Source organism: Saccoglossus kowalevskii, chromosome 20 (assembly GCF_978046115.1).
Source record: "Saccoglossus kowalevskii chromosome 20, keSacKowa6.1, whole genome shotgun sequence".
In the NCBI taxonomy this organism is placed as follows: Eukaryota; Metazoa; Hemichordata; class Enteropneusta; family Harrimaniidae; genus Saccoglossus; species Saccoglossus kowalevskii.
In genome coordinates this window covers 19949180-20021268 of record NC_140660.1, presented here as the reverse complement: position 1 = coordinate 20021268, position 72089 = coordinate 19949180, and the positions used below count along the sequence as shown (strand labels likewise).

Genomic DNA, 72089 nt, shown 5'->3' with positions numbered 1-72089 from the left:
TATCTGTGTGGCATATTTACCACCAGAAAACTCAAAAAATAATATCATTGAAGAATTGGAGAAAGAAATAACAAATCATTCAATTAATGGAGATGTAATTCCTATGGGAGATTTGAATGCACGAACAGGAAAACGGGAGGATTTTATTGTGAATGACACTGTGGAGCATATACCATGTCCAAATTATTATGAAATTGATAATATGAGGAACAGACTGAAAAAAGATACCAATATAAATTCCTATGGACATAAATTAATTGACCTTTGTTTATCAACAGATATGAAAATAATTAATGAGTGACAAATTGGTGACTTGTATGGTAATTTTACATGTCACTCCTATAATGGTTCAAGTTTAGTTGACTATCTAATTGTAACAACAAGGCTATTTAACAAAGTTCAGTTTCTAAATGTGCATTCAATATCCCAGTTATCGGACCATTGTCCACTATCATTTTCAATTTCTATACAACAAGAGTTTGAAAATGATAGCACTGATACAGAGTTAGATCAAATGCCTGAAAGATATCTGTGGAAGTCATCCTCAACAGAAATATATCAGGAAGCCATACAGAGTGCAACTGTAATGTCAAAAGTAACCCAATATTTACATATGAATTATAAGGCAGGGAATATAAATGATGCTGTGCAAAGATTAAGTGACATCATCTGCAATGCTGCAGATATGTCACTTAAGACTTGCTCTAATAAATTAAAAGTCAATAAAAAACCAACAAAGAAAAAACAAAGCGAGAAATAAGCCAAGCTATATTATGAAAAGAGAATTTAAAAGAATGGCTAATCTGTTATGTAAATACCAAACATACTAATATGTTAGAGCCAGATTTTTTCAACTGAAAAAAGATTATAAAAAATAATCAGACTTAAAAAACGTTTTAAATACGTTTTAAACGAGTTGGGTCAGGTAGAAAAAGCAGATCCCTCAAAATTTTGGAAAACAATAACAGAGTTAATAAATACTAACACATTAATAATTGCATTAGTGGTAATATTACTGTAATGGAATGGATTAGACATTTCTCAGATTTGAACAAGAAATGTGAAAATGACTCTTCATTAGATACAGATATTCATAATATGGAAAACGGAGAGGTCAATATTAAGCTGAACAAAGAAATTACAACGGTAGAAATAATTAAAGCAATTAAACAATTAAAAAAGAGAAAATCACCAGGCAAGGATAAAGTCACAAATGAAATGATTATTTATGGACAGTCTGTATTTATTAAGCCAATTAGAAAACTGTTTAATAGCATATTAGACAAAAGGCAGTTTTCACATCAATGGCGTATTAGTGTAATTAAACCAATTTACAAACCTGGTGATAAAAACAATTCCAGTAATTATAGAGGAATTGCGCTTTCAAGTTGTCTGGCAAAACTAGTTACATCTGTATTAAATAACAGACTGCATATTTATGTTGAGGTAAATGACATTCTAAACCAATGTCAGGCTGGATTCAGACCAGGTTATAGAACTACAGACAACATGTTTGTACTTAAAACAATTTTTGATAAATGCATTCATAACAAAGTTACAACAAATTAGAGGGATAAATTAAACAAAGTGTTTGTTGGATTTGTAGTTTTCAAAAAAGCCTTGATAGTATATGGCATAAAGGACTGTATTATAAATTGTTAAAGAATAATATTACTGGAAACGTATATCAGGTAATTAAAAGTATGTATGAGAATGTGAGATACAATCTAAAATTAAACAATGGGATGACTAAAGATTTCAAATCACTCAGAGGTGTAAGACAAGGTTGCAACATCAGCCCAATACTCAATTTATTCCTAAATGATTTACCAGGACAACTAGATAGATAAGTCATGTAAAGCAGTTAAGTTAAACAACAAATCAATTAGTAGTCTTGTCTTTGTGTCAGAAACTGAAGCAGGTTTACAAAATTGTTTCAATAAGTTTGCATCCTACTGCAGTATGTGGAACCTAAAAGTAAACACATCTAAAACAAACATTATGCTTTTTAATAAAAATGCCCAATTATTAAATCATAAGTATAGTGTTTGTTATGAAAATAAAGAACTAGATATAGTTAAACATTATAAATATTTAGTAATAGAATTTAAACCAAGTGGAAAGTTTGATCTAGCAAAAGAACATTTATATAAAAAAACATTAAAAGCATTTAACTATATCAAACAAATAATTAGCACATCAACAAATATCAACATAGCAACTTGGATCAACATTTTTGACCATATAATAAGACCAATACTAACTTATGGATGTGAAATATGGGGTTCAGAGGGGTATACAGATAAAACATACATAGAAAAATTAAATTTGAAATTGTGTAAAATGCTTCTACAAGTTAACCAGTCAGCATCAAATCTAGCAGTTCATGGGGAATTGGGCAGATACCTAATCTCAGTTTTCATTAAAAACAATGATGGTCAGATAATGGTATAAAATATGTTACAAAAATGGAAACAAACTAGTAAATGAGGCAATTTCCTGTAATATTATTGATCAATCACAATGGGCAAAATCAATACAAGAAATAATAGGCGAAAGTGAAATTAATAATTATTGGAAAAAGACCAAGAAAAGCATACATCACATAAGTGATCAAATAGAAGCCAGTTATGTAGATTTGTGGAGAAAAGCAATTAATTCAGAAAAATCTAAATCTGAGGAAAATAATAAATTAAGAACTTACAGTAAATTCAAGAACGAATTAGTAATTGACAAAGCAGTACTTGAGAAAAATTAAAAATCCAATTTATAGAAAATATATATGCAAACTCAGAATTAGTGATCATAATTTAATGATAGAGAAAGGTCGCCATACAAGACCAAAAACAAAAGCGGATGATAGAATGTGTGAAAGGTGTGGTACTAATAAAGTTGAGAATGAATTTCACTATCTGATTAATTGTCCACAACACAAAGAAGCGAGAATGAGGTTATTGCAATCAATAATTCCAATATGTTAGATAACGAAGCAAAGTTTATATATATTATGGGCAACATACATATAGAACTGGCAATTTATATTAACGAAAGTGCAATTTTCTAAACCAGTGTCAACAGTATATTTATTTGCATCTCTTCTTTTTTGTAGTTTTTGTTTTAGTTTCTTAGAATAGTATTTGACTATGTTCTATTCAAAATGAATAATGTCAATAAAGTTAAAGTTAAAGTATGATAATACTGTGTCCTACATCTACGAGGTCTCATTTGTTGGTTGGTACCACGTGCTGATCGATTATCAGAGGATTTTTTGGCAGTGCTGCGGTGAATGCACGAACGCAAGCATACCACTGAATGTATACTGCATTAATCGGCATTTCGCTGTAATATAATTGAAATTTTATTACAACTGAACACTATGATCTGATAATTCGGATCGGATGGGAATGCTTGCACACATATTAAACATATATATTCTGGTGATTTTAACTTTAAATAGATTTGTTTTAATTGTTGCTATTACCAGGGTGCAGTGTAACTGAATTCACATGTGATGGGACTAAATGTATACCATTATCAGATGTTTGCAATGGTGTTAGTAACTGTGACGACAATGCTGATGAGATCGATTGTGGTAGGTCGTTCCAATTATTTTTTCCACTTTTGGTCATTTGAATAACTAGTCTGGTCGTGTGTTTATTTCTGTTTGTTGTAGCTATGTAGATTTGTAGCCAGTTACAGTATTTGTCGTATCCAGATTTGAAATCACCGAGGTTGTTTTCATATGAAGATTAGCATTCGGCATGCATATTAATAACAAACAGTTTTTGTTCGTGTACATGTAATTTACACACTTTTCGTATTGGTAGTCAATAACTATAACATGGGGGATTATGTTTCGAGGCCTATACAGATAAACAACTTTGAAGAATACGCTCGTCAAAACCTTATACGCACGACATGTACTTGTTTTCATGCAAAGTTAGTCTTATGACAGCTATGGAATGCAGGAATGCAGTGTGTGCATTGATTTTGCGGTTTCGTAAAATTGGCGTGGTATAATTCGTTAATTGCACCTCGTGACAGTGCTGTTATAAATGTGACAGCCACACTTATGGTCAGCATATTACAATACTCGGAATACTTAAGTCCACCCGTACGATTAACTGTACGTAATAAACGAAACAACACAACGCAAGTTCATCGTTATTGATTTTTAGGTTTATTAAATGAAGAACACTGACATATACATCCACTAATCAAAATCGATTATTGTAAGGGATTTCAACAAAGTACAATGGACAAGGAACAATACACTACATGAAATGCTATACAATATGAGATACGAGTTATATTGTTCACAGTAGCGTAGAATATTGTTAATTCAATAATTTATCTAACGTTTTCTATTTTCAAGTTTTACATTTCATCAATTTAAGAATACATATTCATACCCCTAGATCATGTGTGTGGACCTAGTAAATATCACTGTGGCCATGGTCACTGTATTGATAATGAGTGGATCTGTGATAAGATCGGTGATTGTAGCGATCACAGTGATGAGATTGGTTGTGAGTAAGTAATGCTATTTAATGTATGTAAACTATGAATTGAAAATGGGTAAAAATATATATGTTCACATATAACGCACATATAGATATATTAACACATTCAGTGAACCTGTAAATAAAATTATTGATATGATGGCACATATATCAAATCGTTTTTCCGTTTCAATTGTTTTTATTTGTCTCCATCATTTGAGGAAGTGATGCATCTCGATTCAAGTCATTTGTATATTTCTATGAAATATATACATCACGTGTTTTCTAATAATTTTCCCGTAAATAATCGGCCATGTTGTACACTCGGCAAAGCAACATGTATCACATTTCAACAGTGTGATACATGCAACAACCATGTGTGTATATTTCACTACAATAATACATTTACTTTTTTTGTATACTGAACATACCACGTATGTTCGTGTGATTATTTGCTTTGTTATAACTACTTTCGCATGTTATGTATTTGTACATAGACCAATCAAACCAATAATTATTACATTATATTTGTATTCGTGAGTTGATAAAAGTAACAGCACTGGCCGTACATATTGTCTTCAATATTGCGTGTCATTTGTAACTTTAAGTGTCTGTGGAATGTGCAGTGGAATGTATCGGTGGAGTAACCCATTAATGAATATGATCATTCGTTCTATTTACATTGTGTTTATTTTTTTCAAGGTATCTACTACCATGAACCAAATCACAAGTTAAATACAATATCTTTTATTGAAGATAATTGTGATATATTTTTAATGCCTATGGATATACAACAATTCGAATAACATTACAGAAGCGAAGATCACTGATTGAGGCTACAGCGTTGTTTGACAAAGTACACTCAATGCACAGTGGTCTGCTGAATAATGTATTGCTATAAGATGTTTAATAGAATCGTCAAAATATTCCCACAAAGCTTTAGAAATACAATGAAAATACCATTATATTATCTGCTTTTATTTTTTATGTTATGTAGTTTTTTGTTATTATTTTGAATATTGATTCGCGTATAATTTATTTGTTAATTGTAGATGTATTTATTCGACCTAGCAATATATTTATATTATTAACATCGGCCAGAAGCTGATATTTGCTCGTGTTTTCTAAACATTGAAAAATGTATTTTAAATGGTACAATTATTGCTTAGCTATTCGTTGAAAAAATATGCCTACAGATTATTTGAAAAATAACTATGTAATATTAATTACTATAACACAACATATCCATTTTGAAAACCCATATACTTTTTAAAGTTGAACAGTTGATGTATATAGATCGACACGTAATTAAAATCATAACATTTTCAAATAATTAATAAATGTAATGTGTTTAATGATGATGAAATGGCTTATGATCTAAGTAATACATTAGTAAATACCTGTTTTACAGATAATGAATTACAATCAAAACAAAATTTATATCACAACATTCAATATTATAAAAAATATCGCTAATAAATAGATTATTTTGCCATATATTTATTATATGGCGGTTCATTTTTTTATCAATAAAATATTATTACACTGATGGCAGTGCATCGAGTCTCTGACGAAGCCCTAATAGGTGAGCCTGTGACTAGGCCAAGTCTTCTGTTATTGAAAGAATTGAACCCATGAGGACAATAATTTCTCTTAACCACATCGAATCAGGTTGAATACATACATGTTTTAGTAGATACGTCTAGTTGGCGAAATCCCTTGATGTTGACTTGTTAACTACTAAAGATAATACCTGTATTGGTTAAACATCACCAGATTGAACTATGCATTCACTGTGGTTTGAATAACTGTTTACTGTATTACATTATTACCCTTTGAAATACTTCAAGAAATTCTGTTATTATTGCAGTCTACTCATGCTGTGTTACTGCGTACAACTTCAATCAAATTTAGTTGATGGAATAACACCAAGTATAATTAAATAAAAATCGGAACTAAATAGAGCTTAATTTGGTGTTTGTATTTCTTAAGTTATGTATATTGATTATAAATTTGAAAAAAAAATATTATCTGCTGAGTTATGATGATTTAAATATGAGAAACCATAAAACTGTGAAATACTTTCGTCCGCGCCATCTTGCCATAAAGTAAACGCCAGCATGCGGTATAAACAAGAAAGGCAACAAAGCATGATGACGAAATACTATATCTGATTATGTATAAACAACTTGGGATCCATGGTAGGCTAGATTGGTAAATTACCTTCCAGCCTAGTGAGTTTCGACTTTTACGTTAATGTTATTAACAAGCGTATCAATATGCAAACATTATGGATGTGCGATACAGGCATTTTGTTTTGTTTTTTCTGGCCAACTGGTTTCTGATAAATGCTGTTTCCAGTACTGTTCGATGCGTGAAAACTATTCTGGATGCTGGGGTATTCAATCTTGAGTTCGTAGGATGGAGGTGGAAACATTTTCGCCCAGGTATTCACTGGGCTGCACTGGCAAATCGAAATCAATTGAAAGTAAGCCTCCAAGACCCGTTGGATTCGTTTTAAAAATGAGAAACCATAAAACTGCCATAAAACAGCCATCAATAAGAAAAATATACAATTAATTTAAATACAGTAATATTACATAACCTGTCACAGGAACACCAAGCACGGATTTATTCGTAATTTCAAATAAAACTATTACTAGAACAAAGGGCATAGTCGACGTCAGGTAGACTCACGTCACTCACACTGGACTGATCTGAATCTTCGCAGTCTTCCGTACTTCTCTGATCATATGCCCAGGAGCATGAACACATAAAATCGTGAAAAATTAAGAGACGCGCTTATACTCGAGGACCACCTTAGAAAAGATGATTTTGTTTTTGGCTTCAACATTGTAACCATTTAACCACCCACGAAAAATTATCCAAATAACATCTTTCGTTCACCACGCCACGCTTGGGAAAATAAAACTTGTCTTTGAAAAAAATGCCACAAACATGTTCATAAAATACACATATTTTATTACAATACGATTTACATACCGTCTGATGTAACTAACTAACTTCATTTTGGGATGTTTTCGATCGTACGCAAACTCTTGACGCAAAAACATTTTCACCATGATGTTTTTCAGCACGAACTTCATTTGACCTAACTGATCTTGTCTTTCAACTAATCAAAATGTTGTGTCGTAAAGACGAAATTTTCCGATTTTTGACAATGATTTTTGTTAACCAACCACAATTACTTGAGAATTATGGCAAATAATAGCTTGTTGGTGTAAAATCTTTGGCAATTGTTATTAATATTAATATAAAGCTAGGTCGAAATTGGTCATGAATATGTAGTAGTCAAGATGAAGGCAATATAGCTACCATTTATATAAAAAACCATGCTAAACATGTGTATAGATATTTACAATTCAATAAACCAATGATGTTGTTTATATTAGTATATGCGGTGTACCCACGATTCTCTCATCAGTCATTACCTTGAAATAAAATAAAATAACACAATGTAAATAGAACGAACGAATCATATTCTGCAATGGGTTACTCTATTTATACATCTAACTAAAGTACGGGCTTCCGACTGCGCATGTCACAGATACGTGTAGGTATGAATGTCATGCAATGATGAAGACAATGTGTATGGTGTATACTGTCTTCATTTTTATATACACACATACAAACACAATATTGCTGTGAGTGGAAGGGTACATTTTCACAAACATACTTGCATTGTCGTGCATATCATGTGTTGACGAGTGTATGCCATAGTGATGGCAACCAAAAAAGTGTGATAATTACTAATCTACATGTACACGAAGCAAAACCGTGGTTTTATTGATATGGATGTGAAATAACCTGAAACGATCACTAAATTGCATGTGAAAACAACTTTGGTGATTACTAATTTGGATACGACAAAAACCGTAGCTGGTTACAAATCTAAATAGCAAAAGTTACAGAAATAAACAATCAACCAGTTGGTTACATGATTAATAGTGGTAACAATAATTCAAACGACCTACCACAATCGATCTCATCAGCATTGTCATTACAGTTACTAACACCATTGCAAACCTCTGATAATTGGATACATTTAGTCCCATCACATGAGAATTCAGTTACACTACACCCTGGTAATGACAGGTATAGAACAAAATCAAAAACTCAATTTAAGCATATGTCCCAGGGCTGTAGGTAAAAGTGCTTGGGTTAATAGAATACCAGAAATAATACATAAATATTTTCCTCCTTGAAGAATGTTAGCAACATTCTAGCAATGAAAAAACAGTACTACGAGCATTACCGTGGTGACATGTTTTGACTCGAACTCGTACATGTATTGGTTTTGCGCCCTGCTCAGACTCTAAGTTTTAGAACACCTACGTCAAGCGCGTACAAGACATGGCCGCGCGATTTTTGAAAACGTTCGAATATAGGACGCTTTCAACGCACCTCTTCATAATAATAGACGGGGTATGACACATCAAAAGCTAACCAATAGGTGGTCGCCATACAGAACATGTGACCTGTAATTTTTCATCCAATGATCGTACCATTCCTTACGTGTACCATGCTCTTCTTTGCATTATTAGACATGTCTGCCTTATATTACCAAAGGTAACACCATGTTCGATCATCAACAAACATAACTCACTAATCTAGGTTCAACATAGAATGTTTGTTGTGAAATACATCAACATTAGTAACCGTTGTTGCGTGGTCACTCGTGATTCTTTGCTGTCACTAGATGCGTAGCTGCCGTTCTGTGCGTATATCGCTGACGGGCAAAATGAGCTTACCGGAAATAAAACAACGATATACCCTCACACTACAGCAATTGACGCGTTGTTACCAACCAATTTCCAACAATCATGTATAATAATACTGCCTGCGCGTCGGTCGATGCTCCCTCTGAACTGTCTGCGTGCATGCATTGATGTATCCTCATAATAACCTCATAATATACTGGTATCAAATGTTGTGGTGACATACCAAATACTGCCATGTTGTATATTAACACTTACCATAACACTGCTGACCAAACTCATCAGAACCATCTTGGCAGTCGATAGTACGATCACAAACAGACAGGTCGGGAACACAGTATCGCTCGTCCATACACTGAAAAAGTCCTGGCACACAATCTAGCAAAGTAACCATTAGTTGGAACATGTGTACGTTAATAGGCTCGGCTTATTCAACCAAATTATTTAGAATCATACAGATAGATGTTTACCCTAATAGAAGTATTGTGTAACGGCACAATATAACATTCAATAACAAAGCATACATCATTTATATTTATGTTTTTGTCGGAATTTTATTATGTTTTTTGGGGGGCTCATGGAATTTACTCAAGTGATCTAAAGAATGGCTTTATATCTGTAAATCAATCTCGTGGCGTTTCTAATACAAATTCATACTTTCATGCAGCAAACGACTATTGACATACGGGACAGTGTCAGATAACGCGCGTGTCCCATTTCAGTATTAAGTGACTGATTTGACATTTTTTCTATTATTATAAGCAGATTACCAATTACTTCAGCGTACAATCGCAACACTATTGTTATGCGAGTTATTTGTTTATTATTAGTTTGTTCAAATACACATTTAATCACAAAGCTATTTCACACTGAACGTCAAATCTGAAATTAATTATTAGATCGTGTTGATTTTGTGATTTTAATGTCAATACTAACCTACACAATACGCCTCGTCACTAGGTGGATAACAGTCTGCTATGCCATCACACATGTAGTTTAAATCTATACAAGCTCCACTCAGACATTTATACTGGTCCACCGTACATCCTGGTCAATACAATCATAATATCTGCGTGAAAACTAAATGTGCGTCAAAAATTAAATCATACTCGTAATAGTTTCACAGCAATACTCACGTCGAGGGTCATATCAATATCGTATGAAATGTAATAGTAGTCAGTTCGGGAAAGTCTTCTCAGAATGCATATATAAATATATATATATAAACATCTAATATACTATACAAATTTGTAAAAAAGTTGATTTGAACTTGCACTATTTGAAAATACTTGTCATAACAAGTGTTACAACTGCATTATTGTAATAATACGAATAGTATAGTGCATTATTTTCCAATTTGTAATTTTAATTTCCAAGTGTAATTTGGTCTTTTATACATGCTGCAATAGTAGCAGTTAAAGCTTCTTGAAATATAGCTAGCAAATAACACCGAATAAACGGCAAGGTAAAGACTATGTCTAATTATAGTAAACACGTACTGCGTGCGTGACTCGAACAGGCGCTCGCGTACGGCACCTAATCGCCTAGCATCACGCCACTACACGTATTCCCCTCGGCCACCGGGCATCCCCATAAAAGGATGCTTAATAACCGAGCTTATTACATGCAGAGAACATGAAACCCGTCCACGCGATCCGCGCCACACAGTGTGTATTTACCTTGCCGTTTATTCGGTGTTATTTGCTTACTTTACTTCCTATGTCGACAGCAACTATGAGTTTTGAAATATAGCTGTAGTTCAACATGTACACTGTACATCTTGGAAACACTTTCATGTTTTTCATTAATTTTTAATTTAAGTTTATGTCAAGCACCAGGCTGCGCAAGAAATAATTGTACGTGCTTTTTTGTATGTGGTCTTATCAACCTAAGTACAACTAGAAATCGATACACGTGATGAATTAAGTACCTCGCGGTACGGATTTTGATACTCCACATTTGGTGATCAGTGGTTGTAGTTCCAATCACATCTGTGCACTTTCACATGTGATAGAAAACTGTTTGAAACACTCAAGAATGCAAAATGTTATCCATTTTTGTGTTGTTTAACTGTTTGAACTTCAATTACATCTGTTTTATTTTGCAAGATATATGCAAATCTAACTGTAATTCATAGTGGTTTTGTGTAGCCAGAATATATAACCATTTTAGAAGTTGTGAATAAGTGTTAAGTTAATACATCACAGCGTGGTATCGCATTCAACAATTGTTGAGAATTATTAGTGCTACAATTGTCACTTACTCTCGCAGTTAATTTCGTCAGAGTAATCCCGACAATCTGCCAGATCGTCACAATAAAACCGAAACGGTATGCAGCCTCCATCGTCACATGGGAACTCACTGAGATCACATTCTAGTTGTAGTAATTAACATAGTATTGAATAAAAAAGGACAGATTATGTATACAAAATATGCATTTTTTGGTATGATGTGGATAAAATATTGATGTAATCGACTAGTCATTTACGATCAATCTGAGATAATAATAAATGTCGATGCTTCTTGATGTCAGTGTGAGGAGTTGAAAATGAATGGAAGATCGAATTATTATAGAAGTGCATGAGACTTACCGACTGTGGGAATTGAGGGTGCATCCTTAGTCATAGTAGAGGATATTGACGAGGTGGTGTCAGCAAAGTTTGTAGACGATTCAGTCTTCACAGTTTCCACATGCGTGTACCGCAATGGATGAGTCTTATTGTATATATATGTAGTGCCTGGTATGGTGCTGGTAGATTGGGGATTGACTGTATCAGTATCGGGAACTATGGTATTTGACTCAGTAGTTGCCCATTCCGTTGGGTTCATCGTTTTTTCCACATACGTTTTATGAGTCTGGTGTTCATACGGCGTACTTAATTCGATATGGGTGTGTTGTTTCTTAGAAACAGGAAATGGTGTTCGCATATGACGAACCCTTCCACCTATATTTAGACGGAGAGTCAATTGTGTTTACGTGAACAAAAACATCATCACCACTTAAAAACAACATTTTATTGAACAAAGAATAATTAAGTATTTGGTCCAGTCAACTTTTTGCTAGACGTGGAATGTAAATGTGTTTGGGTTATTTTATATCCGACTACGTGTGTTACAGTACTTCGTACTTTTGAGTATTTAAGGTCTAACTAATTTAAGGTATTTAAGTTCGACATGTGATCAAAACTATTATTCAAAAATGTTAGCTAGAATTGATGTCTTGTATTTAATCGTAGTTTTAATATTTATCCGTTTTGAGCTTAAACGTTGACATATTGCATGTTTGTAGATTCACATCTCAGAATAATGAACACACTGTTTGCATTGAATACTATCCAGTTTTTAAAAAGCAAAATAATGTGTGGAGTTAATGACATCACAAATACCGTACCTCTTGTCATGTTGATATAAATAAAATATAATCCAACTCCAATCCCAATTGAAAGAATGAATAAAAAAGAAAACCTCTTCAGTATACGCTTTGACCTTGCTTGGAAAAACTTATTCGTGTATATGGTTTGGTCCGTCATTGTGGATCGTCTGTGATAAAACAGGTTTCTGTTATCGAGTATTCCGTCATTGTAATATAATCGTGTTATACTTTGTCATAAAGGTTATGATAATATAGAGGGCGGTTTGGCATCTGTTTGAATGGATGTATTTATCTAATGATTGGATATTTATAATTGCGTACAGTTGTGTCAGGTTCCTAATTTATTATCCATTATCATAATTTAATTTGTGCTTTTATGAATGTTTTAAATATTAGATGATGATGTGTCTTGAGAAATTTACATGGTATAAATATTTGCAAAATGACATTCCACACTTAGCCAGTCGCGAATCGATCATATTAACTAACACATTGATAATCGTCGAGTGCATCAGCGATAGTATTGAAAGATAGAAAGATGTGTTTCTACCTGCCTGATTTTAGGGTTGCCAAATATATTTTAGTTATGTGAAGTTTATTGTCTGGCATGATATAGAAGAGGCACACTGTTTATTATTAACGGATGTTGGTTATATATATCTATCATACTTGAGTAGAGCATAATACATTTATACTAATGTGTTTTAAGTATCCATATCTACAGTGGCGGTATATCTACAGAGGGATTGATGATTGAAAATCGTCGTATTGAATTACAATTAAAGATGGTGTTATCTATGATGAAATATATAATAGAAGACATTGAAGATTATGATTTACAGTTCTTAATATAACCATGATTTTTCAGATATTATTATACAATATTTCTACTACTAATAATAATTTATTGAGACAATGCAATTTCATATTTTTGTTGCATGCACAGTTAACGGTGGTGCATCCAAAATGGAACCAGGATGTGCACCTTATTTCTATCTATATGTATTTTTAGTGGTGAACAAGAGAAATATTCCATACTCAATATTACAAATTCCACTTTTGAGTATATCACATAGTATATTTAATTTCAGCTAAACAAATTATTCAACGATTCTTTTCTCGTTCATGCCATATGGCTTTTTTTATTATAGTGTATCGAATACACACTCTCAGAAGGATTATGAGGCTACAAATGAACCAGTTCTTTTCACCGCGGGATCCCGCGTTATGCGTGAGATCACACGTGCGGCATTTCCACGTTTAATAATGTGCAAAGCTCATTTGATGGTGGTCAAATATAACAAAGTAATTCATATTTTTTTCCTGAAAGATCGCAATTTCGACCGGTGTTTCTAATGCAATTGAACGTTACAGAGAGAACGAGTGCATCGATAGGATATAATGTGACCTACATGCACGCCATATTGTTTCTTAGAACAGTTTACATAATGCCCGACTGGCAGCAACTTTGTTTAAATAAATAATGTTTGGAGCTATATCTTTGTAATGCCTCAACGTTCAAACTTATATATATCGCTATATTGCTAAATGCCTATTAGGTTTCAAAACATTATTATCTCCATTTACACTGAAACTCACCCAAGCTCAGTGCAATTGGCTCCTTGGTGCACTGTATGCATAATAAACAGACACAGTTGCCTATAAACAATATTTAATAAACCATCAATTTTGCAATGAATGTCATGAAATACTGTTATTATTGTTCATCATTATTTGGCCATACAAAATAAACAATGATCAGAAATTAATTCTATATTGAAATCCAGAAACAATATGGTCAGGCGCGAAGTAGAACCATTTAACTATGAAAAATGAACAATACCAAAACTCAATTGTTTGCATGCAGGGGCACAAATCAATACCTAAAACGCATAGAATCTAAATGTTGTTCTAAGTCCACGTCTCTGACATACATTGACTGATTGCTACCCTAACAACTACAATATACATTGTTTAAGTTGTTTCATGTTGTGTTTTAAAATGGTTGAGACATTTCAGTTTTGTTTACTACTTAACTAACAGAACTTATTTTAATTTTACCGTGTCTTATTCTCATCAACTGAATTAGGTCGAGGGCGTAGCCGTGAACACAGAACGTGTGGGCAATTACAGAATTTCTTAAAGTGTTCGAACATGTAGTAATTTAATATATATATATTGGTTATACAAACCCCTGTGAAACTGAATGCATCAATTAATATGATGGAGTGTAAAGCCATACTGGTGTTTTTTTTAATAGTTACCAAGTGATCTACAAAGGGTTTTGTAGACTACGCGTATCTACTCAAACATGTGCTGAACCAGTTTCGATATGATTGCTTTTCAGTAACTATGAGCTCAATCTTTCAGCGATAGACATTCTTGGTCCAATCACATGACTCAGTCACCAAGGCTTTGTCGATGAGTCGTTATACTGCCCTCAATGTTATATAAATGTATCATATTTACAAAAATAAAAATAAGGGATACAAAAGTTCATTTTTAAACAAAACCAAAAATAATATATGCATGGCTAAATGACCTAAATATGAACGATTATATTGATTATAAATGATCAACAAGTATGGAATAAAATATTGAATGTTATGTGTGTTATGTTATTAGCAGTCAATAAATCTTACTAATTTCAATTTGATGTGATTATAATTTCCATAATAACAAGTAATTAGTAAATCTATTAGATCATTTCAAGGGCAAGTTTAACATTTCCATTAAACACATTACGTTAACTCTACAACATTATGTTTTGAAATATAACATTAATTACACGTCGTGCATGTATACCATTGATCAACTTTAAAAAGTACATATGTTTTCAATATGGATAATTAGTATTACATAGTAATTTTACTTCTGTTATTAAAATAATATGTACAACTTTTGCATTCATGATTTTGTCAGAGTGTTTTTTATGTTTGTATGTCGCCCTCATTGAATTTACTCGACTCCCGACTCTAAAACAATGGGTTTGTTGTGTTGGTTCTAATGCAAATTCACACTTTCAGTAGGCAAGCGACCAGTGACGTTTAGGACAGTTTCACATATCGAATAATTCCCATGGCAGTATTCATCAAATTAAAAGACTGATTTGACAATCTAATAGTTAATGTTGCATCAGTTTGATGGTTGCGATGGGAGTTATCTTTATTTACAGCTTGAATGAGTACAAATCAACCAACATCTTCAATTCAAAGTAACTGGTGTACCAACATTGCTGCAAATAGGCACACCAAAACGACTGGTGGAAGAACAGTTGATGAAAGAAGATCTCCTACAGATGTTTTTTTTTGAATAATAGAATCCAACGGGTCTTTGAGGCGTACTTTCAATAGATCACAATAAACGTCAAAGCTGAGATTGATCATCAGATAGTAGTTGATATTTTGATGTCACTTTAAGTACTTACCAATACAATACTCATCATGAGGGGAATAACAATCCACTGTGCCATCGCACATACGATTTAAATCTATACAAATCCACTCGGACATTTATACTGGTCTACTGTACATCCTGGTCAGTAGAAGCATAACATCTGCATCAACAATAAATTCAGAAACAATTACTTATCCAAGATGGCACTACAATGTGTCTAAATGCATTGGTATTTTTTTTCAAGCATTGCGCAATAGTAGCAGTGAAAGCTTCTTCGAATATAGCTGAAGGTAAACTCGTACTGTTAAATTACTACGCAATCACGACCAAATATTAAACATGATTTCTTAGCATTTGAACCTATTGTTCTAACAATAACATGTACACATTTTAGGAAATCAGCATGAAAAGTGTATGCTGTGAACTGAAGCTGAATAACATTATTTAAAAAAATCACAATCATCTAACTTCGTTATATCGTCAGTATCGTAGATGACAAATGGTCTGTCTCAATATATTATGCTTCATCTGAAGTTGATATAATATTAACATAAAATGTACCGCTGTTCAATATTGGTAATTATATGGAACAGAACGTGGTTTACAATAAGCAGCGTGGTCGCTTTACTACGCTGAGTAGCTTTGGGAATTATGCAGACGTCGGACAATGTGTTTGAAAGTATGTTACTGTTGTTGAGTTCTTCCTGAGATTTTTTTTCATATTGATATTATTTGCCATATTTTTCATAATAATTCTGAGGTTATTCCTCAAATACTGATTGTTATGCCAGAAGCTTGTGGTGTCTTGATACCGAGGTACAGTGTTTCTTTCATCACATTGAGATGTTTATCGAAAGACGAGTTGGCAACACATACGGTGCATCTGTGTCAGGGGTTTGGTTGTTTCCATATATACAGCGTATCAGGGGATCAATGTTTTGCACATGATAGCCTTATTGGGCATTGAAAGCGTACTGAATGAGCGGAATGTCTTGGTGTCCGATCATCTCTGACTGAACAACAACTCGGCCCATCACAACTGGTGGTATTCTTGTTTTCCTCAGCTAATGACATTTAACACTAGTTTGGATTTTCAGGTTCAAAAGTTACCACTTTCAAACAAGAAGTCAGCTTTACCACTTTCAAACTAGAAGTAAACTTCTTTGTGGCTGTAACTGTTTGCATGCGTTTCAAATCGCATTGTTTAAAGTGCAAGTATTTCCCTCCTTTTGATACTTTACGGGTATATTTTGTCGCAATGGCGGTGGTCTAAAGAATTTTTGAAGAAAGTAAACTTTAGTGGCAATTGGCTTGTACATTGTTGTTTCTTTGTCTCGAAAACTTGCTCGATTTACGTCATTCTGAGTATGCCACCAACTGTTTTATGTTCCTTTCGTTTCTCTTAGTTTTGGACTGGTGGCGCTGATAGGCGGTGAACAATAAACTTTTTAGCTACATTTTCATCAGGAGCATCCAACGGTGAATGAACGATGTACAAATTGTGTGCTAATCGCTAATTGTAATCGTGAAACCTGTGTCATGTACCCAGAATGCGCGTAAAAATAGTGCCATGCCATTTCCATCGGCATCTTTGAAGTCCTGAAAATGCTTTTAGATATATCTAAATCGTTGTCACGTGACGGACATTTTCACAATGAACAATTGATATATTCACATGCATATCAAATAGAAATGCGCCGATATCGCAGATACATGTATAATAATACGTATTAGTCAATCAAACAAAACATATTCTATTCGCAAACAAACCACGAAGTGTATCCATACACAACAAATATAACTACAATCGACAACACTCAACATGTATTATCAAATTGAATACACCGTCTTGCCTACAAATAGTCTTTTATACTTATAGTCCCTTACCCATTATGAAATTATTTCTATTTATGTGACGCATTTTAATGTTCATGATTGTCTTTCTCATTTGAATATTAGAAAATGAATAAAATATATGTGTCTAACATACATTCTAATAACTATAATATATATCCTTAGTAGAATTAAAATCAAAGCAATCTTATAACCTGTTTTTGTTTTGTCCAAGGTCTTCTCGAATATTAACACGTGTTTTGTCGCTCATTTGACGTTATGCATGGCTGGAAAGGGCAATACATTGTGGTACTTTCTGGATGGAGAGTTGCGTAATAACAGCAGTGTTTCAAGTGTTATCCATTTTTGTGAAATGCAAATATAATTCTAATTCACAGAATGTGTGACTAATTAAAAAGTTGTCTTGTTTAGTTAAAACGTTACGGTATTATATTTAACAAACCATCGTAGCTATGATGACAACTACTAGTACTACAACTGTCACTTACTTTCACAGTAAAGCTTGTCAGAGTAATCCCGACAATCAAACACATTGATATAAGAATACGGTAACAGTATGCAGCCTCCAACGTCACATGTGAACTCACTGGGATCAGCTTCTAGTTTAATTAACAAAGTATGGGATAAAAAAGAACAGATTATGCATACAAATATTGAGCCATTGTTGTTATGCGCTTGATATGAGTAAAATGTTATGTAATCCAATAGTTCCAAATTCTTTGATTGAATTAATTAGTGCTGCTAAAGTATGTATTCTGTTAATTAACTCTGGCGCAATATGTCAGAAACAGCCCCGGCCTCTATCCAAAATGACGTAATGGTATCATCCCACAAAATGATCAAAAGATAACACATTCAGTTGTGTAACTTTGTCCCAATTTTTGTATCCAATTCGGATAATTTCCAAATAATTCATAAATCAATAAACAAATAATCATTCGACCAATAAATCTCTTGTCAGGAACAACTGGTGATTACCAAGCCAGCAATCTGACCTAATAATGACAATGCTTCAGCGTGCGAGGATAAAAGGAATAGAAGATCGAATTATTACAGAAATGTATAAGGCTTACTGACAGTTGTTGAAATTGGGTGTGTATCCGTAGTCGTATTGGAAGATTTTAATGCGGTTGTCGGCTGCTTTGGTACTGTCTTTATTGTTTCTATGTGCATGTCCCACCATGAATAAATCTTATTCGATCCATGTGTAGTGCATAATATGGTGCTGATCGATTGGAGAATGGCTGTAGTAGTATCGGGAGTTTTGGCATTTGATTTGGCAGTTGCCCATTCTGTTAAGTTTGTGTCCGTTTTTCCACATACGTTCTAATTTCGATATAGGTGTGTTACTTCTTTGTAACAGGAAACGGTGTTCGCATGGGACGAACCCTTTCACCTATATTTGGATTGAGAATCAAATGTATATAAATTTAAGTGAACAAAAACATCATCAGCATGATTAATATGTTTGCAGCCTTGATATTCAAAATATGTCAATGAACATGAAAACAACATTTTATTCAAAAACAAAACAAATCAATTTAATTTCTCATTTCTTAGGTATTTACTCCAGTCAAAATGCAAATGTGACGTGGAAATGTTGGTTAACAGTACTGCGCAATTCTGATTGTAATAATAGTAATATCTTTTTATTTCGTACTGTGGTCATTGGCGTTATGTATAGATACAAAATAATTACATAATAAATTAGATTGGAATGGTCGCAGAAATGAGTAAACAAAAACAAAATATAAAATCATAATACATCAAATGTTAATAGTTAAGTGTTCTCTCCAATAAATAAGTTGTCGTGCTTGAAAGCTATACTATATAAATGTTATGGCCAAAGTTCTGCTTTATTATTTTTACTTAGTCATTGTCACCGAAATGTTATTTTAGGCTCTATAGCCCTATCTTATATTTCACTTAAATGTGCCTTTTGTTAGCTGACGGTATAGCGCCACCTACAGTTCGAGTTACATTTATTACTTTGTTTTGGAGGTAGTAGATAACGAACTCACAGACACTATCTGCTGCCTGAGAGCTGGTAAAGTTATTGATCTTCAAATACTTTTACGTCAAATCGTGTTCAATGAACACAGAAACTACCGAAATACGACTATACTGAGGTCGATTGTGCTTGGGAAGATCTACAAATACGGTATGAAACATTTGATTGCGTTTTTGAGTGATAATTCATGTATTTGCGTGAGGGCATGAAATGTTTATTTACCGATGATGCAATAACATGTGCTTTTAAAACCTGTTCACTTAGTACTTTACTTTGATGATTTCACATTATTCTTGCTCATGATATTTTCATAGATTACGCATGTCTAGTGATTTCTAAGTGCTTATTTGATATGTTAGTGATAGATTTCTTGCATATATTTTTTTGCTGCATTACGTCAGTTGTTTCGCCACTAGATGGCGCTGTCAGTCTACTACTCATTGTCAATTTATAATGCCAAAATGTGTTAGTGTAGAGATGAGACATGATATTTATTGTTTCTTTTATTTATTTGCTATTTCAGTCAATCGTTCATCATATGTGTACTCGTACTTCATTGCAAAGTTTGGTTGTACTGAGCTATACTTAAAGGAAATAAATTGTCATCAATCATTACGGACATTTGTTTCATTATTGTGAGGAAGACGCATTGACGACGGAGTGACCCAGCTAATCGCCATATGTATCTATACACATTTTCATGAGCTACCAGTAGAAGACACAAGGCTCTGGAATATGGGTTTATAGACGCTACATTTTCATTGACGTATTTGATCAACATCCGTTGAGTTTCCAGGGCAGTTATTCTTTGACATACGTGTTAAGTGTACTGAAGTGTTGGTTGATAGTAATCTCAGTCAGCAATACACCTGATACACAACTAGTAATTACGGATAAGTCAACTGCAAACTGACAAGATGGAGGAAATGTTTGCTAAGCGAACGAGAGTGCAAACTGAAAGGGCCAAAGAATATTTCACTGAGTTCAAACAAAGGAACTGCACTTCTATATGTAAGCAGCTGAATAAAGAAACTGATTCTATCCTGGTTTTAATGAGAGACCCACTGACGGACTTGAAATCATTAAGGCAAGCCTATACCAAGTGGATGGTGTTATACGAGGAATTCCTCATTACCCACGATGAATACAAGCAACTGTTATCACCAGAGGACCAACTTAAACATGAAGGTTGGTTCAGACCACAAAGTGAACATTTTGAAAGTGTGGGAGCCAGTGCAAGGGCATGGATAAGACGTGAAGAGTGTGAAGCGCGAAGATTGCTTGATGCAAATGTGAGGCCAGAGGACAGCGCTTCACAAACTAGTAAAACACCTTCAAGTCATTCACAGAAATCCCATACTAGCAGTACCTCAACACGCTTGAGCTCATTGACCATGGCAAGAGCTAAAGAGGATCAAAGAAAGGCTGAACTGTTAGCTAGAGTAGCAAAGTTGAAGCAAAAACAAGCATTAGAACGGGAAAGACAGGCGATTGAACAACTTCAAATTGTAGAAGAACAAGCGATTCTACAGCTTAGAATTGAAGCAGAGAATGCAAGGAGACAAGAAGATCAAGCTAGACTGCAACGTAGATTGAAAGAAGAGCAAGCAAAGATGCAACTCAAAATAAGAGAAGAAGAGTTGGAGTTGGAAACCGAAATCGCTGTGTCAGATGCACGACGAAAGGTTCTGGTTGAGTTAGAAACTAATTAATTCGAGCAAGATCAAAGATTGCATGACATTGACATTTCTCAAAGGCAAAGTGATGTAGCACATATTGAGCAGCTATCTAGATGTCAGTCAAACCGTATGTATAAAACACCTAGTTACATTGGAGTTGTTGATAATATGTTTAGTTCTAATAGGGACACTAGTTTAGGAAAGTGTAATAGGGCCAGTATTGAGTCCGGCTGCAGTACTTCCTGCACATATTGATGGTGATGTCGGTGGGACCTGTGTGCGCGATGCGCGTGGGTTGCGTTGCGGTTTTGAGCACGTGGGTGATGCTAGCTATGGGCCCTCTGCTGCAGGTAGTCGGTCGTCTAACGAAGGTATTCTGGCGGTGGTGAAAGAATTGAAAAAGCCACAGTCAGACATCAAGAAATTTGGAGGCAACTGTATAGAATATAAAAAATTTGTTCGCCAATTTAATGCTAGAATAGGATTGGTTACTGATGACATTGAAGAGAAAATGAACTACCTCGAGCAGTACACCTATGGGGAGGCAAACAATATAGTAACAGGTTACAGTTATCTCGATGCAGAACAAGGATATCCAGCCGCATGTAAAGAGCTTGAGAGAAGGTATGGTGATGTACAAATGATTGCTAGCGCACATCTAGAAAAGGCAAAAAACTGGCCAGTTATCAAGTTATTAAAGCACTTGATGAGTTTGCCATATTTCTGCGTGAGTGCGAGTACGCAACACAAAGCATTGAAGCCATGCAGTCAATGGAATATCATGACCACATGAAAGTACTTGTTGGTAAGCTTCCATACTATCTTCACGGGAAATGGAGAAGCCGAGTATATGATGCTAGGCAGAATGGGAAGCCAGTCACTTTCAAAAAATTGGTGGACTTTGTGAAAGCCGAATCTGAACAGGCAAACGACCCATTATATGGAAGGAAGGCTTTGCACGATGAAAGCAATTCAGGTAAAGGCTCAAAGATACGGACACAATCTAAGAAAACAAGGGGAAGCTTTGCAACAGATGTCACAAATGTTAAACCAGAGACCAAAGCTGAATGCGGTGGACCAATTCAAGGTGGTTCAGTAGGAGACCAAGCTCAGAATGAGACAAGAGTCACTGGCCAGTACACTAAGATACATGTAGCATTTGAGAAACCGTGTGCTTATTGCAAAAGTGCCAGTCATAGTATGGAAAAATGCGATAACTTGACAAAAGAATCTCGTGATGTCAAGTTAAATTTCTTAAGAAATAAAGGAGTTTGTTTTGGCTGTTTAAAGCCAGGACATCAAAGCAAGAATTGTCGCTCTAAGGCAGTATGCATACAGTGTAAAGGACATCACCCCACTATCTTACATGATGATAATTACAGACGGAGTTGTCAACAAACAGAAGACGTATCGCCAAATAAATATGGCAACCAGAAAGCCACCACCGCATGTGTAAATGTGAACAAAGAATTGAGTGGTCAAACAGGGGCCGGTAACAGTGAGTGTACTATGGCAATAATCCCAGTATTGGTAAAGGCTAAGAATAGTGGTATAGCCTTGGAAACATATGCTTTCCTTGACCCGGGCAGTAGTGTATCCTTTTGCACTGAAGACATAATGCGAAAATTGGGAGTAAATGGTGATAGAGCAAAGATTACTCTTGACACAATGGGTGTCCCTCATACTATGAGCACCTATATTCTCAAAGGCCTTGAAGTGAGTGATTTAGATGGTGAAAACACAGTGAAGCTACCAAAAGTCTACACTAAACACAAAATGCCTGTTTCGCGCCACCACATGCCTACTACAGAAGATGTTACTAAATGGCCACATATGTGTGCCCTGGATCTGCCTAAGGTGAACGCGGATGTGGGATTACTTATTGGAAATGGAGTACCCGATGCATATACTCCACTAGAAATATTGACAGGACCACGTGGGAGTCCTCATGCTTCAAGAACTCTCTTGGGATGGGTGGCATGGAATGTTGTCCGTGGTGAAGGTGACAATAAGATTGACACAGTTCAAAATAGTTTGACTGTCAATAAAGCTGAAATCATTGCCATACAAGAGATAGAGGAACTAAGGCAGTTAGATATATTGGTCAGAAGCTCTATCATCATGGACTTTCCAGAACACTCTATCAACGATAGGAGAGAACACTCTCAAGAGGACAAAGCGTTTATTGAGAAAGTAGATAGCTCTATGCGCTATGTGGATGGACACTATGAGATTGGTTTGCCATTTCGTAAGGACGATGCAAGGCTACCTAATAATAAAGACTATGCCATGCAGAGACTTAAAGGACTTGAAAGGAGAATAAGGAAAGAACCCAAGTTTCATGCTGACTACACAAAGTTTATGTCGGATATTATTCAAAAGCATTATGCTGTTCAGGTTCCGCAGGAGGTGCTTGATAGAGATGACGGTAGAGTCTGGTATATACCTCACCATGGGGTATACCACCCTATGAAACCATACAAGATACGAGTAGTCATCGATTGTTCTGCGAAATGGTGCGGTGTATCCTTAAACGACTTGTTACTACAAGGACCTGATCTGACTAACAACCTATTTGGTGTTCTTTTGCGGTTCAGGCAAGAACCAGTAGCTCTTATGGCAGACGTAGAGGCTATGTTTCATCAAGTAAAGGTCCCAATACATGACAGCGACTGTCTGCGTTTTTATTGGTGGCCAAATGGCGAACTTGATAGAAAACCTGAAGTATATAAAATGATGGTTCATTTATTTGGTGCAGTATCGTCACCAAGCTGTTCGAATACAGCGCTACGCAAGACTGCTACAGCTAATAAGGATGAATTCAAGCCGGAAATCATTGATACTGTTCTAAAGAACTTTTACGTAGATGACTGCCTCAAATCCTGTGATACCGAGACTAAGGCAATATCCGTTGTACAAGACCTGATAAGTATCTGCCACAAAGGAGGATTCAACTTAACCAAGTGGATTACCAACAGTCATACGGTCTTGAAATCAATTCCTGTAGACAGTCAAGCTAAAAATGTGAAGCAGTTGAATTTGAGTTACGATGATCTCCCCACCCAGCGTGCTCTTGGTGTGTATTGGAATGTTGAATCTGATACGCTAGGATTTGGGATAGACATTCAAGAGCGTCCATCTACAAGACGAGGTATATTGTCAGTAATAAGCTCTATTTACGATCCTATAGGACTAGCTGCTCCTTTTGTATTACCTGGCAAGATCATCATACAAAACTTGTGTCATCGTGGTATTGGGTGGGATGATGATATTGGACCTAAAGACCTGCAGAAATGGCACAGATGGGTAGCAGACCTGCCACAGCTGGAGACAATCTCAGTACCAAGGTGTTTCAAGTCTGCAATTTTGGTAAGATAATGTCCTGCCAGATCCACAACTTCTCGGATGCCAGCGAGCTTGGCTATGGCACTGTGTCATATCTACGCCTAGTAAATGAGATAGGAAAGATTCATTGTGCCCTCTTGGTTGGTAAGTCTAGGGTTGCACCGCTGAAGAAAGTAACTATCCCTCGCATGGAACTGTCTGCAGCCACTATTTCGGTATGCATGAATAGAATGATACAGAGAGAGCTAGACTTCAAATTCAGTGAAACATTCTTCTGGACAGACAGCATGTCCGTCATTCGCTACTGTGCAAATGAAAGTACCCGCTTTCATACCTTTGTAGCTAATCGTGTTAACACCATTAGAGAGGGCTCACAGATGTCACAATGGAGGTACGTGGACACAAAGTCCAACCCAGCAGATGACGCTTCCAGAGGTCTCAAGGTGAATGACTCCATACGTAGAGAGAGATGGCTAAATGGTCCGGACTTTCTTTGGAGACCTGAATTAGAATGGCCTAAATGTAATGCAATACCTATGACGATCATAGATGGGGATCCTGAGGTTAAAAGAGAAGCTAACTCTGCGATTCTCAAAGGGCAAGGACCAGAGACAGAAATCGATGGACTCTTTGCACGCTTCTCCAGTTGGATGAAACTGAAGAAAACAGTTGCATGGATTATGATGGCCAAATGTAACCTGCAAAGATGGTGAATGGTGAATGGTGAATGAACAGATGAGAAAGCTAAAGAGGGCAGCAATGTTGAATGCAAAGAAAGCAGTAAATGAAGTATATCTTACAATAGATAATTTGAGAAGCGCAGAAAAATGTATTGTGGCTTATATTCAATGCCAGCATTTTTCTGAGGAGATAGTAGCATTAACGTCAGATCAACCAAGAATTAAACGTACTAGTCATTTGTACAAACTAGACCCGATGATGGAAGATGGACTCATAAGAGTTGGTGGACGCCTAGCGCGTTCAATATTATCATACAGTGCAAAGCACCCAGTTATTCTCCCTAAAGATTCCCCAGTGTCAAACCTTATTTTAGAAGATGTACACAAAGGCGTGGGATACCTTGGTAGAAATACTATGTTGAACAGACTACGACATAAGTACTGGATCATGTGTGCCAATGCAATGGTCAGAAAGGTAGTGTCTAACTGTGTTACCTGTCGAAGTTACAGAGCTAAAGTGGGTGAGCAGAAGATGGCAGACTTGCCTATAGAGCGAATAACACCAGATCACCCACCTTTTACTCACACTGGTGTCGACTACTTCGGACCACTTGAAGTCAAATGGGGCCGTGGTACAGTCAAAAGATATGGAGTAATATTTACATGTATGGCCTCTCGAGCAGTTCATTTGGAAATTGCTCATTCACTGGATACAGACTCCTGCATTAATGCCTTTAGAAGATTTAAAGCTAGGAGGGGCAATGTCAAATCTGTTCGGTCAGATAACGGTACAAATCTTGTTGGTACAAAGCGTGAACTGCAGGCAGAAATCGATAGGTGGAACCATACAAAGATTAGTAGTGCACTCCACCAGGTAGACATAGACTGGAAATTTAATCCGCCAGCTGGCTCTCATTTTGGAGGAATATGGGAAAGGCAAATCAGAACCATAAGGACAATTTTGTTTTCCCTCTTTAAGGAGCAAACAATTCACCTGGATGACGAGGCACTCCAGACACTCCTTTGCGAGGTTGAGTCCATAATAAATGGACGTCCTATTTCAACAGTATCCGAAGATCCCAATGACTTAGAAGCCTTGACACCTAACCACTTATTGTTGCTTCAATCTTACCAAAACTTACCACCTGGAGTCTTTGATAGAAATGATATCTACGCAAGACGTAGATGGCGCCAAGTTCAGTATCTGGCGGATATGTTTTGGAAAAGATGGTTGAGGGAATACTTGCCGCTGCTTCAAGAAAGACAAAAATGGTTACAACCTAAAAGGAATCTTGCCGTAGGAGACATTGTCTTGATTGCAGATAAATCCGTCCCAAGGAATGCATGGCCAATGGGCAAAGTTATTGAGATAATGAAGGACCGGAAAGGTCTAGTGCGAATGGGAAAAGTGAAGACCAAGGCCAATGTTTTATTGCGACCCGTTGACAAACTGTGCTTACTTTTGGAAGTAGATGTAGAAGGTGTCTCTGACAATTCCAAGCCACTGCCATAAAGTATCTGAATTCGATGGCCGGCTTTGTAGTTATTGGGTTGGATGGTACGTGTATTGCCTACCGCGAGCATGATTGCGGCGTGTCTGCGTGGTTCGCATACATGGGTTGCATTGTTGATGTCACTTTTCTGCTCGTGCATGGCTTACTATTTGTGGGACTTGATGCTGAACCATAGAAACACCTTAGTTTAGAAGAATTTTAGAATTTGGCATTTATAAAGTTTTGTGTAATTGTTACGACAGGATCTTCACAATTAAGGGGCCGGAATGTTATGGCCAAAGTTCTGCTTTATTATTTTTACTTAGTCATTGTCACCGAAATGTTATTTTAGGCTCTATAGCCCTATCTTATATTTCACTTAAATGTGCCTTTTGTTAGCTGACGGTATAGCGCCACCTACAGTTCGAGTTACATTTATTACTTTGTTTTGGAGGTAGTAGATAACGAACTCACAGACACTATCTGCTGCCTGAGAGCTGGTAAAGTTATTGATCTTCAAATACTTTTACGTCAAATCGTGTTCAATGAACACAGAAACTACCGAAATACGACTATACTGAGGTCGATTGTGCTTGGGAAGATCTACAAATACGGTATGAAACATTTGATTGCGTTTTTGAGTGATAATTCATGTATTTGCGTGAGGGCATGAAATGTTTATTTACCGATGATGCAATAACATGTGCTTTTAAACCCTGTTCACTTAGTACTTTACTTTGATGATTTCACATTATTCTTGCTCATGATATTTTCATAGATTACGCATGTCTAGTGATTTCTAAGTGATTATTTGATATGTTAGTGATAGATTTCTTGCATGTATTTTTTTGCTGCATTACGTCAGTTGTTTCGCCACTAGATGGCGCTGTCAGTCTACTACTCATTGTCAATTTATAATGCCAAAATGTGTTAGTGTAGAGATGAGACATGGTATTTATTGTTTCTTTTATTTATTTGCTATTTCAGTCAATCGTTCATCATATGTGTACTCGTACTTCATTGCAAAGTTTGGTTGTACTGAGCTATACTTAAAGGAAATAAATTGTCATCAATCATTACGGACATTTGTTTCATTATTGTGAGGAAGACGCATTGACGACGGAGTGACCCAGCTAATCGCCATATGTATCTATAGACATTTTCATGAGCTACCAGTAGAAGACACAAGGCTCTGGAATATGGGTTTATAGACGCTACATAAATTTACCATAGTTTAATTGTATATATAACTTTTGATTCTGAAATAATGAAATAAACTTTATATCTGTAGGTGAGGAGTAATAATACTGTGTGTGGCGGTCTATAGTGAGAGCGCCATCTAAAGTATAGTGTTGGAATAACTTTGTTTATGAATAAGTCTGTGCATCTTTGTGTCGGTCAGCAGGGAAGTTTAGTGTCTTATGTTCGAATTATCTCCGTCTGTGTGGGCAGGTCGATTATCCTGTTAAATCGACTGAATTCCAAAGAATGAACTAAATTGGTTATGGGTGTTGTGTAAATCTGGGGGGCAGTGAAATCGTGTTTGTGTAGAATTTAGTGTGGATCAACCATAGAAGTTTCAGTCAGCTGTTGCCATTGTGGTGAAACCGTGGTTGAACCAAGTATCCCGGTTCTTGTGAGAACTATTGTTAACATTTTAAGTTCTGTACCCCAGTATTAACTGTTTCCAGTAGATTGACTCAATTAATTATGTTGTCCCGTCGAGATTTCAACTAAAGTGTGGAAAAATCCCGTCATTCGCATTACCTGACTTTCTGTTGTCCACAACCAGTCGGACGGACTTGTTTACCGTTCCAGACATCAACCAAACCTTGATTCATGTGAAATTCAGCATCAGGTAGAAAGTGCTGAACTGAACTGGACTGTGACATTTTACTATTGTGTATTTCCCGGATTTACCTTGTAATTAAACTTTTTTTCTATAACTTTAGTCTGCATTCAGTGTAATACCCCTACACTAGCATTGCTATCGTCAGAATCGCACAGTTTCGCTAAAGCCGGCCATTTATATCGCGTGATCGTGGGCGGGCCAAGGAGCTGGCGCCACCAATTAGAGTTGATGTATCATAAATGTGAAGATCGGGGAGCTCATCACAGATCAAAACAATGGCGACGTGTAGACTTTGCGCTGTTTAACAGAGTGTCAAGAACAGAAGGTCTATATTCGTTGACGCGTTTCCAAAATTTCTTATTCCAACTTTGAAAATTGTTTGTGAGGAAGTGAATGAGGACGATGGGATGTCTAAATATTTGTGCAAACTCTGTTTTATTCAACTGAGAAAACTGTACAACCTGATAACATATCGACTTGCCCGATTCGATCTCTCTTGCAACACAGTCAAGGGACTGTTTTTGCAACACACGCGCCATTTGCCTCAGATACAGCTCTAAGTACTTTCTTTCGATGATCAGTAAGCTCGTTCATAGGAAGGGCTAGCCATTTAAATTTTACCAAGTAATGTGTAGTTTATTTCGCGAGTTCTGATTGGGTGATGCCATTGAGCCGAAGTGAATTCTATGAACGTTTGAGGGCGTGCGACATACTGTAAATCATAGTGAAATCTGCCAAAGGGTAATGTTGACGCTTCGGCCGAATAAATGGTTCTTGCCTGGCGAAGATGTGGCATTGCGTACCATTATCAAGCTAGTATGGTTTTCCGTTTTGCATGCTATTTCCTTATCAATAATTATTTTGTGTCAGATATACATTCATTTAGTCCAGTGTGCTTGACCTGGATTGTGTATTTTACTGTACATAAATATTGTGACTACCATTTCTTTTTATTGATCCGGTGAATAATATTACTGAATACTCAAGTTACCTTAAATTGTGTCATTTTGGTATTCACTTAAACCAAACTATTTCTGACGTATCCTATTGTTAGTTGATACTTGTAATGTTGCATGCAAAATTTAGAACTTGGACCTGCCTTGCATATTTAAAACATTCTGTATTTTGGATGTCTTCAGTACTCAGTAGTTGAACTGAACTGAATAGTTATTTTAGTATTAAATACTTACCTATTTACTCTTGTTTATAAATACTTGAATATACTGTTTCAGTAATCGTGTAGAAGTTATTTGTACTTCCTTACTGTTACGCTATTGTAGATGACTTCATTGGTTGTGTATTATTTGAGACAATAATAATGATGACAATAATCCTAGTATTTTACAGTTAAGCCAGTGTATACTGTTGCATTCAGCACGTCATTGTTACTGTAAGACTAGATAAGTAATCTTTTCAATTATATTAACTTTAAAGTATTTTCCTTTTATTTTACTTTATCTGTATTTAACAACTATGTGCTAGTCTCTGTGATTACTAGCCTATACTTCTTCAGCCTTAGTACAGTGCAAGGAACGAATGTGGTATGCGACTTCTTGACTTCTTTCCACAACGAACGTTCGTCTTTATTTAATACTGATCCAAGTAATTCCTAAATGTGAGTGAAGATGATATTGTATTCACGTTACCAGATGGTATACCATCTGTCAAATCAATTGTATATATTTAAAACAGACAGGAACAAAAAGCAAAACTTGTTGGAGCAATCAGGTGAAAAGCAGTTGAAATATTTAGGGCATGTTTTGGGAGAAGAAGCACGGGGCAAATTGAAGGAAAAAGAGTTTGAATAAGACTAAGGCTCACTTTCATAACATTTCCAGTCTTTTGGACAACAGAGAATTGTGGAGAACCAACCCCGCCGGCGTTCTGGCAGAACAGGGTACTTAGAATAAGATCATGTTCCAAATACGTTCCTTGTAAATAATTTGTTGGAACAGTATAACGTCTTAATCCGGTGTATAATGATAAAATGCAAAATCAAATGTTAATTGTATACTATGATATAAAAGGTTGCGTTTTAACACACAATATTCCAGCTTACCATACAAAGACAATAACCACTGATGCGCATAAACGAAGTAGGCAGGACTACAAAACGTAAATAACCATATACACTGACGTTGACATAATTAAGAACATCCAATATCACCGTATAATATTGACGTTGAAATATCACATATAAGAATGCTGTGGTTGAATTAAGTATGTTCACAATAGATCAATTACTTGCTAAATCTACTTATCAGATACAATTTGTCCATAGCGACCGGCGTTACGAACTTTGACAGACTATAACAATATTCACCAACTTTTTATTTATGTCAACACATTCAACTGAAATAAACATAAAAGAATGGCAAAGAATCTATAACAAGTTCAAAAATAAATAATGTTAACGATAACATATTTAATTTAAAATTTAAGCACGTAAAATGATTATATTCGGTATTAAAAGAAGTAAAACTTTCAACATTTGGGGCATTATATTTTTAACGAGGAATTAATTGTCGCCCTTGCATTTAACTATCTAAATTATACGCCAAAAATATTCTCATATTCCCAAATTAAATTTTGTAACTCTCACACCCAAATTATATCGTGAAAATAAGAATGTCCTTGTTTCAAATTGTTTTCTGAAGCCCAAACTTTGTACTTTTGATTCCAACAATTTATTTGCATTGTTGAATACTGTGTTAGCATTTTTCCGAGTGTTTGTAGCAGATATTACGAATGTCCAGTTCCCATATGTATGAGAAACAGACATCGCACATTTAGTAGTTAATGGTAATAAACTGTTCAGGTTTTAATGTAAATTGAAATGGTTGTCGTCATATTGTCATATGAGAGCGCCCTCGCGAGCTCGTTATTTATATATCACATCTCACTCAATAACAACCACCTCACTATACACGATAGATATATGTTTAGGTTGCAGGATGTAGCCAACAGTCAAAATATGTATTTAACTCATTTGCACAAACGCAAATCCTAAATTTAAAACCGCCAAAACTAATATTCACAATAATAAAGTGATAACAATAAAATAAGAATAAACATAAACAATTCAGCGAAACGGATACCCGAGGACAACTTCAAAACTGCAAACAAAATCGGTCTCGATCAACACTATTGCATAAATTATTAAATATATATATATATATATATATATATATATATATATATATATATATATATATATATATATATATATATATATATATATATATATATATATATATATATATATATATATATATATATATATATATATTTCGGTTATAAAATTGTTATGCTTTTAATTACATGTCGTATCTATATACATTCACTGTTCAACTTTAAAAAGTATATAGGTTTTCGAAATGGTTATTTAGTTATTTTACTGTCATTTTTCAAATAATATGTATGCATATTTTTCAACAAATAGCTAAGCAATATTTAGACCATTTAAAATACATTTCCACGAGCAAATATGAGCTTCTTGTCGATGTTAATAATATAAATACATTGCTAGGTCGAATAAATATATCTACAATCAACAAATAAATTATACGCGAATCCTTATTCACAAATATAAGAAAAAACTATATAACATATAAAATGAAAGCAGATAATATAATGGTATTTTCATTGTATTTCTAAAGATTTGTGGGAATATTTTGATGATTCTATTAAACATCAAATAGCAATACATTATTCAGCAGACCACTGTGCCTTGAGTGTACTTTGTCATTCAACGCCGAGGCCTCAATCAGTGATCTTCGCTTCTGTAATGTTATTCGAACTGTTGTATATCCACGGGCAATAACAAATATATCACAATTATCTTCAATAAACGATATTGTATTTAACTTGTGATTTGGTTCATGGTAGTAGTAGTTCATGGTAGTTCATGGTAAAAAAATAAACACAATGTAAATAGAACGAATAATCATATTCCTTAATGGGTTACTCCACTGATACACCAAATTAAAGTACGGATTTCATACTGCACATTCCACAGACACGTAAAGTTACAAATGTCACGCAATATTGAAGACAATATGTACGGCCAGTGCTGTTACTTTTATCAACTCACGAATGCACATATAATGTAATAATTATTGGGTTGATTGGTCTACGTACAAATACATAACATGCGAAAGTAGTTATAACAAAGCAAATAATCACACGACATACGTGGTATGTTCAGTATACAAAAACTAAATGTATTATCGTAGTGACATATACACAAATGGTCTATTAACAATTGAAATATGATACATGTTGCTTTGCTGAGTGTACAACATGGCAGATTATTTATCAGAAAACAGGTGATGTATATATTTCATGGAAATATGCAAATGACTTGAATCAAGATGCATCTCTTCCTCAATTGATGGAGACAAATAAGAGCAATTGAAACGGAAAAACGATTTCATATATGTATCATCATATTCCAAAATAAATTGCATTTTCATGTTCACTGAATGTGTTAACGTAGCGAGAGGGGGAAAAACTAGAAAAAAAAAACATTTTTCTAAAAATCCCGGATTATGCAACCTTATATTGCGTACTTTCTTCATATTTGGTCCGAATTTACAGTGCGCGATGCATTTATTGAGTAATTTCAATTTATTCCCGGAAACTCAGTTGTAGGTGAACCCGTCCTTCATGCATTTACATATCATGTTGAGTGACGGACTGAAGACAAAGGATTTAATTTGCATACTGATTTGTTGACCATCAGGCTTTATTATATCCTGTGTGATCTATAAGTAGTATCTGTTACGCGATCATCGCGATCGAAGCACAAACAAACATTACACAATAGTATTTCAAGCTTTTCTTGGTGTTTTAATAACCTAATATATCATGGGAAGGAGTTCTAAGATGAAAAAAAAATGGCCGCCGAAAAATGTCCGACGCCGTTAAAAGATATCTAACTGTAAGTGACCTGGGCTCATATTATAGTCAGCCCGCAGAGTGGAATCAAAAATGTAACTCCGTGACTGACATTTTTTCTGCGTAGAAAAGCAGTGCAACAAGTAAACGATGTTGAAAAATTCAAAGTACAGAGTTGCATACAAGTTGCGTAATTACAGTACCGTCGGATATAAGTTTACTAGATCGACGCTCGGAGCACGAACGAAAAAGGTTGCTAATTTAACGCGCAAGTTCAGTGCGTGAATTGGGGTCAAACTTCGGTTAAAACACACACTTGATGTCAGCATCGCGCGCAGCAAGTTTCACAAAGAAGTACTTGAATTTCGATGTCACTGATCACTCAGTTATCGCATCGTGTATTGTGTCATGTCATGTCCATGATGCACCCCGTTTCGACATTGGCTTGCTTTTCCTTCTTAGTGCATGTTCTTGTTCACGTAAAATGTGACCTCTCACCAACGTATTAAAACACTTTGAATTTATACTTTGCATGATTATATTTGGTCAACGCGAAACATTATTTTTTCTAAACATTTTCTGAGACCATTTTTATCAGTGCAGGGTTATTTTTCAGACAAGATGGGCTTCGTAATATCTGCCATAACATCGCCCGGGCGATCTTTTGGTCCACATTTTTCTAAAAAAATAATCGAATCCTCCATAAGATCGCCCGGGGCGGGGTATCGGCCGAATCCGGTAGTGCTGACTTAGAGCTAACTGATTATAACAAATCCGATAACGGTACACACTCCATAAGCTGAGAGTAATGCAAACATATCTGTACTTGAAGGCATGTATATCACGTAAGTAAATATATGCTGTCATGAAGGCCCGTCCTATGTTTAGAGAACCGATTGTACTGTTGACGCTGTTCAACATAACAAAAGGACTTGAACAAATTAATTGCGCGGTACGCCATCTTGCTCAAGTTAGCACCCACTTTCGACGAAACTGCTAAGTTTTGTCACGTTTTAGGAAACAATCAACCAATCTTTCACAATCTAACATTCCACGCATATCAGATACTTGTATATTTACAAATTATGATCGAAATGGTAGACATTTTGTCATTAGTTAGCTGTTTATCTGTTGCCAAATTCGAAAAAAACGTTTTATTGAATTTTTACTGAAACTAATTTTTGACTATCATAACTATTGAAGATGTCATCTTTCAACACTTTTCTCTACGCTAACGATGTACAAATTACACAATCTATTCGCCACAAAATGGGCTAAAATATGATGTCTAATGGACGTTTATGTGAGCCGTCGACGTTGAGTTACGGCCTTGGGAACAGAAACACGTTCGTAAAATTTAGTCCATGAAGTTCAACAGGCTCTATCTCTCTAACTATGGGACACATACACATTTCGAGACGCATTCTCAAAGATCATTGTCCTATAAAGCAACAGTGAAAAGATCAGATACATAGAAAAAAGGAACACCGAGAAACGGCCAATCCCGCAAAAAAACTCTCCGTTTAGGAGGTTAACGGGAACGATCGTAACTTAATCCCCTGAGCAAATATCAATACGAAACATACATGATCATATTCTGCTATATCTCAGCTTTCTGAAAACATATACATTGCCATAACTGCATGCATAGTAACTGGTGAGGAAAGTCCTAAACTCCATTAAACTATAAATTATGTTTCCCCTCTCGCTACTTTAATACATCTATATTTGCGTTGTATGTGAACATCTATATTTCTACCCATTTACAATTCATAGTTAACATATATAATATAGCATTACTTACTCACAACCATTCTCATCACTGTTATCCATACAATCAAGGACGGTATCACAGACCCACTCATTGCCAATACAGTAACCATTGCCACAATAATATTTACTAGGGCCACACACATGATCTAGGGGTATGAACATGTATTCTTAGATCATTATAATGTAGGACTTTAAATACAGTTTTGAATTGGCAATATTCCACGCTACTGTGAAAAATCAAATTCGTATCTCATATTGTATTGCATTTCATTTAGTGTATTATTCCTTGTTCATTGTACTTTGTTGAAATCCCTATACAATAATCTATTTTGATTAGTGGATGTATATGTCAGTGATTATCATCTCGTTATATATGTGACAGTAATTGTTAAGCAGAATATTGAATTACGGAAAAGTTTAGATTTGGTCTTTATTTAATAAACATATAATCACAAACCTAACAATCAATAATGATGACTGTTGTGTTGTGTTGTTTTGTTTATTACGTACAGTTAATCGTACGGGTGGACTTAAATCTCGCGGGATTTGTAATACGCTGATCACAAATATTCAAATTAAGGACATACGAAACGGAATATTAAATCATGAAAAGTTTTGTTTATTTAATAAACATTTAATAAGAGATCTGAAACTCAATAAGTCAATTACGATGAACTTCTTGTTCATTGCGTATACGAGTGGACTTTAGTTTCTTGACATGTGTTATATATGTGACTGTTTCTTCAAAGTTGTTTATCTGAATAGACCTCGAAACTAAACCCCTCATAGAATAGGTGTTATAGGAATCGACTACCAAAACGAAAAGTGTGTAAATTACATGTAAACGAACAAAAACTAGTTTTTATTAATATGCATGCCGAACGCTAATCTGTATGTGAAAACAACTTCGGTGATTTGAAATCTAGATACGACAAATACTGTAACTGGCTACAAATCTACATAGATACAACAAACAGAAATAAACACACGACCGGAATAGTTATTGAAATGACCAAAAGTGGTAACAATAATTAAAACGACATACCACAATCGATCTCATCAGCATTGTCATCACAGTTACTAACACCATTGCAAACATCTGATAATGGTATACATTTAGTCCCATCACATGTGAATTCAGTTACACTGCACCCTGGTAATAGCAACAATTAAAAAATATATTTAAAGTTAAAATCACCAGAATATATATGATTAATATGTGTGCAAGCATTCCCATCCGATCCGAATTATCAGGTCATAGTGTTCAGTTGTAATAATATTTCAATTAGATTACAGCGAAATAATGCAGTATACATTCAGTGGTATGCTTGTGTTCGTGTATTCACCGCAGCATTGCCAAACTATCCTCTGATAATCGAACAGGACGTGGTACCAACCAACCAATGAGACCTCGTAGATGTAGGACACATTATTACAAAGTTGCGGTGACATGCTGTATATTAACACTTACATGAACACTGCGGACCATACTCGTCAGAGCCATCTCGGCAGTCGATACCACGATCACACACAAACACGTCGGGAACACAATACAGCCCGTCCATACACTGAAAATTTCCTTCACCACAACCTAGAAAAATAACCATCATTTGGAATATTTGTAGGTGCTGGTGATAAATACTATTTCACACTAAACATAAAATGATAACAGTTGATATTTTGATGGTGCTTTTAATACATACCATTGCAATAAGCCTCGTCATAAGGGTGATTACAGTCAGTACTGCCATCACACATGCGGTATAAATCTATACAAGCTTCACGCTGACATTTGAACTGGTCCATCGTACATCCTAATCAATTAAAACTAACTTTGTATCAAAATTTAATTATACACGCAATGGTTTCATAACAACACTTACGTCGAAACTGACATCGTATGTAATGTAACAGTAGTCAGTTTGGAGGAAATTATCCTATGCATATATATATATATGTAAAGACAATGTCATTATAAAATATCCAATTTACTATACAAATTATTCGAGTTAATTTATCAGCACTTCTGAAGTGAAGTGCTATCGTAAGGTGTCACGTAAATAAAGGTTATTTTAGCTTGAACTATTTGAAAATACATTTCATGACAACTACATGGTAACAATAACATGAGTGATATAGCGCGATGTTTTTCAGTTGCCTCTACTAACCCATTCATAAAAGAAAAACCTTACAAACAATGTATCCAATTGCCCTGAACAATATAGCGTAGCAGTATGTTAAAGATTGGTCAATGTTTGCTTGTAAACACGTACATGAAATATTCAATATATGTTGATGTTTCACCAAAGAATACTCATTCAAGGTGATCAATATTTGAAGTGTTCATACTAATAAAATGCGTCTAAATGCAAGTGCAATTTGGTCTTATGAACATTGCGCTACAGTAGCAGTGAAAGCTTCTTTGAATATCGCAATATGCAAACTCGTACTGTTATGTTGGTATGTTCGTCAGGATAATAGTATATATGGCTTGAATTATAGATATATCTGGAATGACTATTGTTAAGAAATATAATGTGGTTTTTACTCTCCTACAGACGCCGTCCATCTCTTTTGACTAATAATTGGAAATGACGGGCCAACCACCTAGAAAAAAATTGTGTGCTGGACAATTTTTATATAAACGCAAAAAACATGCTCGTATATATAGTTATGACATTTCCAGTGCCACCGAAAATATACTATCCAATTGAATACATTTTTGTCTGCATTTTTTATTAGTATAGTGCTTTACTCAATATTAAATTGTGTTTCTCATTTCCATATTAGTAAGGTCAATATTCATAACTAGAACATATGTCCTTAGCAGTGAAATTCAAATCAAAGCAATGTTAAAAATTATGTTCTTATCCGGGTCTTCTTGAATATCAATATGTGTTTTGTCGTCCAATTGACGTTATGCATAACTCCAACAGGCAATATTGTTGCCTGATAACAGCAGTGATTCCCAATGTTATTTCACTGCTTTTGAACTTACATCTGTTTTATTTTGGAAGAGAAATGCAAATCTAATTCTAATTCATAACAATTTGCATCACCAGAAAATATCGTATACCTTTTTAGAAGTTGTGAATAAGTGTTGTTTAGATAATATGACACAGCACGGTATTATATTGAACAAACCTGTGTAGTTACATATCTTTAATATTTGCATTTACACCACAGCTACTCAAAGATGATAACTACTAGTAATTCAATTGTCACTTACTGTCACAGTTAATTTCGTCAGAGTAATCCCGACAATCTAACAGATCGTCACAATAATAATGAATCGGTATGCATCCTCCGTCGTCACATGTGAACTCATTGAAAGCACATTCTACTTTTTTAAACATAGTATGGGATAAAATAGGAGAGATTATACGTACACAAAAATGCATTTTTTTGATATGATGTTGGTTATATGTCATCGACTAGCCGTTTACGTCGAGACTATGAAACAGATTAAACTGGAATGCCTGAAAGCGTTACCTTGACAACCAACTTCATCTGAATCGTCATTGCAGTTGTTGATTCCATTACATCGGAAACCCGATGGGATACAATGGCCATTACTACATTGGAACTGAGTTGATAAACAAGCTGAAATAATAGTAATGCATGTGGTAATTGTAGATTGATTTGATTATTATTTTTCTGTTTTAATGATGGGTCAATACTAGTTTATTATAAATATAGTGGCCGAAGACAGGAAACAGTACTATCTACGCGTGCATGTTCGTATTTGCACTGGCTTTACATAAAACTCAATTTCATCACAAGCTAGTGGAGTGAAACTATGTTAATATCGTCAGGGTAATCCCTACAATCAAACAGATTGTCACAATAATATGGAAGCGGTATGCATCCTCCATCGTCACATGTGAACTCATCGAAAGCACATTCTAATTTTATAAACATAGTATGGGATGAAATAAGACAGATTATGCATACAAAAAATGCATTTTTGGGTATGACATTGGTTATATGTCATCGACTAGCCGTTTACGTCGGAACTATGAAACAGATTAAACCGGAATGCCTGAAAGGGTTACCTTGACAACCTACTTCATCTGAATCGTCATTGCAGTTGTTCACTCCATCACATCGTAAAACCGATGGGATACAGTGGCCATTACTATATTGAAACTGAGTAGATAAACAAGCTAAAATAATAGTAATACATGTGGTAATAGATTGATTTGATTATTTTTTTTTTTCATTTTTTTTTCTGTTTCAATTATGGATCAATACTAGCTTATTATAAAGATGGTGGGCGAAGACAGGAAACAGTACTATCTACGCGTGCATGTGCATTTGCACCGGCTCTACATAAAACTCAATTTCATCACAAATTGACTCCCCCACAATGTCAAAATGAAGATGGCGAGACTGAGAAGAAGCGAGAGGAGTGACACTATGTCAAGACGATATGATGTTGTGCAAGCAAGGCAACAAAAAGCAATTCTCTCCGTCCAGTAACGATGAAGCTACCACCAATATTGCAACACTGCATACGTTATTTAATATAATGACATGATTGCAAAATTTTGGGAGTGTGCAAGTTAACATTCAGCAACTTGAACAGGTGGGATAAAACGTTTCGTGGTATTCTTGATCACCATGCTTAAAAGCACCAACATAAAAATGTTTCATTGATGTCAGTGTGTGAAGATAAATATTAATGAAAGATCGAATTATTATACACGTTTATTAAGCTCACCGACTGTTGTGGGAATTGGGTGTGTATCCATAGTCACAATAGAAGATATCGACGAGGTGGTGTCAGCAAAGTTTGCAGATGGTTCTGTCTTCGCTGTTTCCATATGCGAGTACCACGGTGGACGAGTCTTATTGTATCTATATGTAGTGCCTGATATGTTGCTGATAGATTGGGAATTCACTGTATCAGTATCGGGAACTAAGGTATTTGACTCAGTAGTTGCCCATTCCGTTGGGTTCATCGTTTTTTCCACATACGTTCTATGAGTCGGGTGTTCATACGGCGTACTTAATTCGATATGGATGTGTTGCCTCTTAGTAACAGGAAACGGAGTTCGCATAGAATGAACCCTTCCACCTATAGTTGGATGGAGAGTCAATTGTGAATATGTTTACGTGAACAAAAACCACTTAAAAACTACATTTTATTCAACAAAGAATAATTAAGTATTTAGTCCAGTCAACTATTTTCTAGATGTGGAATGTAAATGTGTTTGGATTATTTCATAACCGTCTACGTGTGTTACATTACTTCTTACTTCTGAGTGTTTATGATCTAACTACATTGTTCCACATGTGATCAAAATTCCAAACTATAAACATGTTAGCTAGAATCGATGTGTTGTATTTAATAGTAGTTTTAGCTTTTAACAGTTTTGAGCTTAAACATTGACATATAGCATGGTTGTAGTTTCACATCTCAGAATAATGTACACACTGTTTGCATTGAATACTACCCAGTTTTTAAAAGGCAAAACAAGGTGTGGTGCTATGTTAATGACATCACAAATACTGTACCTCTTTTTATGTTGATATCGATGAAATATAATCCAACTCCAATCCCAATTGAGAAAATAAATAAAAAAGAAAACGTCTTCAGTATACGCTTAGACCTTGCTTGTAAAAACTCATTAGTGTATATGGTTTGGTCCGTCATTGTGGATGGTCTGTGCTAAAACAGGTTCCTGTTATCGAGTATTCCGTCACTGTAATATAATCGTGTTATACATTGTCATGAAAGTTGTGACAGTATAGCTGGGCGGATTGACATCTGTTCAAACAAATGCAGCTTTTTAATGATTGGACATTTATAATTAGATATACTCGTATACAGATCCCTAATTTATTATTCATTAACATTATGAATGTTTGAAATATGTTAATTAGATGACGATGATGATATGTGCCTTTATAAATGTGCATGGTATATATAAAATTATTTGGATAATGACATTCCACATTCAGTTGCGGTCGGATTATAATAAACATACTTTGAGAATATTCGACTATAACAGTGACATTCTATTAAGTGATTGGTGAACCAGTTTCAGCTTTGATAGATGCTATAGATTTGTAAAGCGACATGGGTTTATATATTGCCCAGTATGATATAGATGGGTCACATTATTTATTATTAACTGAAAATTGTTATGTTTCTAACATATTTTTTGTAGTAGAGCAAAGAAATCAAGATGGTTGTTTTTGTAATATAAGTGTATGCGTCATATCTTATTGAAGTAATAATAATCATAGTAAATTGATACTAATGTGTTTTAAGTATCCATATCCACAGTGGCGGTATATCTTCAGAGGGATTGATGATTGAAAATCGTCGTCTTGAATTACAATTCAAGATGGTATGATCTGTGATAAAAATGTTTAAAGGAACCAGTCCATATTTAATCATGATGTAACGAAAATCCAGTTGCAAACTGGAGTAATGACATTACAGTAAATGTACAAGAACAAATGAGTTGTGTCAGAATGTGAAATTAAGGTTATTATCAGAATGGCAACTGGCTAGGAGTTTCAATGGTGGGTTACAAGGCTGACCTAAAACCAACAATCGCCGGAAGGACTAGTCCATTTCTTCCAAACGATGGACAAAAAGTCAGCTGCCTGGCCAACAGAGGGATGTCATGGATCTCCCTTCCACTACACCAATCAGTGTATGCAGGTCATTTCGAGGCATATGCTGCGTTGGTGGGATCCCCGTTTGCCCTGGCCAGGATGTTGGTAGCCCACACAGAAAAGTCTGAGTCAGTCAACTGAAAGCCTCAATGTGTATATGTGGTACAACGCTGGGCTTAAAGGCAGTGCAGTGCAGATCTGGAAGTCTGGAAGCACCCCTGGTGTTTGACTAACATTTCCAACAGCAGTGGGCGGCACCCACGTCAAAGTGCAGATGCGCTCCTGTCGAAGTTGCTCCAGTACCCTATGAATAGCATGAAGGAAGGAAAGGCATACACGTCCATGTGGGTCCACGGGGTTGACAAAGTGTACCTGGCCCAGGCTCCTGGAGTCGGCAGGTGTGTTGTGTACGTCGGTCGGGAGCTTGGTGTTCTGGGGTGAGGTGAATAGGTCTAACCTTGGGCTGTCCCACCGCCGAAACAGTCAGGGGTATCCGCCACTCCGCGTTCTGGAGTTGAGCCACCACAAGAGGGCATCAACTTGACTGTTTCGCGGCCCCGGAAGGTTTATGTGGCTAGCTCCACATGTATTGCAGGTACCAAAGGAGAATTTGCACTGCTAGAACTGACAGCGATGGGAATCTGCTCCCCCTTCTTGTCACTAAAAGGGACCACTGCTGTGTTGTCCATGCGAAGCAAGACTCTGTGGTCTTGAACTATGGGTAGAAAGATGAATCTGTGCTAAGCACAGTTTTTCCAGTTTCAGCCAGTTGATATGGAAGCTCTGAATCTAACACAGGAGCCATATTTTCCATTGGGTGTGGTCGTCCAATAGGTGCGCTCCCTAACATGTGAGTAAGGCATCTGTTTCCAGAGTCATAGCCAATGGCGAGTGGGTCCAAGGTGACCGCCTGCTTGAGGTAAGCACTTGACTATTTGGGCGACCAACTGGGCAAATTGAGGAAGTCACTTTCTCACTGGATGTATTGGTATAATGTGCTGCTGTGCAGGCTAACAAGTAGAAATTAGAACATGGAAACTAATGCGGTGCTCGGCATTTCCATGAAGCACATACTTACTTAGTTTGCTCGAATGCAGAATGGGGCGCAGCCACCTGTAGTCTTTGGAACCACAAATACCTGCAAGTAGAAGTCCGGACTCAATGCGGGGTTCCCTATCCTGTGTATAGCGCCCTGTGTAAGCAAACTATCTACCTCCTGTCGGATTGTTCCCACTTTGCAGGGGTCCCCTGGTAGTACCTCAAATGAGGGTTGGTGCCAGGATGGTGAAGATTGCAGCAGGATCTTGTAACCATGTATCGCCATCTAAAGAGTCCAGGGATCGGTCACGCGCTGCCTCCAAACCAGAATACACCGATGCAATCAGTGCAACAGATGTATGGGTTTGGCGGTTCCACATCAGGGGTGATCTCTCCTCCACCAATGTTAGGCCTGTAAAAGTGGATAGGTTCCGACTATGCCTCCCGCCCATCCCCCTAATTGCAAGCGGAAGCATCAAACCTGCTTTCCCTGCAAGCTAGGTAGGTGACCGTCAATGAAGGGGGGACCACCACTTGGCCCCATCTTCCTGGGGCGCGTCATCACTCTTCCCTCCAGGACACTTCCAGCCAGGACACTTGCCTCCTGACTACTTCTGTCCAGTGGGTTCTGACTTTGGTTGTTACGTTTTCTCAGCTTTGGGTCCTTACCGCTTGCCCTTTGCAGAAGCCAAAATGGGTTGCTAGTCTTCACCTGTACCAACTGGTCAGTGGGATCTCACAGCACCGAGACTGCTCCTTCCATCCTCATAAAAGAAGAGAGTGGAGGAGGTCCAGCCTGCGTACTGAGGCAGTGATATTAGAAAATAATACAGCACACATAAGAACTTAACATTTTCAAAATGTGAAAACAAGAAGCAATGTTGTGTTTGATGCGAGAATCCATCAAAAGTGATAAATGATGATAAATACGGTAACTTTTTGAAAGATGACAATTATGTTAAAGCTCGATGAAGGAATACTGTAGGAACTTACTCTATTCAGTTGAGGCGATTACAGAAATGTTTGCTACTGCAATTGAGACATTGATAAATGAAGTTAGAGAAACAATGAAGAAATTGAATTTCAGCAAAAGTGTTGGTGGAGACAATATTCCAACAGAGCTGACGTACAAATTGGTGATTCTGGACTTAGGTTACATAGTTCAAATTCCCGGAAAATAGAAATATATGGCTATTGAAAAAACTGAACAGAAGAACTAAAAAAATGCGTAACGATACACGTATGTGTGGAGGATGATAACAAAATGTTTACATGGGAACATAAAACAAAAGAATCAATGCCATGCAGTCATTTTGAATCATATCACCGAATGAGTAAATGCAACATCATGTATGGTGTATATGTATATATAGTAAAACCGTGATCGATCATTAAAACAAAATGACAAGCCAGTCGGCCATTTTGAATCTGTTATGAGAAATAAGCTTTAATGCAATCTATACATGGTTGAGATCTGGTACAGAAATGCCATTGATTTTAATGAACTTTAGAAATAAAATGGCTGCCATTCAGAATTGGATCATGACACAAATGGCGTATTGCGTGTGAGCAATGGTTTGAATGTTATCGACCTAAGCATGTCATAGACATATGTGCAGGTGTTAATAATCTTAAATACACAGAAGTGAGATTACAAATCCAATCCACGCCCAAACAAGGACTAAAGATGTCAGACTTTCTTTAAAATTAATGTGATTCAGTCATTCAACAGCTATAAAAAAATTATCAATATTCCAAGCTTGACCAGATTCGTACAACTTTATTTTAGCCCATGAACACATTGAACTTGGTCTATAATCACTTGATTATGTGCAGATGAAAACTTGATTATGTGCATCTAATCTAGAGTTAACCCCATATTTTGTCCAGTCGATAGCTAAAAAACCAATAGCAGTAAAAAATGAAACATCATTTTATTGGACGGAAAACAACGTGGAAAATTTTTTTTGACAGTACATGTCATGAACTTTGCCTGAGACAGTATCATGACTTGAAATTTCAATAGAACCTAACTTTTGAAAAGATTTCTAACCCTAACCGATCATCTCTTATGTTACATGGACAGCACATACAAAGTATAACTTAGCATTAAGCTAGATTCTTGATGGCTTTAGCTTTAGCTAGATATATTTAAATGTTGAGCAAGTTATCTCCTATATTAGTAACATAGGTTAATACATATTATGCAAAACTCGTAGTGATAGTGACGTTATATTTATGTGTGACCTTGGTGTTTTGACATGTCACAAACACATCAAGATCACGAGCAGCACAATGGGAAATCACAGGAATGTTAAGTAATACCCTTTTTTGGTTTCAAGATCTACATGTGCTGTGGAACACATACAGACTTCACAACCGATTTCTTAATATCATCACTGCTTGTTGGTTTTGTTCAATTATTTAGTAATGATTTGGGGAAGTGTTAAATTGGTCTGAAACGAAATAACTCTGCTGATGCCTTAGTATGCAGTTTGGATATACCTGTGCGAGTTATGGAAAGTCTGAGTGAAAGTGGATTCAAAGTTTTAACATAAGCTCCAAATGTGATTGTGGTAGTTTGTTCTGCAAACTGACATGTTTTTGCTTGATTACTCTTTCTAAGTCTACTGTGGAACACCGTGTACAAGTACATAAAATATGCAGTCATTAATTAATAGTCCTAAACTGTTGTATGAACATTAAGACACACCGTGGTCAAGTTTTTAACATGCATAGTACAAATAAATAGTTCAGACTGCACTGTAAAAATATTTTCTGTACTTGACAAGTTTTTTTAATATGAATATATATTTTAATGTATGAATCAAAAAGACTGCACGTTCCATGCATGATAAAGAATATGAACTTCTTGAGTTACCACATTTTTATCCTGCTCATATTTAGGTAAATTGGTTAACAATTTTAGCAACTTCTAGTGAATTTCAAATCTTAAATTTGAAAAGTAGACAAATTGTGACAATACTTTTAGCTTTGGATCAAAAAATTGAAAATGTTTGTAATATTTCATGTTGCTCAAAGGGTTAAAAATATTGATGACAATGATACTAGTATTAAGTTAAACAATAGAAGTTTTTTTTGATGAAGATGCAGCCAGCCAAGGGCCAGCTAGAAAGTTAAGTTACGCCTGTATTGTCTTGAACTCTGACAGAAACTCAAGCAATATAAATGTTTCAGGGTACAGAAGTTACAGGCCATTTTATTTGATAAACTTATATATTACAAGGGTATGATATGATATGATATACAGAGAGAGTGTAAAAACAGAAAATATACACATTTTATGAGATCTGCTCATTAAAAAAATATTCACAATAATTACAATATGTATACAAAAATGTGATAAAATGTAATAATTTGTTATTAGAAACTTTTCTGCTATCAAAACAAAGTTAATATATCGTCTCTCAATACATGCATTGCAGAAATATCTTCAACCAAAATTTGAATTGTCTGCAACTGTATATTTTAAACACAATGCAATCAAAAAAGGGTAATTTCCATTTGCATAAGTACATAAAATTACACAAATAAAGATGGAGTGGTTTATAATAAACATAAACAGTACAGCGCATATTATTGATGTTACATTTAGAAAGTATTTCTGGGAACAAGATGCCACTTTAGACAGATGGAGACTTTACAGAGTGACTGGATTTATGAGAGCTTTTTGCAGAATGACTTCTCTTATTAAGTTTCTCCTCGCGCTTAGTTTCAATTTCTTTCTGTAGTTTTTCTTCTTGCTCACGTTTTTCTTCCAGTTCTTTCTCTTTAAATTTCTCTTCTTCGTCTAGTTTCTTCTGTAGCTCCTTCCGCCACTGGTCTTCAACGATTCTCTTCAAATCTAGCGATGTCCTTGTGTTGTACTCGACAGGTGATTCATACAGTGCCATGGAAAGCATAATCTCCTCTCTACAATAACAAACAATATTCATTGATTAATTTTAATAATGAAGTCATACATAGCATCAACTCGATGGGCTTTTTCAAGCATCAAAAATATAATATGTAAACAAAAGAATAAACATTACGATGGAGACCCAAAGACACAGAATCACAGCAAAAAAGTTTGTAACATGAACATGATCAGAATGTGAAAATTGAAGGATGTGCTGTATCTTCGACTGTGAACTGACATCACACTTTTCAACTTTTGTGGAACTTTCACAGTGGCATATATTCTTTACTCGCACATTTGATTACACTGTTTAGGAATGTTGTGATCCACAAGAATAAAATGTTCTTCCATTAGCGAGATGAAAAATGTAAACATCTATAATCGGAGTAAATTTTACAAGAACCTATACAATCTATATATGTTTGGAAAGCCCTTGACTTGTACTTTTCTATTATTAATATTTTGTGAACATTGTGTTTGTTTTAGCGTCACGTGTTCTGAAAATCGGCGCGGCTGATAATTAACTAACGTGAATACATTTTTAAATGTCAGCTCTACGGTCATGCATGCGGCCAAAAACTTTACACTGTTTTGAAGCAAGGGTCATGAAGTTTAAATCCGTATTTCTATTTTTTAAATTAAGTTTTTTTTTCCTCTTCAAAAATGGAAAATTTCAAGCACGTTTTTTGGTGTTGAAGTTAGTGTATACCGGTGGTTTGCGCGAGGTTTGTGAAAATACGCGATAGAATTTCGCAAAAATGTAAATCTGGATACGAAGCCAACATATTCGAGAGTACGAAAAGCCAAACGGCGACATCGTAGCGCTACTCACTGAAACGCCATTTAAAATTAGGTCAACGGCAATTGCCAGAAATCGAACACCGAGAAATCGGCATTTTTATGATTTTAAACTTCAATCAAGGTTAACTCCCGTTTTAGCAGCAACAGTTATATAGGTTGGTAGTAAATAAATTACCTTGAAGGTTGTTTTCAGAAAAAATCATGATTCGACATTTATGTCTGTGAAAAAACTGTATTTTTACCGTTTTCTTTCACGCTATGGAGTTTTGACACGGTCTGTGCTGATAACGAACGCTGACGTCATTTCATTACAGCTGGGATTATGCAAAGTGGGCGGTTCTGTTTGCAGGTAGCAAACAACACAAATACTACACTGGGCAGTTGAAGTGTTTGTCAACATAGCATATTTATGTTTGGGCCGTTTTATTTGCAAACTTATTTTCCACAAGTTTCAAAGTCTTTTAGAGACACAAGAACACTTTCCGACAATAATTATCAGACTCCCGCGAGCAAACTTGCGCAGAATACGGTAGAATAAGAAAATGGAATGACGGCTGTGGGGTAAGTTTTTTTATGTGTGGAATTGGAAGAAATGCAGAGTAAATTTTCAACACGAAAATATTGTAAATCATCATCCGACGAGACCGTTTTTGTTGGACTTGTTATTTTCGGGAGGGACCTTTTGTAGTGTTCGTGCAAGTTTAGTTTTCATTTTACCTGAATAAGCCTAAAGCGATTTTCAGACAAATTCGAAGGAAACGCTGCCCCTTCTCACCAAAGTGTTCGTCTTACAGCACATTTACATGCACTCTTTTTGCAGGTACGTCGGACTTTGGTTTGATTTTGGTTTAAGATAGTAACAACCACCATCAGCTAAATTCAAGTCCATTATGTTCGCAAATAATTGTGCTGCATCAAGTTTTAAACTTGCCACTTTATCGTGAAGATTCTGGCGATCTCGGCAAAGGAAGCTACCGTAGTGTGGCTCCCCAACAGCAAGTACATTGCGGATATTTTTTTTTCTCCTGATGATAACAGTGATCATTCACTGTCAACAGACTATAATATTTGTTTCAATTGACGACTCTTTCAACGTAATTCGACCAATGAAAATGCAGTGTTCTAAAATATTGACAAACACTAAACAACCCCACGTGGTTTCTTGTTATGGCTATGACGGGGCTTCAAAGTGTCTTTTTGTCGTCTTTTTGTTGCTTTAACCGGACTTTTCTGGTCTGTTTATAATTCACACTTCCGCATTAAATACGTCGTACTATCTTGGGAAACATCCTTTACCATTGTGAGTACCGCCGTTGAGGAAACGAAAACTGCTGTGAATGACGGTGGAGTCAATGAAAGTAAATTACTGAACAGCAAACTTCAAGAAGTGTTAGCTGGGGAAGCTAACTCTGGAGAAGAAGATGACGAATTTGACTTTTTGGACGAAGACAGTTTGAAGGTGAAGATATCACAGACGCCCTTCAAGTATTTGTGAATGACACTGATGAATCCGACGTTGGAGGCTTTTAGTTTTACAGCCAAAACAAAGTCAGCTTGGACTTTCAGTTGCGAGACGTGACCCAAAAAAAAAAAACGCAGCGAGTGATACATTTCGAAGACAAAAATACAAAACAATCGCAATCAAAGACGCCGACCACGCGCGTTAGAAATAAATAGAACACGCTGTTTCACTGGCTTGTTTCACTCACGCAATATAATTATGCTATTTCCAAACGCTTATATTGATCACTGTAAAAGTGGATAAATTCAAACTAGCCATCAAATTAAAAATTCGGATCTCGTTGAATGTCAATCAACACGGAACTCGGTAAGGGTCAAGGCCCCCTGATCTGACCCTAAAAAGCATATAATGTATCAAACAGAAATAAAGAAAAAATAAAAAATCTCCAACTGTGACATTGTACTTTTATTTTGACAACAGATTTAAAAATAACATTTAGAACATAAACTTGTCTTCCCAAAATACTAAAAAAAAAAATCTTAAAAAATACCAAACTGCCGTTAAACGGCCCGGGCGAATTTATGGCGAAATCCGGTAACATGTGATACACTCATGTACTATTTTGTTTATACAAAATTTGTTGTGTTTCGAAAGTGTTTTTTGTTTTTGTTTTTGCTGTACAGCTTCTTCCTCTTGAAACAAGCAGTGCACATATCTTATCAGCTGCGTGTAAACTACAAACAGATATCTTATCAGTTGTTTGTAAATAGCTTAGCCCCAGTTCAGTTATGTTTGTTAACCATGAATATTAATGAGAAGCACTCATGGGGTGTACACTGGATAAACAAAAAACTTGGGTATTTGTTTGCACACAAGAAAAAAAACAGTTTACTTGTACAAGATATTATTTTTTCAATAAAATAAATACACTAATGTATGTGGCATGCCTTATGGAGCTATGGTTGTGATTTTCAAAAAAAAATGTGAAAAGTGCCCAAAAAACTATTTCGCTACCTTAATAATTAAAATGCCATCATTTATTCTGGCATTTCAGTGCCACATTTTTATGAGATTTCTTAGTTAATGGACATAATTCAAAATTATACAGTTTCCTCAGATGAACACCAGTGAACTTAGAATTGCTCAATTTTTAGTGGAAGATGATCCTACCTTAATGTTGGTCTGACTTGAACTCTTCCTGGGGATTGAACAGTAGGTGATGGTGTTTTTCTACTTCTTGTTTTATACTGATGGGGTTTTGGTGATTCTACTGGAGGTGGTAGGGGTGGCAAGTAGATACTCGCAAGGCCTGCAGCGAGTTTTGCATTGAGGTTCTCAATGGGTGAATCAATAAGTCCTTCTTGTCTCTTTGCTTCAAGATCAGCTTCAACCTGAAAATTAAACAAAGAATATTATTATACACTTGACACTGAAAAATAAAATAAAATACACCATTCAGTGAAATGCTTGATCTGCATTAGTTCCAATTCCCTTGTTGACCCATTAAGGATTATGATGTCATACTCAAACAGTTTTCTTTGTTTACAGGTCAACAGATTTGATCGCTGTACTGCCTTTGTGCATACCTTGCTCTATTCTTGTGATAATATTAATAATATTAAGACTAAACCCAGGTATTTGTACATCAATTACTGACTTTAAAGTTTTACTTAACTGTAATGAGTTGGGTCTAGGAATTATCACGTAAAATCGTTTTTAATCTTAATACAATGTAACCGCAATATAATGAACACCTTTATAATGAATTTCCTGATATAATGAACACATAACATGTATTATGTGCTTCAATATAGTGAAAATTTCACTATAACAAACTAATTGTATGTCTCCTAAAGAATTTGTTATAACGAGGCTACAGTGGTATGTGGTTTTGAATGAATGTTGTATCACACATAAATTCACAGTAATTTGAAACTTGTGAATAAATTTGTCATTGCATATATTTACCGTATATGCATATTCAGACCATCAAACTTTTCACACAATAGTAGCAAGACCCCAATAAAAGTCAAGGAATGATATACTACCGTAGTAAATGCAGCTTTAACCCCCTGAGTGTTAATTGACACATTTTGTTCTAATCTCCTTGTTAATTTTGAACCAAATGGACGCTATTTTCCACTGGTCAAAATTTAAGAAAACATTATCTCATTATGTGAAAAATAAATGAACTTTCTCAGAATGCCCCTTATTACAAATTTCTGTGATTCAAGATAATTTAAAAAAACAATGCATCTTTGTGAATCCTGCATAGGCATTGGAGGACAATTCATAATTGGTAGCAGATGATTTTCAAACAAATATATAATTAATTCAATTGCAAACATTCACACTCAAAATACCATATATATTGCACATATTTTTACTGCACCATTGAAATGACTTACGTTGATCACAGACACACCTCTGACATATACATAATAACATGTTCTACTGATAGTGCAAAAACACAGATGAAATTTTGGCATTTTGAACGTATTTCTCATAATTTTTCAATATTTGGCTATGAACTTGAAATTACCATCTCAGAGTTCAATTATTCAATGAAGCCCTATTTATACAAGGAGTTTGCAATGTTGCATATTTCTGCTAATTAATATGCATAATTTTCACAATTGGAAGATTTATGGCATTTTTGAAGATAAAATTTTGCAAAAGTTGATGACACTCCATGTTGTATGATATTTGTTTCTCATGAATTTAAAGTGTTTTTTTTAATGCATTATCTATTTATTTATGGTAATAGGTAAATTTAAGAGACAACACAAGATATTATTCATGTTACCTGGCCTACTTTAAGCGCTTCTAAGACTCTATCATCTCTTTCCTTGCTGCTACATCGCATTAATGCATTCCACGCAACTGTGCGTAAACCTTCCCGTGCTTTGTCTCCTTGGCAACAACGGCATATTTTGACCAGTCCCTGCACTGCAGCGTATCTGATTCTCCAGCTCCAGCTACTATGACCTGTGACCCAACAAAAAATAAAATATTTGTACTAATAAGATTTCAATCAGAGACTACTGTAAAATCTGTATTAGAAACCCCGGCTTCTATTAAAATGGTACAATGCAACAGAGGGAATGTGGCTTCTATTAGAGCATCTACACATATAAGAAATGATGAATGTTTGGTTCTCAATTATTCAAAAGGAATGGGTGTGACTTCTATTAGAGGTGCAGCTTCTAATACAGATTTTACGTTAGTATGAGCAGAGCCGATGTCTCGTTTTTTTGTTTCATGTAGTTAACCAGGTTTTTTTTTTAGTTTTTATCCTTGGACTATATCAAAAAAATCCTAATACACATGCAAATGTTAATAATATGTAAACATATGGTAATGATATGTAAATAATATGCAAGTATATGCAGATGATATGCAAAATTTGCAGATATGCAGAATATGCGAACAATATGCAAAATATGCGGACGATATGCAAAATATGCAGACGATATGCACAATATGCAGACGATATGCACAATATGCAGACGATATGCAAAATATGCAGACGATATGCACAATATGCAGACGATATGCACAATATGCACATGATATGCACAATATGCAGACGATATGCAAAATATGCAGACGATATGCACAATATGCAGACGATATGCACAATATGCACATGATATGCACAATATGCGGACGATATGCAAAATATGCAGACGATATGCAAAATATGCACATGATATGCACAATATGCAGACGATATGCAGAATATGCACACGATATGCACAATATGCAGACGATATGCAAAATATGCACACGATATGCACAATATGCAGACGATATGCAAAATATGCAGACGATATGCAAAATATGCAGACGATATGCAAAATATGCGGACGATATGCAAAATATGCACATGATATGCACAATATGCAGACGATATGCAGAATATGCACACGATATGCACAATATGCAGACGATATGCAAAATATGCACACGATATGCACAATATGCAGACGATATGCAAAATATGCAGACGATATGCAAAATATGCAGACGATATGCAAAATATGCAGACGATATGCAAAATATGCAGACGATATGCAAAATATGCACATGATATGCACAATATGCAGACAATATGCACAATATGCGGACGATATGCAAAATATGCAGACGATATGCACAATATGCAGACGATATGCAAAATATGCGGACGATATGCAAAATATGCAGACGATATGCAAAATATGCAGACGATATGCACAATATGCAGATGATATGCAAAATATGCACACGATATGCAAAATATGCAGACGATATGCACAATATGCGGACGATATGCACAATATGCGGACGATATGCACAATATGCAGACGATATGCAAAATATGCAGACGATATGCACAATATGCACATGATATGCACAATATGCGGACGATATGCACAATATGCGGACGATATGCACAATATGCAGACGATATGCAAAATATGCAGACGATATGCACAATATGTGGACGATATGCACAATATGCGAACGATATGCAAAATTTGCGGACGATATGCAAAATATGCAGACAATATGCAAAATATGCAGAGGATATGCAAAATATGCAGACGATATGCAAAATATGCAGACGATATGCGGACGATATGCACAATATGCGAACGATATGCAAAATATGCGGACGATATGCACAATATGCAGACGATATGCAAAATATGCAGACGATATGCACAATATGCGGACGATATGCACAATATGCGAACGATATGCAAAATTTGCGGACGATATGCAAAATATGCAGACAATATGCAAAATATGCAGATGATATGCAAAATATGCGGACGATATGCACAATATGCAGATGATATGCAAAATATGCAGATGATATGCAAAATATGCAGAAGATATGCACAATATGCACACGATATGCAAAATATGCAGACAATATGCAAAATATGCAGATGATATGCAAAATATGCAGATGATATGCAAAATATGCAGATGATATGCAAAATATGCAGATGATATGCAAAATATGCGGACGATATGCACAATATGCAGACGATATGCAAAATATGCAGATGATATGCAAAATATGCAGATGATATGCAAAATATCCAGACGATATGCAAAATATCCAGACAATATGCAAAATATGCAGATGATATGCAAAATATGCAGACGATATGCAAAATATGCAGACGATATGCACAATATGCGGACGATATGCACAATATGCGGACGATATGCAAAATATGCAGAGGATATGCAAAATATGCAGACGATATGCAAAATATGCAGACGATATGCACAATATGCGGACGATATGCACAATATGCGAACGATATGCAAAATATGCGGACGATATGCACAATATGCAGACGATAAGCACAATATGCAGACGATATGCAAAATATGCAGACGATATGCACAATATGCGGACGATATGCAAAATTTGCGGACGATATGCAAAATATGCAGACGATATGCACAATATGCGGACGATATGCAAAATTTGCGGACGATATGCACAATATGCAGACGATAAGCACAATATGCAGACGATATGCAAAATATGCAGATGATATGCAAAATATGCAGACGATATGCAAAATGTTCATATTGATTTCTATGATAGAATAACTACAATTGAAATATGTATATGGCAAATTTTAAGTATTAAAAACATTCAGTACATGGATGTAATTTATTTAATGCATTATTTACATTTTGCTATTGATATACAAAATATTTTAATTTTGATTGGAGAAGAAAACTGTAAATATACAAAGACCATTTTGATTGCTTAAAATTTACTCATTGGTTAAGCAATCTTTGTGCAAATTAAGAGCAGAAAAACATAGGTATACACAGAAAAACAAAAAAACCTACCCCTGTCACTAGTTTCTGTTTTAGCATGAAAATCCACTAGATCCAATAACCCAGCACTTTCAAGCGGTCCTATCTTTTCTTGTTTATACTGCAATGCCTTAACTTTACCACTACCTTGTAACGCCAGTTTCTGTATATTGGCAGTTTTACCATTCAGGCAAAGAAACGTCATGATTTCGGCGTAGATGTACGCTACCTCCCACCTCCAACCGTATAATCCAGGACATTCCGGTATCTGGTAATAGAATGTACACACAGGTTGATTGGAGCCAAATTGTAGTTGGCAAAATGTAAAAACATTACAGGGAATAAATACAGGTACATCACAGAACTCAGAGGATCTAATGAATGGACGTGCACTGTCAAAGAAGCTTAAAGAATGTAATTTTACTGTTTAGTCTGAACCCCCTTCTCCCACTCATAAGGTGTAAAATAAAATTCTGTGTCTGATTGTCACGTCTGCCCAAGCAAGGACTAAAAGCTCTTCATTAACAAAATGAGTAACCACTTACTGGGGCATTACTATATGATGTCAATGTTGTGGCCTCCGAAGCTCTACCACTCGGAAGACTGGTACCAGCCTCTGCATAATACGCTGTATTCGGTACAGGGTCTATGGTAACAGACTTTGGACTCTTGGCGCCACTACGCATAGAACTACGACTCAAATTATAAACTCCTGATGGCCCCCTGGAAGAGGTTGTGACATTATCATCCCAGGTTACTTCACGTTTTATTTGTGGCGTTGCTTTCAAGTTTTTCATTTCCATCTTGGTGACATCTACACGCGATTCTTCAGTTTCACTGTTCTCCCCCGGAGCAAGATCACTGTCTTCCGTTGATATCATCTGATCATCAGAATTAGGTAGACGTGGAATACCGCCAGCCGAATCTAAACTTTCTTCCCGACTACTGATGTCAGGCACCGTATTTGGTTTACTACTTTGCTCGGTGATACGACCATCGACGCTTTCCCCACTTAACGCTTCATCAGTCCTGTCATGTGGGGTTCCAACCAGCGCAGTCATAGAGGCTTGCCTTGAGGACTTTGTAAATGAACCCTCGCCATTGGTAGCTCCACTTTTTAGGTGCCTCTGCATCAAGAAATCAGAACCTTGGCTTATTTTCTTTTCTTTCTCCAGCATTCTTAGTTCTTCTTCCTCTTCTGAGTCTCGCATTTCCTCGTCCTGCCCAGATGACGTAAACGTGGTGTGACTCATCTGTGACTCAAGCTCACTGAGTGATATGTGCTGACCACTCATTCCCTGATTGGGTACATTATCTCGTGGTGTATCGCTGGGAACAATGCCTTTGCCGAGACTCTGCAAAGTCTTTAAGACAGATATGTTGACTTTAGCAGCTTCTGATATTACTTGTAATGCTGATACAGCATCAACCCTGATGGAAGAAAAAAAAACAGATGAGAATGACAGCTGAAAAAAAAATTGTACCATGGTAAACTCAACATTTCATACAAAGGATGAAAGAAGCAGCCTATCGGCTGATATAGCTCCACTGTAAATATTGCACATTTCAATTAGAGAATTGAAGATATCATCACAGAATGAACAAATCTGAGAGAGGTCCACCTGTAGTACCTATATGCATCATATCAAAGCCAGAAATATGAATGTTTACTATTTTTATTAGAGAATTAAAGATATCATCACAAAATGAATATATATAATAGAGGTCTGCCTAAGGTACATGTACATATACACTTATATCAATGCAATCAGACTTGTAGTTTTCAAGAAGAAGTTGAAAAAATAAAAAGTTAATGGGGGCACCGGACGATTTCGCATATTTTATGGTATGAGTATGATGGTATTACAAGAACAAAGTACATATGAAGACAGTACGGCGAAAGTATACAATGATACATAGCAGAGGACGATGCATATACTTTTATATACCAAATTAAATTGATACTCTCAGTTCATAACAAAAATACAATAAACCAATAAACAACTTTTTCTTAACTGGTTTTTCTAAAAAATTAGTCTTCTCCTAACAAAAGTGCACACATTTTGATGTATTTCTCTATAGTTTTGTTCTTAATTTTGTAAAAATTTTAAATTATTTTCCACTGTCTACAGGTTCTGATTCCAAGTCATTTTCAAAAGGCACAGGTTGACTTACCAGTTTTCTGATGAGAGACCAGTGCCGCATAACGACAGCGCATGAACTGCTTCTTTAACGCCCGTACTGAGATGTACAGTACACCTCCATACATCCAGTGCGTGCCACAATGTAGGACTTAGATCATGAATACTGCTCTCGAAACCGGTCTCTCTCTTATGGAAATCAAACTCCTCTTCTAAAAGCTAAAAAGAAAATGAGAATTCATGCTATAGAAGCAATATGGATGAGAAAATGTAATTTAATACTGTTTGTTGATTGGTACTGTATATTGATAATTATTGTTCTTGTGGCACCTATCTGAGTACTCATTCAATGAAGCAATGAAAGTTTCTAATACTCATGTACATACAATAACAGTAACTGCACATGCATAGTAGTGGTTTTGATTTTTCATTTAACGAACACTGTTGTGTGTCTTAGTTTATGATAAATTATAGTTCGATTTCGTCTACAGTATGCAGTATTAAACAACAATATTAAAAACAAATATGTTTCTATCCAAATTGCATCTTTAAAAAACAATAAGAGTTTCCTAAGGTCCCCTCCCCCCTAACTTGATCCCTAACACTCCAGCCCCCCTCCAATGTAATTCAATATGCCCCTCCAAATAATTATAAGTGACCAAAACTCGGGTATATACAATTGAAATGGAGGAGGAATACTAGAGGGGCAGGGTTAGGATTAGAGTCGCAGGTGAGGGGAAACTTTTAACGTTAGAATTACAAAACACACAATAGCAGAATAGGCTGTCAGGTACTGCTTTTCAGATAATTTTTAGGTTAGCATCCTAGCATGTTTAGTAACTTTTCAGGAAAGTCATATTCACACATCATTTTTTAACTTGATTTACCCTTATTGCTACTTTAACTGTATGTCATTTTTGTGTAAGTCATTGTTAATGACATAGGTAGTCCCTGTTTGTGTTTGAATGGATTGACATTTGAGGATGTCAAGAATATCATTGAAACAAAAAAACAAATTGTCATGCATACAAAACACATTAAGTTATACTTTTGTACCAAATTTAATCAAAATCATGTCAAATGGGTAAAAGCACTTGGAAATAAAATCCGAATTTAGAATAAAATTGCGAAACAAAATGGAATGCATCTGCAACCCATAAAACTTTATATGAACATGTATGTCATTTTGTTCCACAATTTAATTCAAAATGACTGACAGTCGGCCATTTTTAGTGTGTGTGTGCTAACATTTTCACAGATAAACTTTCAATTTTAGACGAAGACACTACTGTAAAATACTTTAATTTAGCTGGAATTAATTTTCGCTGAAAAGGTTTTTTGGGTGTTTTGTTTGGAATTTATTTTCACTGATTTTTGATGAGTTGAATGTGAAAAATAGAAAAAAAGTTATATTCGCCAGATTTTATTTTCAATGAATTATCCCTTCAGCAAAAATAGTGAAAATTAATTCCAAGCGAAAATAAAGTATTTTACAGTATATACATATGATGGATTACTGATGCACATCAGTTTGATACCTAATTTTAATTCATTGTTGGAAATTTATTATAAGTAGACAAGCTAGCTAGTGGATGCTATAACACAACTAGAGTATGCTGTAATAACAAAAGAAGCTGCTATATCACTACAAGAGGGCGCTATAACATCAATACCAAACTAACAGGTAACTTACAGCAGCTTGTTCATCAGCTATTTTGTCGGCTTCTTTGATTTCACCGGGATCGGCTTTGTGGTCACCAATTATCATCTTACCAACCTCTGATATGTATCTCAATGAGAGATGTGCACCGGGATACGGACTGTATGCTTCCTGGCAGTCACTGAAACCTGCAAAAATATAGTACACAAATGTAGCATTGCTCTATGTTAACCTTTTTACCACCAGTTCTCTCTTTTCGTCACAAATTCACAAAATAGTTCCATTTATAGTTTGTACTTTCCTTCAGAAGATTGGGACAAAAATAGCCTAATTTTTTGATTAACAAAATTAGGGTTCATTTCTAGAAATATAGAAGACTAAAAAAAAAAACATGAAGAAATTGGGGCAAGAAAGTCTGGTGGTGAAAAGTTTAATGGTCATTGTGAGAAATGGAAAGAGGAAGAGGCACAATGCAGGAGAAAAGTATGAATGGAACTTCATTGCTATAAAGAATCAAGGATAAAGGATAAAAAGATATAGTGATAATCAAAAAGCTATCAACAAAATGACCATTCTTACACAACTTGCATGGCATCATGACTGAGTAAGAGGAATTATTGGTATAATCGGTGTATAACTTCACAAAGTTAGTTATGTCACGTCGTAAGTTTGGAAGTTTTTTTTTTTGTTCGTTCATTACTGTGAATATATACGTTTTAGAAGTCGATGGTACTATTAATAAATTATAACAATACGCCAAATAATTACGTGGCTCGATTTTTTGAAGGAGAATGTTTTTGGAGTAAATAAGATCGTGAACATATTCTTGGCTGAAGCGTTTCAAATGCGTTTTATTTAACTTTTTACAATAGACATTAATATTGCAACAATAATTTATTTGTTTCTGTTTTTAGTCTGCAGCATTCGCATTTCGAATATATTTCATTTTTAAATTCAAACTCTTCTAAATTGTGAAACATAATGTCTTAATTCCCAAAATATTTGCACTGCGACCAAACTCATTGATATTCATTGCTAAAAAAAATAAAAATAAAAAATTTAAGAATAAAAAAAAAAAAAAATATTCATTGCTAATTAATATTCATATAGCTCATTAATATTCATGACCAAAAGGCACTCCCGTTGGGCTGGCGAGATCCCAGCCAAGCCTCAAATGAACCCATATATTCCTAGAAAACAGTTTCATGATTCCCCATTTTAATAATGGATAAGCACATCAACCAATCATAACACTTGTTTCATTCAAGAATGCATCTTACCTTGTATTAGTACTGAATGCATGGAAAATATAAACACAGTGTGTAAGCACAAGATGAACTTGCATGGAATCATTATACTTGTTATATGAAATGCTACAAACATCTTGCTCTTAGTAACAACAAATCACGGTCAGCTGTTGCCAATAAATTTCATAAAACAGTTGCTGGTCAAAAAAAATGACTACAGTTGCTGGGTAAAATGCCACTATTTACACCACTTCATGTTTAAAGTCATATGATAATACTAATAAAATTATTATTTAACTTTTCTGAAGAAAAAAGAAAAGTTGCTGAGCACCAAATTTGCTAAGAGAGAGCACTGATGAACAAGATAGATCAATAAATTGTGGACTGCAGGTAAAAACTTCAAAGACTGACAAAAACAAAACAAATTTCACTAAAACCTACATACAAGTTTCTCTATACCCACACTGAAGTAAAGAAACAACAAACAAACTCACCTTCTAAGTAAGCCACCAGTCGGTTTTTGAACTCGGAGTGTCCGTGTAGATGTCCTGACATATGGTGATAGAATAGTCTTGTGAATACCAAATGACCCATCTGAAATATTAATAAAATGTCATGATATGTGTAACTGACGTAAAATATTAACAAATTTTGTCAATACATATCCAAGAAAAAATGAGTTTATGCAAAAAAAAAAAAACTTGTTTGTACTCAGTGCATCCACATGTGTGGCCAACTGCATCCAAGGTACAGTCAAACATCTGTACAGTGACCACCCAAGGTACAGTCAAACATCTGTACAGTGACCACCCAAGGTACAGTCAAACATCTGTACAGTGACCACCCAAGGTACAGTCAAACATCTGTACAGTGACCACCCAAGGTACAGTCAAACATCTGTACAGTGACCACCCAAGGTACAGTCAAACATCTGTACAGTGACCACCCAAGGTACAGTCAAACCTCTGTATAGTGACCACCCAAGGTACAGTCAAACCTCTGTACAGTGACCACCCAAGGTACAGTCAAACATCTGTACAGTGACCACCCAAGGTACAGTCAAACATCTGTACAGTGACCACCCAAGGTACAGTCAAACATCTGTACAGTGACCACCCGAGGTACAGTCAAACCTATGTATATTGACCACCCAAGGTACAGTCAAACCTCTGTATAGTGACCAACCAAGGTATAGTCAAACCTGTGTACAGTGACCACCCAAGGTACAGTCAAACATCTGTACAGTGACCACCCAAGGTACAGTCAAACCTCTGTATAGTGACCACCCAAGGTACAGTCAAACCTCTGTATAGTGACCAACCAAGGTAATTAAACCTCTGTACAGTGACCACCCAAGGTACAGTCAAACATCTGTACAGTGACCACCCGAGGTACAGTCAAACCTATGTATATTGACCACCCAAGGTACAGTCAAACCTCTGTATAGTGACCAACCAAGGTATAGTCAAACCTGTGTACAGTGATTACCCAAGGTACAGTCAAACATCTGTACAGTGACCACCCAAGGTACAGTCAAACCTCTGTATAGTGACTACCCAAGGTACAGTCAAACCTCTGTATAGTGACCACCCAAGGTACAGTCAAACTTGTGTATGGTCACCCAAGGTACAGTCAAACGTCTGTATAGTGACCTACCAAGGTAATCAAACCTCTGTATAGTGACCTACCAAGGTAATCAAACCTCTGTATAGTGACCTACCAAGGTAATCAAACATCTGTATAGTGACCTACCAAGGTAATCAAACCTCTGTATAGTGACCTACAAGGTACAGTCAAACCTCTGTATAGTGACCTACCAAGGTACAGTCAAACCTATGTACAATGACAACCCAGGGTACAGTCAAACATCTGTACAGTGACCACCCAAGGTACAGTCAAACATATGTACAGTGACCACCCAAGGTACAGTCAAACCTCTGTATAGTGACCACCCAAGGAACAGTCAAACCTCAGTATAGTGACCACCCAAGGAAAAGTCAATTCTGTGTATAGCGACTACCCAAGGTACAGTCAAACCTCTGTATAGTGACCACCCAAGGTACAATCAAACCTCTGTATAGTGACCACCCAAGATACAATCAAACCTCTATATAGTAACCACCATTTTATATACAGGTCACTTTACATGTAAATTACACTAAGCCTGCACAAAAGTGGTCACTATAGGCAGGTGATTTTTGTATGCAGGTCACTTTAATGGAAATTACACTGAGCCTGCACAAAAGTGGTCACTATAGACAGGTGGTCTTTGTATACAGGTCACTTCAAATGGAAATTACACTGAGCCTGCACAACAGTGGTCACTATAGGCAGGGGATCTTTATATCGGCAGGTGATCTTTCAGGTAAAGATAGTCACTAACACAAGTTTGACTGTATACAAAATATTGTACACAAATGTTGCATTGACTACAATATGCACACACCTTGAGTAATTTGATTTCTCCACTCCGTAGATACGGCTGAGTCATAGCGTCTGTTCTCAACCAGTATAGCGTCGTCTCAGCTAAGAAGAAAAGACTGGGAATGTGACCTCTGATAACTGGGGCTTGGTCTAACGATGTGATCAATATATCTAAGGCCTCTGTAAGGATGACAGAAATGAGAGCATGAATGGAGGGTAACATAACTCATGTGCTTCTACAAATGCGTTATGTTATTATTATATATAATTCCCGGATATAGGTTAGGTATCTGAGGTTGACATCAGTAGAAATGAATGAATACTGCCAGAGATTTGTAATCAATCCATGCCACAGGCAAACTACACTGAATACAAATACATTGTACATATCATTGTGCATGCGTTGTATGCTAATTGTGTTAACGCCACAATGTTCTACGCGAAAGATTAGAGTACCCTGTGTTGTGATTCTGCTCATTTGTGATATGTGCTCAAATTCGATTCGATTTTTTTTTAAATTTCGACTAATGTTTTGGAGAGACTAAATAAAAATTCCGAAAGTATACAAATGAGCATGGTAACTTTGTTGACACCACTGTGTTTTATTTCAGGGGAAATAAAACAAGTGGCAATTATGCTTGTTCGTGATATTTGCTCCATTCGCTACATTTTTTTTAAAAAGTCAAGCGATGTTTTGGAGTGAATGAATAATAGTTCTGAAAATATGTAAATGGCTGTTGAGCAAGAGAGCTAAGACTTGCCTCTCAAATATGCTTCCATTCACCGCCGTTATCACATCTACCATTCCCCTGATCTATGTAACCGTGGTATTTGAAACACTGGGCATAATAATAGGGGAGAATGAAACACTATTTGAGAGAGAAAAAACATGTCTGTGGCTCTTCTGCTCCACATCTTGGCAGCCATTTTCTCTGAAGGCTGCTGTGAGTGCATTCAGTGATGTCATTGTAAAAGTTGACCAATCATTACCTTCCTGTACTTTTCCCTGGCACTGTGCCAATATGGATAACTCAGACCAGGCTCTTGGTAAATCAACATGATTGCCATGACCACCATCTTTGATTCCAGCTCTTCTCTAGAAAAAATTATTCAAATCAAAGTCAACAAATATTGTATGAATTTCTTCTAAAACAAGGTTTTTATTGGCTGATAAAATTGAAACATGACACAAAGTCATTGTATTCATTGATTGGCTGGTTGGATTTAACTGTATTCATTGATTGGCTGGTTGCACTTAACTGTATTCATTGATTGGCTGGTTGGATTTAACTGTATTCATTGATTGGCTGGTTGCATTTAACTGTATTCATTGATTGGCTGGTTGCATTTAATTGCCCTTGAAATTTATAAATAGGAAACAGGAAAGTATAAATAGAGAAAATATTTTCACCAAAAACTAACCTTCATTAACTTGCTCTGCATAAATGATAATTTTCAAATCACAAAAATTATCAAATAAGAATGATTTTCATTTAAAACTAATAAGTAAATTGGTAAATTAATAAGAAATTTTTGAAAACTACATAAAATTATGCAACTTTGGTGATAAAAATGATGTTATTCGAAGGTTTATATTTGATTTTTTATTAAGAGTCAGCAGGATGTTTTTTTTCACTAATGTTTTTTTTTCCTGGCAAAAAAATTAGTGCAAGTTAAATAACTAAACATCACTTGTGAAGGTAGCTCTTTATATAACATGTGTGCACAGTAAGAATGTGGATTAAATACCGAACCTAAGCATTTGAAAATGGTGAAGTTTCAAACGATACACTACAGACACTGCCATTCTCTATGTTGTTTTCACAGTATGTGCAAAACAAAACTGACCTTTTATGGTAAAATTAACAGTAAATCAATTAAAATAATAGTGAATCGCTTGTTTTTCCGGCATTGTGTGCTATATACACAGTATGGTCCGAGAATTATTTAACATTTAGCTAGCTTTAAGCTACAGCCCTGTGCTAACATAAACTATAAACCACTTCTGTTTTCAAGCAATATATTTTTTTTTTTTTAGATTGTATGATTATATTGTTAGACTTTACATTAATTTCACTGGGAAGATTGTTTTTTAGATTTTTTTTTTAGATTTTTTACTGTTTTTGGCTGTAATCTGTCTTCTGTAGTATACTTTATTTTAGCTGGAATTAATTTTCGCCGAAAAGGCTTTTTGGGTGTTTTGTTTGGAATTTATTTTTACTGAATTTTGACAAGTTGAAATGTGAAATATAGGAAAAAAAGTATATTCGCTGGATTTTATTTTCACTGAAGCATTCAGCGAAAATAGCGAAAATAAAGTATTCTACAGTATCTGTAGGAACCATAAAGATAGGTAAGTGTATCCAATTTCTACTCATTCATTTATTCTAATTTATGTTTTATTATTTTCCATATCATAGCACAGGGAGCCTAGGAACTATAATCAACTGTACGCAGTCTCTATGAGCGTGCATGATTTATTCTGCAGATATCGGTAAAATATAGGTAAGGCTTTGGCGAAATTTGAAAGATCAACAAATATTCTCCAAGCTAGTATTTTTTATAGATTTTATTTTTCATTCTTTTCTGCTGTTTTTTCCAGTTTAAAAAATATGGGATCACTGGTGCCTTCATCCCTTGTCTATTCCTTACACTAGATACCAGCAGATACCAAATCGCTCATAGAGATTGCTTACAGTTGATTATAGTTCCTGGGCTCCCTGTGATCATAGTGGAAAAAATCAGTCATCCAGACTTTTACATTATCAAGTCAACTTTGTCAGTCCTGAACCATACTGGGCAATGGTTTATAGTTTTACTTACCCTGGATCTTGATATCATCTTTGTGGCTATGTCATCAACTCTCTTTTTTTCATCATGTGTTGATGCAGAGTTGTACTGGGAGATAAAATCATCGGTGATGTCTAGTGGATTTCTATGAAAGTAATTATAAAATATCACATCATGTTCTAAGGTTGTGTACTACGTTGACATTATTTTATGCAGAGGAAAATAGTTTAAAATAAAGCCTCTTGATTGGGACATATTCGCCCAATATTTAACCCAATTTGTTTACAACTAGGAAATTTATTAGAAACTTTATCAAAATAAAGCCCAGTAATATCGGAAGATAGTCTCCATTTCGAGGAAGAGTGCCTAGCTGTGATAGATAATCATGTTCCGAGTATTTATTAGATGTAACAATAACATCATCAATTTGAGTCGTCTGTCTCCTTGGCCCATTCCAGTTGTCATCCACCCCCTCCCACAGGCGCTCAGAACGTTTCTTGGATAATAAAAAATGACCTAAAGTAGGATCGGCATAAAGTTAGTCAGTCGCCGGTAAATTCCCCTACTACTCATGTAATAACACAAGGTAGGAAAGCTTTGACACAATGACATTGCAATTTCCCGAAAATAACACGATTTTCCAAATTATATTTCGATCCGCTTCACACAAGCATGATATCAGTAGAAACTATCGATCGACTTATATTACCTTTATTCGAACTAAAACTGGTTAAATCCTGTGAAAATCGAAACACCAGTCCAGAGCAATAAGAACAAATCCATCTACGCGGATATTTTGAAGCAGAGACCCGAGCATTCGGACAATTTCGATGTCATGGTGTCAACGCTTTCCTACCTTGTGTTATATGAGTGTAGGGGAATGTACAGGCGACTGACTAACTTTATGCCGATCCTACTTTAGGTCATTTTTTATTATCCAAGAAACGTTCCAAGCGCCTGTGCCCCCTCCCCTACGGATGGTTTAATTCCGAGAGGTGTCATATTTTTGATATATTTAATTTGTTCACATACCCATCCGTATACGTCAGATCAGTCAAGTTTCTAGGGGGTGTGTTAGTTAACAAAAATCCGACACCTGAATGATGGATTTAAATCCATAAGGTGTCGTAACCTTAATATCCATCGGTGGGGGAGGGGGGGGGGCAAAAACTGGAATGACCCATTGTATTGTGTATACAAAACAGGTATTTGTCACTCACCGTGTTGTACGTCGATTATCACTACTGACGCCTTGTTTAAAAGCCTGTTTCATCAACCGTTCTTGGAGTTCTTCTCGTTGGCTCTGGGATATAATCCCAAATTTGTGGACAATTGGCACTCTTGTGATCGGCATGTTGATGTTTAGAAAGTGGACGGACCGAGCTCGATCAGTGACGGTTGTTTACAATCAGTATAAATAAGTTCTTAGATCCAGAGATCAGTCTGAACAAAAAAGTACGTAACCGATACTACCGTTGGGAAGCGCTGAAACATACAGGCAACATAATTCCAGATGACAGCTGCATAATTTTCAAATATCCTTATATTTACAAATATTTTGATTTTCCCTTCGCGGTGGCCGCCATTTTGTTGTAGCAGGTACCATGGAAATAGCGAACTCTCGCATTTTGCGCGATTAGAAACTGGCCAATAAAATGTATTCTTTCTGAGATTGTCGGGAAAACTAACCAATCAGATCATTTGAATCAACAGTCTCAGGGTTTCTCGCGACAACTAAAGGCAACCGGTGATGGCGCAGTTCCTAGTAAATATTCCCCTTTGACCTTTCGTACGTTCATGTATATCCACACGTTTACGTTAACAGGCTTTCCAATGGGACTGTAGGTAATATCACTGAAACATGCGGTCAAAGGTAGGTGTAGCTGATTACCATCGGCAGTACAGAGGAGGGGAAAGTTTCAAGTCTTTGCTGGACTGTCATAAACTGTAGCGCCCAATTTATAGACTGACTATGATGAAGATCGAGTTGGTTGATTGATGAGTTGCCAAGCTGCAGTTCTGTAGCTCGCTTGCTTTCGCTGTCGGTCATTTCGTTCGCCGTGGTGTTAACGCGAAACCAGGGAAAATAGGGTATCTCGCATAGGATGGAACTGAAATGGATGAAATAGCAAAGCCAGCGGATAGCAAGCTTGGACGTTAAGTTACACACAGTCTGTACTGTACATGTTTGAGATTTGTATTTTATATATAATTGTAGGTGCTAGCGTGTTTTAAGTCGCTCCACAGAGCCAGGTTAGATGTGTTCAAGGGAGATCAGTATGCATTAGCTGGTAAGTTCAACTAAGCATTTCATAGACCATGGACAAATTGTTTGTGCAATTAGCTGAATACTGTAAAATACTTGATTTTAGCTGGAATTAATTTTCACTGAAAAGACTTTTTGGGTGTTTTGTATGGAATTTATTTTCACTGATTTTTGACAAGTTTAATGTAAAATATCGGGAAAAAAGGTATATTCGCTGGATTTTATTTTCACTGAATCAGTCATTCAGCAAAAATAGCAAAAATTAATTCCAAGCGAAAATAAAGTATTTTACAGTAGATGAGTTTTAAGTTTTAGCGTCATCAGTCGGTTTCCATGTGAGAATGGAGGGCTTACCCAGGTATTTCTACTTTGTGGAAGTGGATTTATTTGCTAGTTACCCTGGTTACCAACATTCAGTTTTGTTTTTAGATTTGTCCAAATAAAATAAAATGACAACAACCACTTCTTCGGTTTGGCCCGACGATTTCATTCACACTCAATATTTGCATTTGTTTGGTCTTGAAATAAGAAATGGGCTTTATCAAAGACTTGACCGGTATATTTAACATAAATTTTTGAAATTTGACAAGTTAATTTTGACAGGTTAATTTTTGTTTTCACTTTCAATGTTTTATCTAGTTTGTAGATCAAGGATAAATGATGAATTTCAGAAAAATAAAAAAGAAACTGACGCAGAGAAAATACAAGGAGTAAGTAATTTACTGTTTCATGATGTACCGTTATTTACCGGTACATCTATTATTGCCATGTGTACATTTACAATGGCAGCATAATTACTGTGAACTGCATAATTTTTACTATTACAAATTGTTGTGATATTCACTCTGAAAATTTGTCTCATGAAATTAAAGAAGCTCACAGTATTATGCACACTTTGACTTGATGTGGCTGAGCGAATAAAATAATTGTGTTTTGGGGAAACTTTTTTTGTTAATGTCTCATCTTCAGTTTTCAAATTTCTTTTTTTTCAGTTGTTAAAGTTGGCGAAAGATACTGAGACTCTGCTGAGGAAAACGGTCATACAAGCTGTCCTGAATGATAAAGGCAATTATGGTGAGTTCCATACGGGGACCATATTAGCTGCACTCTGATTGGTTCAACTGTTAGGTATTAGAGTTGAGTAGCCAATCAGGCACAATCTTTCAAGTAGCCTTATAGAAAGAAACTGTCAACAAACAAGCTGCACTCTGATTGGTTCAACTGTTAGGTATTAGGGTTGAGTAGCCAATCAGGCACAATCTTTCAAGTAGCCTTATAGAAAGAAACTGTCAACAAACAAGCTGCACTCTGATTGGTTCAACTGTTAGGTATTAGGGTTGAGTAGCCAATCAGGCACAATCTTTCAAGTAGCCTTATAGAAAGAAACTGTCAACAATCAAGCTTCTCTCTGATTGGCCTGACTGTTAGGTATTAGGGTTGGGGAGTGAATCAGCTTGTGTCAGTCACGACTCTCGTGCCACTTCTGGTAGCAAAGATGTCAACAACAATGTGCCCTCTATAACATGACGGGTCAAGGATGCACAATGGCACTATTAGTTTCTGGTTTACTGGTGAATCATTGACACAACAGAAAAATAATACATTAATTAGCAATCTTGAAAATCATCTTTCCATAGTTATGGAATTTGGAAAAATGTAATTCATTTCATAAACAAAGGAGTAAAAACAAAGGAAATCAGGAGTAAAAACATGTTGCTGAAGGGATGAAATAAAATCCATCTTTTACATTCAACTCAGGCGAGACTTTTATTATCCTTTGTTTCGCGAACCCGCCGAATGAACAGGAGCCGAAAGTGAAATAGAAATTTAATTTTATTTCTGCGTAATTTCTCACGCCCGCCGACTTGTAGGCGCAAAAAAATGCTAAAAAAATATTATTTTTATCTTCATTGTTTTACCACCCGCCACATACCACACACAAATCCAAGTTGCATTTCCGTGGGAGTATCATGATCAAAGTACCGAGGTCTAGCACAGATAAGAAACAAGGTTATACATGGAATAAAATTTTATTTCATTTCTTCTCTCCGATCAATGATCTCACTTACAATTCTTTGAGAATCACACAAATCTAATGGAAAAAAAGAATTAATTTTATTTTTTTCTCGCCCTCCTCAAAATAATTGCCTTATAAAAACTCGCGAAACAGGGAATAAAAAACGTCTGGCCTCATCAAAAATAAAGTTTTGTTTTTTTTTTCAGCGAAAATTAATTCCAGCTAAAATAAAGTATATTCACAGTAGTTTGTGCCTCCTCAAGTTACCTATCTTCCCAGCAGTCAATTAGCATACTAAATTTGATTTGGGGAATTTCACCCTGACTCAGGATTCCTACAAAATCAGTCCTGTTAGAGGGCGCAGTAGTCAGCATGCCAAATCTAGGAAGAAAACACCAGTTTTCTTCACACAAATCCACAAAACAGTCCCATTTATAGTCTGCAATTCCCTTCAGAAGACTGGGACAAAAATAGCAAAATTGTTTGGGTGAAAACTGAAATTTGACTCAAATTTTGTCCAAATTGCTTCAAAATTGGGGTTCATTTCCAGAAATATTGATTGCAAAATTTAGGTGAGAAAGTCTGGAGGTGAAAAAGGACACTAATCTACATGTCAAGTTTGATAATTTCTAAGTTAAGGACTTTTTAAAATGTTTCTCTTTGTTGTCGTTGTCTCTCATGATTCACTCACTCAAAATTTACATAAACCTGTGAGATAATTTGAGTAAACATTTACGTTTCTATCCGCAGAGTTGAAAATACGAGAGGAAACTGAACTACTTGACAACTTTGTGCCCCCATCGATGAGATCGCCACCAACGAGGAAATCCAGAAAGGATAGGTGATGTGTTATGGAACTGGAAGATTTGTAGATGCGTTCATATTTGTTACCTAAATTTTATTTGTCAATAAATTGTTGAAGTTTTGTGATACAGTTACAGCATATCTGTCTTTTATTGTGTAATGTGCTAGTTTAACCTTTTCACCCCCACTTCCCTCTTTTCATCACAAAATCCGTTTATAGTCTGCAATTTCTTTCAGAAGATTGGAACAAAAAAAACCAAGCTTTTTGAGTAAAAACTGAACATTGACTCAATTTTTATCTGTTGGCTCCAAAATTTGAATTCATTTCCAGAAATATTGAAGAATATAAGAAAAATGTGGACAAAAATTTGGACAAGGACGTCTGGTTATGAAAGGTTAGAGTAGATTGCTACTTGAATGTGAAAAATAGTTTCACTTTATTTTTACATTTATGGGTTGTCCTGTTACTAGGAAGAAGTTTTCGAAATAAAAATGCGATGTCATCGTATTCAGTTCAGAGAAAGGATGACCAAAATGGAGTGAAGGAACCTGGTTATTAAGTTTTAAGAATTTGCACCGATGTTTTTTTATGGCAAGCATGTAATTGAATATTGCAAAATTTTGCTTGGTAAAAAAATAATACTGTAAAGGGGTTAATTATTTACTGGGTTTTAATTTTGCTTATTTCACTGACTGGGAAATGTGCTAAATTAAAACCCAGTGAATATGTAAAATTTAGCATAGAACACATTATCTAAATGATAAAACCGTGAATTTAAAACCCATTGAATATGCCTGAAATGGTAAATCAGCAAAATTTAAATCCAGCGAAAATTAGTCATTTTACAGTATACAGTGTCTCGCAGTGTACTTGTTAATGTCTAGAAGTATTAGAAAATTTTCTTTATTTTGAGCGAGTTTTTAATTATTGTTAGAGACACAAGAATGCATGGGAAAACAGTAGAAGATATAAAGTCGGCTATTAGATCATCAAATTGAAAAAACAAGCAATGTAAAATGTCAATGCCACTTGTAGACTTGAGAATTGTCCATTCGCTGTGACACAAACGCTTTACTGATAGCGGTTTGTGACTTGACAACTCGCTGTTTGAACAGAATAGCATTTCAAATGACATTACTGAGCATTATGTTATTAATTATGTCTGAATATGTTAGAGCTAATTTTGTACTTATTAATAATAGTTTTGGCATTGAAATAATTTTGTAACTAATCACTAAAAAATCACAACCAAGTAACTCATTTGAAGTTGTGAAAATTGTTGTGACATATTTCACATGGCATCCCACATTCTATGATTACCGGTACCTCGATTTTATTTTTATTAAGTTCTGGTAATCCTAACAAACACAATACAATGCTAATTTCTAACCTGCCAATGCTTTATTCTGTTGAAGTGGGGGAGTCCTCACCTGTGCATGTGGCAGACAGCTT

General features: G+C 35.6%; 5 protein-coding genes and 3 long non-coding RNA genes across 8 annotated transcripts; 7 read left to right on the top strand and 1 right to left on the bottom strand.

The window, feature by feature from the left end:
- The first annotated feature begins 3484 nt into the window (after positions 1 to 3484).
- LOC146730107 (uncharacterized) lies at positions 3485 to 5382 on the top strand. Its single transcript, XR_014927870.1, has 3 exons — positions 3485 to 3592; positions 4419 to 4533; positions 5205 to 5382. It is a non-coding gene; the product is annotated as an uncharacterized LOC146730107 (long non-coding RNA).
- Positions 5383 to 19892: 14510 nt separating this feature from the next.
- LOC146730106 (uncharacterized) lies at positions 19893 to 20494 on the top strand. Its single transcript, XR_014927956.1, has 2 exons — positions 19893 to 20025; positions 20399 to 20494. It is a non-coding gene; the product is annotated as an uncharacterized LOC146730106 (long non-coding RNA).
- Positions 20495 to 22343: 1849 nt separating this feature from the next.
- LOC102801836 (uncharacterized) lies at positions 22344 to 24932 on the top strand. Its single transcript, XM_006821623.2, has one exon. The coding sequence runs from the start codon at positions 22344 to 22346 to the stop codon at positions 24930 to 24932; it is 2589 nt and encodes an 862-aa protein (XP_006821686.2).
- Positions 24932 to 25612, top strand: LOC146730105 (uncharacterized). Its single transcript, XM_085494428.1, has one exon. The coding sequence runs from the start codon at positions 24932 to 24934 to the stop codon at positions 25610 to 25612; it is 681 nt and encodes a 226-aa protein (XP_085350554.1).
- A 7-nt stretch (positions 25613 to 25619) lies between these two features.
- Positions 25620 to 27092, top strand: LOC102802659 (uncharacterized). The gene has a single exon (XM_006816260.2). It carries the CDS (start codon positions 25620 to 25622, stop codon positions 27090 to 27092), a length of 1473 nt encoding a protein of 490 aa, XP_006816323.2.
- Positions 27093 to 27350: 258 nt separating this feature from the next.
- Positions 27351 to 28155, top strand: LOC144351818 (uncharacterized). Its single transcript, XR_014927916.1, has 2 exons — positions 27351 to 27686; positions 28060 to 28155. It is a non-coding gene; the product is annotated as an uncharacterized LOC144351818 (long non-coding RNA).
- A 17021-nt stretch (positions 28156 to 45176) lies between these two features.
- Positions 45177 to 67147, bottom strand: LOC100369778 (uncharacterized). Its single transcript, XM_085494297.1, has 12 exons — positions 66770 to 67147; positions 65583 to 65694; positions 63750 to 63855; positions 62782 to 62939; positions 60830 to 60929; positions 59122 to 59276; positions 57463 to 57647; positions 55833 to 56718; positions 55321 to 55555; positions 52256 to 52437; positions 50620 to 50840; positions 45177 to 47200 (listed from the first exon to the last, which is right to left on the bottom strand). The coding sequence occupies exons 1-12, from the start codon at positions 66901 to 66903 to the stop codon at positions 46912 to 46914; spliced, it is 2763 nt and encodes a 920-aa protein (XP_085350423.1). The 5' UTR covers positions 66904 to 67147; the 3' UTR covers positions 45177 to 46911.
- A 152-nt stretch (positions 67148 to 67299) lies between these two features.
- On the top strand, positions 67300 to 70775 carry LOC100369332 (complex III assembly factor LYRM7-like). Its single transcript, XM_002737073.4, has 5 exons — positions 67300 to 67422; positions 67768 to 67840; positions 68455 to 68525; positions 68808 to 68889; positions 70583 to 70775. The coding sequence occupies exons 1-5, from the start codon at positions 67411 to 67413 to the stop codon at positions 70675 to 70677; spliced, it is 333 nt and encodes a 110-aa protein (XP_002737119.1). The 5' UTR covers positions 67300 to 67410; the 3' UTR covers positions 70678 to 70775.
- The last annotated feature ends 1314 nt before the right edge of the window (positions 70776 to 72089 follow it).

Coding starts and splice junctions, on each gene's coding strand:
- LOC102801836 (XM_006821623.2), top strand. CDS start 22,344: ATGAAAGTACTTGTTGGTAAGCTTCCATACTATCTTCACGGGAAATGG.
- LOC146730105 (XM_085494428.1), top strand. CDS start 24,932: ATGTCCTGCCAGATCCACAACTTCTCGGATGCCAGCGAGCTTGGCTAT.
- LOC102802659 (XM_006816260.2), top strand. CDS start 25,620: ATGGTGAATGAACAGATGAGAAAGCTAAAGAGGGCAGCAATGTTGAAT.
- LOC100369778 (XM_085494297.1), bottom strand. CDS start 66,903: ATGCCGATCACAAGAGTGCCAATTGTCCACAAATTTGGGATTATATCC. Junction 57,648..59,121: donor TAGCTGATGAACAAGCTGCT/GTAAGTTACCTG, acceptor TTTTCTTTTTAG/CTTTTAGAAGAGGAGTTTGA. Junction 50,841..52,255: donor AAGCGCTTAAAGTAGGCCAG/GTAACATGAATA, acceptor TTTAATTTTCAG/GTTGAAGCTGATCTTGAAGC.
- LOC100369332 (XM_002737073.4), top strand. Junction 67,841..68,454: donor AGATCAGTATGCATTAGCTG/GTAAGTTCAACT, acceptor TGTTTTATCTAG/TTTGTAGATCAAGGATAAAT. Junction 68,526..68,807: donor ACGCAGAGAAAATACAAGGA/GTAAGTAATTTA, acceptor CTTTTTTTTCAG/TTGTTAAAGTTGGCGAAAGA.